Raw genomic sequence first — 72,089 nt, 5'->3', positions numbered from 1 at the left:
TATAATCCTGATGGAGACACCCGAATAATATCCATACTCGCAATAAAAAGTGCTTGTATCAACCTGCTGGTGATGCACTAACATTAACTAACACTATACCTCAACGCGTTAAGCTGGCATAAATAGCGAGTAGTGTCATCCTGATGGAGACACCCGAATAATATCCATACTCGCAATAAAAAGTTCTTGTATCAACCTTCTGGTGATGCACTAACATTAACTAACACTATACCTAAACGCGTAAAGCTGGCATAAATAGAAAGTGGTGTCTATCTGATGGAGACACCCTAATAATGTCTATACTCGCAATAGAAATTGGTTGTATCAACCTGCTGGTGATACACTAACTTTAACTAACACTACACCTAAACGCGTAACGCTGGTATTAAGAGAGAGTGGTATCATCCTGATGGAGACTCCCCAATAATATCTATAATCGCAATAAAAAATGGTTGTATCAACCTGCTGGTGATACACTAACATTAACATTATACCTAAACGCGTAAAGCTGGCATAAATAGAGAGTGGTGTCTATCTGATGGAGACACCCTAATAACTCCTACACTGGCAATAAAAAATAGTTGTATCAACCTGCTGATGATACACTAACATTAACTAAACCTATATCTAAAGGCGTAAAGCTGGCAAAAATAGAGAGTTGTATCATCCTGATGGAGACACCCGAATAATATCCATACTCGCAATAAAATGTGCTTGTATCAACCTGCAAATGATGCACTAACATTAACTAACACTATACCTCAACGCGTTAAGCTGGCATAAATAGAGAGTAGTGTCATCCTGATGGAGACACCCGAATAATATCCATACTCGCAATAAAAAGTGCTTGTATCAACCTTCTGGTGATGCACTTACATTAACTAACACTATACCTAAACGCGTAAAGCTGGCATAAATAGAGAGTGGTGTCTATCTAATGGAGACACCTTAATAATGTCTATACTCCCAATAGAAATCTGTTGTATCAACCTGCTGGTGATACACTAACTTTAACTAGCACTATACCTAAACGCGTAAAGCTGGAATTAAGAGAGATTTGTGTTATCCTGATGGAGACACCCGAATAATATCCATACTCGCAATAAAAAGTGCTTGTATCAACCTTCTGGTGAAGCACTAACATTAACTAACCCTATACCTAAACGCGTAAAGCTGGCATAAATAGAAAGTGGTGTCTGATGGAGACACCCTAATAATGTCTATACTCGCAATAGAAATTGGTTGTATCAACCTGCTGGTGATACACTAACATTAACATTATACCTAAACGCGTAAAGCTGGCATAAATAGAGAGTGGTGTCTATCTGATGGAGACACCCTAATAACTCCTACACTGGCAACAAAAAATAGTTGTATCAACCTGCTGATGATACACTAACATTAACTAAACCTATATCTAAAGGCGTAAAGCTGGCAAAAATAGAGAGTTGTATCATCCTGATGGAGACACCCGAATAATATCCATACTCGCAATAAAAAGTGCTTGTATCAACCTGCTGGTGATGCACTAACATTAACTAACACTATACCTCAACGCGTTAAGCAGGCATAAATAGAGAGTAGTGTCATCCTGATGGAGACACCCGAATAATATCCATACTCGCAATAAAAAGTGCTTGTATCAACCTTCTGGTGATGCACTTACATTAACTAACACTATACCTAAACGCGTAAAGCTGGCATAAATAGAGAGTGGTGTCTATCTAATGGAGACACCCTAATAATGTCTATACTCGCAATAGAAATTGGTTGTATCAACCTGCTGGTGATACTCTAACTTTAACTAGCACTATACCTAAACGCGTAAAGCTGGAATTAAGAGAGATTTGTGTCATCCTGATGGAGACACCCAAATAATATCTATACCCGCAATAAAAAATGGTTATATCAACCTGTTGGTGATACGCTAACATTAACTAAACCTATATCTAAACGCATAAAGCTGGCAAAATTAGAGAGTTGTATCATCCTGATGGAGACACCCGAATAATATCCATACTCGCAATAAAAAGTGCTTGTATCAACCTGCTGGTGATGCACTAACATTAACTAACACTATACCTCAACGCGTAAAGCTGGCATAAATAGAGAGTAGTGTCATCCTGATGGAGACACCCGAATAATATCCATACTCGCAATAAAAAGTGCTTGTATCAACCTTCTGGTGATGCACTTACATTAACTAACACTATACCTAAACGCGTAAAGCTGGCATAAATAGAGAGTGGTGTCTATCTAATGGAGACACCCTAATAATGTCTATACTCGCAATAGAAATTGGTTGTATCAACCTGCTGCTGATACACTAACTTTAACTAGCACTATACCTAAACGCGTAAAGCTGGAATTAAGAGAGATTTGTGCCATCCTGATGGAGACACCCTAATAATATCTATACCCGCAATAAAAAATGGTTATATCAACCTGCTGGTGATACGCTAACATTAACTAACAATACACCTAAACGCGTAAAGCTAGCATTAAAAGAGAGTGGTGTCATCTTGATGGAGACACCCTAATAACTCCTACACTGGCAATAAAAAATAGTTGTATCAACCTGCTGATGATACACTAACATTAACTAAACCTATATCTAAACGCGTAAAGCTGGCAAAAATAGAGAGTTGTATAATCCTGATGGAGACACCCGAATAATATCCATACTCGCAATAAAAAGTGCTTGTATCAACCTGCTGGTGATGCACTAACATTAACTAACACTATACCTCAACGCGTTAAGCTGGCATAAATAGCGAGTAGTGTCATCCTGATGGAGACACCCGAATAATATCCATACTCGCAATAAAAAGTGCTTGTATCAACCTTCTGGTGATGCACTAACATTAACTAACACTATACCTAAACGCGTAAAGCTGGCATAAATAGAAAGTGGTGTCTATCTGATGGAGACACCCTAATAATGTCTATACTCGCAATAGAAATAGGTTGTATCAACCTGCTGGTGATACACTAACTTTAACTAACACTACACCTAAACGCGTAACGCTGGTATTAAGAGAGAGTGGTATAATCCTGATGGAGACTCCCCAATAATATCTATAATCGCAATAAAAAATGGTTGTATCAACCTGCTGGTGATACACTAACATTAACATTATACCTAAACGCGTAAAGCTGGCATAAATAGAGAGTGGTGTCTATCTGATGGAGACACCCTAATAACTCCTACACTGGCAATAAAAAATAGTTGTATCAACCTGCTGATGATACACTAACATTAACTAAACCTATATCTAAACGCGTAAAGCTGGCAAAAATAGAGAGTTATATGGAGACACCCGAATAATATCCATACTCGCAATAAAAAGTGCTTGTATCAACCTGCAGGTGATGCACTAACATTAACTAACACTATACCTCAACGCGTAAAGCTGGCATAAATAGAGAGTAGTGTCATCCTGATGGAGACACCCGTATAATATCCATACTCGCAATAAAAAGTGCTTGTATCAACCTTCTGGTGATGCACTTACATTAACTAACACTATACGTAAACGCGTAAAGCTGGCATAAATAGAGAGTGGTGTCTATCTAATGGAGACACCCTAATAATGTCTATACTCGCAATAGAAATTGGTTGTATCAACCTGCTGCTGATACACTAACTTTAACTAGCACTATACCTAAACGCGTAAAGCTGGAATTAAGAGAGATTTGTGTCATCCTGATGGAGACTCCCCAATAATATGTATAATCGCAATAAAAAATGGCGGTATCAACCTGCTGGTGATACACTACCATTAACTAACACTATACCTAAACGCGTAAAGCTGGCATTAAGAGTGAGTGGTGTCATCCTGATGGAGACACCCTAATAACTCCTACACTGGCAATAAAAAATAGTTGTATCAACCTGCTGGTGATGCACTAACATTAACTAACATATGATCTAAGCGCGTAACATTGGCTGTAAAAATGTGTTGTGTTGGGTGCATGGTATGCTGAGCTGTGGTACCCGTGGGGTCGCTACTTCCCAAGCGACTGCATGCATCAATCGCTCCTTGCGGGCTACTTTTAGAATTGTTTTCAGAAATAGAAGTACCATTCAATTAGGATAAAAAATCATATTCTTCCCAAAAATAGAATAAGAGTGTCTCTTGAATGTAAAGTCTTGCAATTCAGCCTAACTGACGGTTAGTTAAGAAATCGAATCCTCAATGGTTCCGCGAATTCATTTATGCTGGCGGCAAAATGATTAAGTAGCACCTATCTATTCACTCAGGTCCCTAGACAAATAATTTTAATATTGCAGTACGTGATGATAACGTTTTACACTGAGCTATAGAGGTCTTCCAGTTACTTCAACTTATATACGAATTTTGCTGAGAAGATCTTAGAGATCGCTACAGATGGAACTAACTCGAATTGCTGCAGAAATTGAGTACTTCAACTACTTTGATAAACAATAAATTCGTAAAGACTGTCACAATCCTAATAAAGATTTGGCTTGAAGACCACCTTTAGAAGATGACAAGAAATGGTAAATGGGATACTTAACTACTGGGAAGTACACTTAGCTACTTCAATACGGCTCAAGTTTTCTTGTGGTACCATAGGGTCTCAGAAATGGTGTGTGCAGCCAGACATACGCAGCTGCCAGAATACTCTGAAATCTATTGGAATACTGCTAACCTGAGTCTTCATTCTCAAGAAATGTCCACTCAGAATACTTGATGGAAGTGGTACTGGCTCTGTTAGCCTGCTCCGGGGAGCAGTTGTCCGGGGGGCACCTCGTGGAGGTAGAGCTCAGATTTTTGCCCCCCAAAATGCCATCCTGCCTTTAATATCGTATTCCAACTGGTTTTCATCCTCTATTAAGCAAGCGTAGTAGCAAATCTCATTAACAATGGAGATGCATTACCTGCGATGTTCAGAGGAGGTAGGAGAAAACCAGCTTTGGACCCGTTAAGGAATACGATTATACGGAGTTTGGGTATGGTAATGGACAAATAGCAGGAATGGCAGAATACAGGATTCGCTATTTGTGAAGAACTGTGCTTGGGAAAAAACCGTTAGAAGTAATCTTGGACTCGTTCAATCAATAGACAATCAACCAAGCGATAAATAGGAAATAGCAAAGAAAATATGAACCCTGAATAAATTGTAAAATGCAGTATCCACTTGGTGGTAATAAACTAAGATTAAACATAACGCGCATCCTATACATTAACGGAAAAGTGTCTCATCTACCTCACGGTGAAACACTAACATACCAACAAAGTAATACTCTAAATAAAGTAAATTAGATAACCTAACTTGGAAGAAACTGAACAAACAATGTGGCACCTAAAGTAGCTGGTTAGCTAGGGAGTTAAACAGAGCCATGACGCGAACGATTGAGGGCCCTAACTCATGAATTGCCTCCGAAAGTGTACTGTTAATGTGGTGCTGGAAGAATTTAAGAGAAATCTAGTAGTTACATCTCATAGTGAAATATTAGAGCATTAAAGCTACACTAATGTGCACCTAAGTTCTACTAGTTTGCACTAATGTTACAATTAAGTACTCTAATCTTCATCGATGTGTACTTTACTTCCACTAACGTCCACTAGTATTCTAGTAATATGCACTAATGTTACAATAATATGCACTAACGATCGCTTAAAGAGCAGGTATGTACTACTAATGTGCACTGAAATTCACTAGTTATACATTAATGTTCCAATCAACTACCCCAAAAATCATTAATGTGCTCCAAACATCCACTAACATGCACCAGTAAAGTACTAAGATGCACTAATCTTACAATAATGTGCACTAATGATCTCTTAAAAGGCAGGAATGCTCCATTAATGTGCCCTGAAATTTCGTATTATGCACTTATGTTCCACTTCACTACTCTACAATCATTACTGTGCACTAAAGTTCCACTAATGTGCACTAGAATTCTACTAAGATACACTAATGCTCCAATAAAGTGCACTAAAGATCTCGAAAAGATCACCTATGTCACATTAATGTGCACTAATATTCTACATATTAGCACTAGGATTACTTAGGGTGCACTAATATTACACTAATAAGCAATAATGTTCCACTGTAAGACAAAACCAAAATTTAATTACTTTACAAAAAATCACAATGTTCCAAAATTAATAAAAAATAACTCCTAAACAATTAGATGCTATTTTCATTCATAACCATAAAGCTAATCGTTTCAACAAAGTCCAGCAGCAATATTAACAGAACTCATTCGGAGGCAATCCATGAGCCAATCGTCCTCATCACGGCACTGTTTTACTCCAAAACTAACCAGACAGTTTATACACCACCCAAGTACTTTAGGTAGCTAATAAGATATAACATCCGTTTATTGCAGCTATCCATTTTCAACAAAATTATTAAAAAGAACTCTAATGAAGTAAGTATTAGATTGTCCTCCAGAATCGGAATGTAAACCACCAAAATATTAGGGGTCATGTTAAAAGTAAAATACCATTATGCAGAAATTATTATGATCCGTACTCATCTACCCTGTAAAGTCTATATTACATGGCTAACACAGCAACACTATAACGACTTATATTCAAATGTTCCATCAACCAGGTAGTGATACCCTAACATATTGAACGCGTAGTAACATACTAATACAAAAAAAAAAAAAAATTGTAAACATTATAATGGAAAACTAAATTAATTACGAAACTCACCAAACTGATAAAAAGACAAAATTATATCATCGCAATGGTGAAATAACGAAATAAATGAACCATAACCAGCAACATAAAAATGTACAATGAATCTCATGGTGATACTTTAATAGTAAAAACTAAATGAGTAACAACAAGGAACAGAAAAGTGATTCATTATCCTAATGGAGATACATAATTTTAGCTACTAAACGCATCTTAATTAGCCTAAAAACCTGTCAGTGGTACTCTAATCTTACAAACTGAATGCTAAACCAAATGCTCTAATCTTAATAACTAAAAAATCCATCTCTAATAACGGTAAAGAGTTGTATCAACCAGACGGTGATACCCTAATCATAATGACTAAACGAGACAAATCAAAATCGGTAAAGTGTTTTATGAGCCAGATGGAGATACCCTAATCTTAATAACTATAAGCGTTATATTTATATTTAATATTTAATAACAGTGGTATCAACATGACGGTAAATTTCTTATTTTAATAACTAAATACTGAATAGCCTGCAGGAGAAATCCATTCTATCAAACTGACGGTGATACCCTGAGCATCATAACAATGCGACACATTTAATATTTGAGAACTGTTGTATCAACCTGGCGGTGATACCATTATCTTGAGAAATGAATACGTAATAGCTAGTAGCAAAAAACTGTTGTATAAACTGTTGGGGATACCCAAATCTTAATAAATAACGCGTAATATTTATTAACGAAGAAATGCTGTATCAACCTTATGGTGATACCCCACTCTTAACAAATAAATGCGTAATGGCCAGCAGCACAAAACTGTTGTATCAACCTGATGGTAATACCCTAAACTCAATAACTAACGCGTAATATTTAATAACATTAAAGTGTTGTATCAACCTGATGATGATACCCTAGTTTTAATAAATAACCCGTAATGCTTATTAACGGTGATGTTTTGTATCAAAATGGTGTTATCCTACTCTTAAAAAACAAATGCGTAATGGCCAACAGGAGAAAAATGTTGCATCAACCTGATTGTGATACCCTATTCTTAATAACTAACGCGTAATATTTATTAACGGTGAAGTGTTATATAACCCTTATGATGATTCCCTAATCTTAATAACTACCGCGTAATATTTATTAACGGTGGTGTTGTATCAACCTTATGGTGATACCATACCCTTAACATATAAATGGATAATAACCAGCAGCACAAAACTGTTGTATCAAACTAATGGTGATAACCTAATCTCAACAACTAACGCGTAATATTTAATAACAATGAAGTGTTGTATCAACCTTATGGTGATACCCTACTCTTAACAAATAAATGCGTAATGGTCAGCAGCAGAAAACTGTTGTATCAACCTGATGGTGATACCCTATTCTTAATAACTAACGCGTAATATTTATTGACGGTGAAGTGTTATATCAACCTTATGGTGATACCACTACTTTTAACAAAGAAATGAGTAATGGCCAGCAGCAGAAAACTGTTGTATCAACCTGGCGGTGATACCATAATCTTAAGAAATTAATACGTCATAGCTAGTAGTAGTAAACTGTTGTATAAACTGTTGGTGATACCCTAATCTTAATAACTAACGCGTAATATTTATAAACGGTGAAGTGTTACATAAACCATATGGTGATTCCCTAATCTTAATAACAAACGCGTAATATTTATTAACGGTGGTGTTGTATCAACCTTATGGTGATACCATACCCTTAACATATAAATGCATAATAGCCAGCAGCAGAAAATTGTCGTATCAACCTGATGGTGATACCCTAATCTCAACAACTAACGCGTAATATTTAAAAACATTGAAATGTTGTATCAACCAGATGGTGGTACCCTAGTTTTAACAAATAACCCGTAATGCTTATTAACGGTGATGTTTTGTATCAAAATGATGTTAACCTACTCTTAAAAAACAAATGCGGAATTGCCAGCAGGAGAAAAATGTTGTATCAACCTGATTGTAATACCCTAATCTTAATAACTAACGCGTAATATTTATTAACGGTGAAGTGTTGTCTCAACCTAATGGTGATTCCCTACTCTTAGCAAATAAATGCATAACAACCAGCAGCACAAAACTGTTGTATCAACCTGATTGTGATACCCTAATCTTAATAACTAACGCGTAATATTTATTAATGGTGAAGTGTTGTATCAACCTTATGTTGATACCCTAGTTTTAATTAATAACCCGTAATGATTATTAACGGTGATGTTTTCTATCAAAATAATGTTAACATTCTCTTAAAAAACAAATGCGTAATGGCCAACAGGAGAAAAATGTTAAATCAACCTGATGGTGATACCCTAATCTTAATAACTAACGCGTAATATTTATTAACGGTGAAATGTTGTATCAACCTGATGGTGATACCCTATTCTTAATAACTAACGCGTAATAATTACTAACGGTTAAGTGTTATATCAATCTTATTGTGATACCCTACTTTTAACAAAGAAATGAGTAATGGCCAGCAGCAGAAAACTGTTGTATCAACCTGATGGTGATACACTAATCTTAATAACTAACGCGTAATATTTATTATCGGTGATGTTTTGTATCAAAATGGTGTTATCCTACTCTTAAAAAACAAATGCGTAATGGCCAACAGGAGAAAAATGTTGTATCAACCTGATTGTAATACCCTAATCTTAATAACTAACGCGTAATATTTATTAACGGTGAAGTGTTGTATCAACCTTATGGTGATACCCTACTCTTAACAAATAAATGCGTAATGGTCAGCAGCAGAAAACTGTTGTATCAACCTAATGGAGATACCCTATTCTTAATAACTAACCCGTAATATTTATTAACGGTGAAGTGTTACATCAACCTTATGGTGATACCCTACTCTTAACAAAGAAATGAGTAATGGCCAGCAGCAGAAAACTGTTGTATCAACCTGATGGTGATACACTAATCTTAATAACTAACGCGTAATATTTATTATCGGTGATGTTTTGTATCAAAATAGTGTTAACCTACTCTTAAAAAACAAATGCGTAATGGCCAGCAGGAGAAAAATGTTGTATCAACCTGATTGTGATACCCTAATCTTAATAATTACCGCTTAATATTTATTATCGGTGATGTTTTGTATCAAAATGGTGTTATCATACTCTTAAAAAACAAATGCGTAATGGCCAACAGGAGAAAAATGTTGTATCAACCTAATTGTGATACCCTAATCTTAATAACTAACGCGTAATATTTATAAACGGTGAAGTGTTGTATTAACCTTATGGTGATACCCTACTCTTAACAAATAAATGCGTAATGGTCAGCAGCAGAAAACTGTTGTATCAACCTGATGGTGATACCCTAATCTTAATAACTAACGCAGGATATTTATTAACGGTGAAGTGTTGTATCAACCTGATGGTGATACCCTATTCTTAATAACTAACGCTTTATAATTATTATCGGTTAAGTGTTATATCAACCTTATGGTGATACCACTACTTTTAACAAAGAAATGAGTAATGGCCAGCAGCAGAAAACTGTTATATCAACCTGATGGTGATACCCTAATTTTAATAATTAACCCGTAATACTTATTAACGGTGAAGTGTTGTATCAACCTGGCGGTGATACCATAATCTTAAGAAATTAATACGTCATAGCTAGTAGTAGTAAACTGTTGTATAAACTGTTGGTGATACCCTAATTTTAATAATTAACCAGTAATACTTATTAACGGTAAAGTGTTGTATCAACTTTATGGTGATATCCTACTCTTAACAAATAAACGCGTAATGGTGAGCAGCAGAAAACTGTTGTATCAACCTGATGGTGATACCCTAATCTTAATAAATAACGCGTAATATTTATAAACGGTGAAGTGTTACATAAACCTTATGGTGATTCCCTAATCTTAATAACTAACGCGTAATATTTATTAACGGTGGTGTTGTATCAACCTTATGGTGATACCATACCCTTAACATATAAATGCATAATAGCCAGCAGCAGAAAAATGTTGTATCAACCTAATTGTGATACCTTAATCTTAATAACTAACGCGTAATATTTATTAACGGTGAAGTGTTGTATCAACCTTATAGTGATACCCTACTCTTAACAAATAAATACGTAATAGTCAGCAGCAGAAAACTGTTGTATCAACCTAATGGAGATACCCTATTTTTAATAACTAACCCGTAATATTTATTAACGGTAAAGTGTTACATCAACCTTATGTTGATACCCTACTCTTAACAAAGAAATGAGTAATGGCCAGAAGCAGAAAACTGTTGTATCAACCTGATGGTGATACCCTAATCTTAATAACTAACGCGTAATATTTATTAACGTTGAAGTGTTGTATCAACCTGATGGTGATACCATACCCTTAACATATAAATGCATAATAGCCAGCAGCAGAAAACTGTCGTATCAACCTGATGGTGATACCCTAATCTCAAAAACTAACGCGTATTATTTAAAAACATTGAAGTGTTGTATCAACCTAATGGTGATACCCTAGTTTTAATAAATAACCCGAAATGCTTATTAACGGTGATGTTTTGTATCAAAATGATGTTAACCTACTCTTAAAAAACAAATGCGTAATGGCCAGCAGGAGAAAAATGTTGTATAAACCTTATGGTGATTCCCTAATCTTAATAACTAACGCGTAATATTTATTAACGGTGAAGTGTTGTATCAACCTTATGGTGATACCCTACTCTTAACAAATAAATGCGTAATGGTCAGCAGCAGAAAACTGTTGTATCAACCTCATGGTGATACCATACCCTTAACATATAAATGCATAATAGCCAGCAGCAGAAAACTGTCGTATCAACCTGATGGTGATACCCTAATCTCAACAACTAACGCGTATTATTTAAAAACATTGAAGTGTTGTATCAACCTAATGGTGATACCCTAGTTTTAATAAATAACCCGAAATACTTATTAACGGTGATGTTTTGTATTAAAATGATGTTAACCTACTCTTAAAAAACAAATGCGTAATGGTCAGCAGCAGAAAACTGTTGTATCAACCTAATGGAGATACCCTATTCTTAATAACTAACCCGTAATATTTATTAACGGTGAAGTGTTACATCAACCTTATGGTGATACCCTACTCTTAACAAAGAAATGAGTAATGGCCAGCAGCAGAAAACTGTTGTATCAACCTGATGGTGATACCCTAATCTTAATAACTAACGCGTAATATTTATTAACGGTGAAGTGTTGTATCAACCTGATGGTGATACCATACCCTTAACATATAAATGCATAATAGCCAGCAGCAGAAAACTGTCGTATCAACCTGATGGTGATACCCTAATCTCAACAACTAAGCGTATTATTTAAAAACATTGAAGTGTTGTATCAACCTAATGGTGATACCCTAGTTTTAATAAATAACCCGAAATGCTTATTAACGGTGATGTTTTGTATCAAAATGATGTTAACCTACTCTTAAAAAACAAATGCGTAATGGCCAGCAGGAGAAAAATGTTGTATAAACCTTATGGTGATTCCCTAATCTTAATAACTAACGCGTAATATTTATTAACGGTGAAGTGTTGTATCAACCTTATGGTGATACCATACCCTTAACATATAAATGCATAAGAGCGAGCTGCAGAAGACTGTCGTATCAACCTGATGGTGATACCCTAATCTCAACAACTAACGCGTAATATTTAAAAACATTGAAGTGTTGTATCAACCTGATGGTGATACCCTAGTTTTAATAAATAACCCGAAATGCTTATTAACGGTGATGTTTTGTATCAAAATGATGTTAACCTACTCTTAAAAAACAAATGCGTAATGGCCAGCAGGAGAAAAATGTTGTATAAACCTTATGGTGATTCCCTAATCTTAATAACTAACGCGTAATATTTATTAACGGTGAAGTGTTGTATCAACCTTATGGTGATACCATACCCTTAACATATAAATGCATAAGAGCGAGCTGCAGAAGACTGTCGTATCAACCTGATGGTGATACCCTAATCTCAACAACTAACGCGTATTATTTAAAAACATTGAAGTGTTGTATCAACCTGATGGTGATACCCTAGTTTTAATAAATAACCCGAAATGCTTATTAACGGTGATGTTTTGTATCAAAATGATGTTAACCTACTCTTAAAAAACAAATGCGTAATGGCCAGCAGGAGAAAAATGTTGTATAAACCTTATGGTGATTCCCTAATCTTAATAACTAACGCATAATATTTATTAACGGTGAAGTGTTGTATCAACCTTATGGTGATACCATACCCTTAACATATAAATGCATAATAGCCAGCAGCAGAAGACTGTCGTATCAACCTGATGGTGATACCCTAATCTCAACAACTAACGCGTAATATTTAAAAACATTGAAGTGTTGTATCAACCTGATGGTGATACCCTAGTATTAATAAATAACCCGTAATGCTTGTTAACGGTGATGTTTTGTATCAAAATGATGTTAACCTACTCTTAAAAAACAAATGCGTAATTGCCAGCATAGAGAAAAATGTTGTATCAACCTGATTGTGATATCTAATCTTAATAATTAACGCTTAATATTTATTAACGGTGATGTTTTGTATTAAAATGGTATTATGCTACTCTTAAAAAACAAATGCGTAATGGCCAACAGGAGAAAAATGTTGTATAAACCTTATGGTGATTCCCTAATCTTAATAACTAACGCGTAATATTTATTAACGGTGAAGTGTTGTATCAACCTTATGGTGATACCATACCCTTAACATATAATTGCATAATAGCCAGCAGCAGAAGACTGTCGTATCAACCTGATGGTGATACCCTAATCTCAACAACTAACGCGTAATATTTAAAAACATTGAAGTGTTGTATCAACCTGATTGTGATACCCTAATCTTAATAATTAACGCTTAATATTTATTATCGGTGATGTTTTGTATCAAAATGGTGTTATCCTACTCTTAAAAAACAAATGCGTAATGGCCAACAGGAGAAAAATGTTGTATAAACCTTATGGTGATTCCCTAATCTTAATATCTAACGCGTAATATTTATTAACGGTGAAGTGTTGTATCAACCTTATGGTGATACCCTACTCTTAACAAATAAATGCGTAATGGTCAGCAGCAGAAAACTGTTGTATCAACCTGATGGAGGTACCCTATTCTTAATAACTAACACGTAATATTTATTAACGGTGAAGTGTTAAATCAACATTATGGTGATACCTTACTCTTAACAAAGGAATGAGTAATGGCCAGCAGCAGAAAACTGTTGTATCAACCTGATGGTGATACCCTAATCTTAATAACTAACGCGTAATATTTGTTAACGGTGAAGTGTGGTATCAACCTTATGGTGATACCCCTACTATTAACAAACGATTGCGTAATTGCCAGCAGCATAAAACTATTTTGTCAACCTGATGGTGATACCCTAATCATAATAACTAACGCGCACTATTTATTAACGGTGAAGTGTTGTATCAACCTGATGGTGAAACCCTATTCATAATAACTAACGCGCAATATTTATTAACGGTTAAGTGTTATATCAACCTGATGGTGATACCATACCCTTAACATATAAATGCATATTGGCCAGCAACAGAAATATATTGTATCAACCTGATGATGATACCCTAATCTTAATAACTAACGTGTAATATTTATTAACGTTGAAGTGTTGTATCAACCTGATGGTGATACTTTACTCTTAACAAATACGTGCGTAATGGCCTGCAGCAGAAAACTGTTGTATCAACCTGATGGTGATACCCTAATCTTAATATCTAACGCGTAATATTTATTAACGGGGAAGTGTTGTATCAACCTGATGGTGATACCCTACTCTTAACAAACGATTGCGTAATGGCCAGCTGCACAAAACTATTGTATCAATCTGATGGTGACACCCTGCTCTTAATAACTAAACGCCTAATATTTAGTAACGATAAAGTATTATATCATGCCGACGGCAATACTTTAATCTTAATATTTAATCGCGTCATAGCTAGTAACAAAAAAAGTTGTATTAACCTGATGGTAATTGAGACCTTAATCTCAATTACAAAACTCACATTCTGTAGAACAGACCACATTGTCAATCTAGAAACACACCTATCTATCAACTTATTGTATTCGGAATATATAATTATTATTATAAATAAATAAATAAACTATCTTCGGTGTTGGACATAAACCTGGTTTAGTTTTGTAGATTAACAAGTCAAAGACGCAAACGATTGAGGGCTCTTACTCATGCACTACCTCGGAAAAAGCCTTGTTGCTGGATTAAATTAAGATAAATCTAATAGTTACATCTCATAGTGAAATATTAGAACAATATAACTCTAATAATGTGAAAGAAAATTTCAGTAGTGTGCACTAATGAACCAATGAATTACTCATATCTTCATTAATTATGGACTAATGTTCCAATAATGTGCACTAATGATCTCCTTAACAGTAAATAAGTTCCATTAATGTGCTATTGATTTCATTTATATACACTAATGTTCCATTTAATTACCCCAATGATCATTAAAGAGCACTAAAGTTACATTAACGTGCATCAGTACTATACTAAGATGCAATAATGTTACAATAATGTGCACTAATGATCTCTTTAAGAGCAAATATGTACCATTAATGTGCTAATGATTACATTTATATGCATTAATGTTCCATTTAATTACCCCAATGATCATTAAAGAGCACTAAATTTACACTAATGTGCATCAGTACTATACCAAGATGCACTAATGTTACAATAATGTGCACTAATGATCTTTTAAAAAGTAAATACCTACTATTAATATGCAATGATATTTCATTAATATGCACTAATGTTCCATTTAATTACCCCAATAATCATTAAAGAGCACTAAAGTTCCATTGATGTGCATCAGTACTATACTAAGATGCACTAATGTTCCAATAATGTGCACTAATAATCCCATTAAGAGCAAATATGTACCATTAATATGCTATTGATTACATTTATATACACTAATGTTCCATTTAATTACCCCAATGATCATTAAAGAGCACTAAAGATACATTAACGTGCATCAGTACTATACTAAGATGCAATAATGTTACAATAATGTGCACTAATGATCTCTTAAAGAGCAGTTATGTTCCATTAATGTGCATTGAAATTTCATTAATATGCATTAATGTTCCTTTTAATTGCCCCAATAATCATTAAAGAGCACTAAAGTTCCATTAACGTGCATCAGTACTATACTAAGATGCAATAATGTTACAATAATGTGCACTAATGACCTATTAATGAGCAACAATCTTCACATTAATGTGCACTGAAATTTAACTTATTAGCACCAGTAGTAATGCTCACTGCAAGATGATAGAAAATTCATTGACATTATCAGAAATAAAGATGATGAAATTAATAAGAAATATTTTACAAAATTCTAAATAATCATTAGATACTTCCGGGATTCATATCCAGGAAGATAATAGTTTCAAGTCAAGCAACAATATTAAAAGTACTCATTCGGAGGCAATCCATGAGCCAATCGTCCTCATCAAAGCACTGTATCACTCCATAACTAACCAACCCATTTATGGACCACTTACGTACATTGAGTTGCAAGTCAGATATAACATCCGTTTATTTCATTACACTAACACTACATTTAAACGCGTAAAGTTGGCAAAATTGAGGAGTGGTATCATCCTGATGGAGACACCCTAATAATATCTATACTCGCAATAAAAAATAGTTGTATCAACCTGCTGGTGATACACTAACATTAACTAACACTATACCTGAATGCGTAAAGCTGGCAAAAATAGAGATTAGTATCATTTTGATAGAGACACCCTAATAATATCTATACTCGCATTAGAAATTGGTTGTATCAACCTGCTGGTGATACACTAACATTAACTAACACTATACCTAAACGCGTAAAGCTGGCATAAATAGAGAGTGGTGTCATCCTGATGGAGACACCCTCATAATATCTATAATCGCAATAATAAATGGTTGTATCAACCTGCTGGTGATACACTAACATTAACTAACATTATATCTAAACGCGAAAAGCTGGCATAAATAGAGAGTGGCGTCTATCTGATGGTGACACCCTAATAATATCCATACTCGGAATAGAAAATGGTTGTATCAACCTGCTGGTGATACACTATCATTAACTAACACTATACCTAAACGCGTAAAGCTGGCATAAATAGAGAGAGGTGACATCCTGATGGAGACACCCTAATAATATCTACAATCGCAATAAAAAATGGTTGTATCAACCTGCTGGTGATACACTAACATTAACTAACATTATACCTAAACGCGTAAAGGTGGCCAAAATAGAGATTGGTGTCATCCTGATGGAGAAACCCTAATAATACCTATACTGGCAAAAAAAAAATGGTTGTATCAACCTGCTGGTGATACACTAACATTAACTAACACTATACCTGAATGCGTAAAGCTGGCATAAATAGAGAGTGGTGTCATCTTGATGGAGACACCCTAATAATATCTATAATCGCAATAAAAAATGGTTCTATCAACCTGCTGGTGATACACTAACTTTAACTAACACTACACCTAAACGGGTAACGCTGGTATTAAGAGAGAGTGGTATCATCCTGATGGAGACTCCCCAATAATATCTATAATCGCAATAAAAAATGGCGGTATCAACCTGCTGGTGATACACTACCATTAACTAACACTATACCTAAACGCGTAACGCTGGCATTAAAAGAGTGTGGTGTCATCCTGATGGAGACACCCTAATAATATCCATACTCGCAATAAAAAATGTTTGTATCAACCTGCTGGTGATACACTAACATTAACTAGTACTATACCTAAATGCGTAAAGCTGGCAAAAATAGAGAGTGGTATCATCCTCATGGAGACACGCTAATAATATCTACACCCGCAATAAAAAATGCTGCTGGTGATACACTAACTTTAACTAACACTACACCTAAACGCGTAACGCTCGTATTAAGAGAGAGTGGCATCATCCTGATGGAGACTCCCCAATAATATCTATAATCGCAATAAAAAATGGTGGTACCAACATGCTGGTGATACACTAACATTAACTAACATTATACCTAAACGCGTAAAGCTGGCATAAATAGAGAGTGGTGTCTATCTGATGGAGACACCCTAATAATGTCTATACTCGCAATAGAAATAGGTTGTATCAACCCGCTGGTGATACACTAACTTTAACTAACATTATACCTAAACGCGTAAAGCTGGCATAAATAGAGAGTGGTGACTATCTGATGGAGACACCATAATAATGTCTATACTCGCAATAGAAATTGGTTGTATCAACCTGCTGGTGATACACTAACTTTAACTAACATTATACCTAAACGCGTAAAGCTGGCATAAATAGAGAGTGGTGTCTATCTGATGGAAACACCCTAATAATGTCTATACTTGCAATAGAAATTGGTTGTATAAACCTGCTGGTGATACACTAACTTTAACTAACACTACACCTAAACGCGTAACGCTGGTATTAAGAGAGAGTGGTATCATTCTGATGGAGACTCCCCAATAATATCTATACCCGCTATACAAAATGGTTGTATCATCCTGCTGGTGATATACTAACATTAACTAACACTATACCTAAACGCGTAACGCTGGCATTAAGAGAGTGTGGTGTCATCCTGATGGAGACACCCTAATAATATCCATACTCGCTATAAAAATTCTTTGTATCAACCTGCTGGTGATACACTAACATTAACTAGTACTATACCTAAATGCGTAAAGCTGGCAAAAATAGAGTGTGGTATCATCCTCATGGAGACACGCTAATAATATCTACACCCGCAATAAAAAATAGTTGTATCAACCTGCTGCTGATACACTAACATTATCTAACACTATACCTAAACGCGTAACGCTGGCATTAAGAGAGAGTGGTGTCATCCTGATGGAGACACCCTAATAATATCTATACCCGCAATAAGAAATGGTTGTATCAACCTGCTAGTGATACACTAACATTAACTAACACTATACCTAAACGCATAAAGCTGGCATAAATAGAGAGTGGTGTCTATCTGATGGAGACACCCTAATAATGTCTATACTCGCAATAGAAATTGGTTGTATCAACCTGCTGGTGATACACTAACTTTAACTAACACTACACCTAAACGCGTAACGCTGGTATTAAGAGAGAGTGGTATCATTCTGATGGAGACTCCCCAATAATATCTATACCCGCTATACAAAATGGTTGTATCATCCTGCTGGTGATATACTAACATTAACTAACACTATACCTAAACGCGTAACGCTGGCATTAAGAGAGTGTGGTGTCATCCTGATGGAGACACCCTAATAATATCCATACTCGCAATAAAAAATGTTTGTATCAACCTGATGGTGATACATTAACATTAAATCTAAACGCGTAACACTAGCAGTAAAAAAGTGTTGTGTTAGGTGCCTGGTGTACTGAGCTGTGGTACCCGTGGGGTCGCTACTTCCCAAGCGACTGCATGCATCAATCGCTCCATGCGGGCTAATTTTAGAAGTGTTTTAGAAATAAAAGTAGCAGATAATTTTGAATAAAAACAACATTTTACCAAAAATATATGAAGCAGGTTGGGCACTACTTGAGCGGGAGAATAAGGGTTTCGGTCCAATGTAAAGTCTTGCAATTCAGCCTAACTGAAGGTTAGTTGAGAAATCTAATCCTCAATGGATCAGCGAATTCAATTATGCGGGCGGCAAAATGATTAAGTAGCATCTATCTATTCACTCTGGTCCCTGGACAGATAATTTTAATATTGCAGTAGGTGATGATAACGTTTTACACTGAGCTGTAGATGTCTTCCAGTTAGTTCTACTTATATAGGAATTTTGCTGAGAAGATCTTACATATCGCTTCAGATGGAACTAACTCGAATTGCTGCAGAAATTGAATAGTTCAACTACTTTAATAAACAATAAAATCGTAAAGACTTTGTCACAATCCTAATAAAGATTTGGGTTGAAGACGACCTTAGGAAGATGATATGAAATGGTAAATGTGATGCCTAACTACTGCGAAGTACACTTAGCTACTTCAATACGGCTGAAGGTTTCTTGCGGTATCATAGGGTCTCAGAAATAGTGTGTGCAGTCAGACTTACGCAGCTGCCAGAATACTCTGAAGTCTATTGGAATACGGCTATGCTGAGTCTTCATTCTCAAGAAATGTCCACTCAGAATACTTAAAGGAAGTGGTACTGGCTCTGTTAGCCTGCTCCGGGGAGCAGTTGTCCGGGGGGCACCTCGTGGAGGTAGAGCTCAGATTTTCGCCCCCCAAAATGCCATCCTGCCTTTAATATCGTATTCCAACTGGTTTTCATGCTCTATTAAGCAAGCGTAGTAGCAAATCTCATTAACAATGGAGATGCATTACCTGCGATGTATAGAGGGGGAAGGAGAAAGCTAGCTTTGGACCCGTTAATGAATACGATTATACGGAGTTTGGGTAGGGTAATGGACAAATAGCAGGAATGGCAGAATACAGGATACGCTATTTGTGTAGAACCGTGTTTGGGAAGATGAGATTTATGGGGAAACTTGGACTCGTTTAAGCAATGGACAATAAACCAAGTGATAAATAGGAAATAGGAGAGACAATATGAACCTGTATAAAGACGGAAGTCGCAACTGACAAAAGAACCAATTTGAAGAAACAACAGCAGAATGAATAACGACAACAATAGAAATTAGAAATAACGGTGAATACGAACAGGAAGTGTTTGTTTGCACTTTGGCATCTGAAATACCAAGACGCCTCGTAAAATTATGAAAATAATTAAATTATTTAATCATTAATTTTGAAGTAATATAAGATTAAAAAATAAAAATAAAACAGAAATTAATAGTCTTACCTTTCTCTGCTCAACTTGGACTAGAAGTTCCGAAGAAGGATATTAACAGTGGCCATATAAATGTTTAAATAATTATAATTCCGTTTATTTTTCTAAAATGACTAGTGTCATTTTTTTCATGCAAGCAAAATAATTGGAACTATAATTATTGTAGATAAAGTTATTATTTAGAGGATAGATTTGTCGCAGGAGTGGTGAGCCATTCCAAAGAATGACACTTAAAAGAGTTGAGAATCATAAATATGGACCACATAGTTAATTCCCCATCCTACCTGATTTAGCCGTCGGCTGGGATATGCACCAATCACTCGCAGTGCATATCCATCGATGTCTTCTGCTGCTCGTCAACACTGGACACTGTACACAGTTTAAAAGATTTTAAGGGAAATGAAACTGACGTATTTGCTGTTAGAGACGGACTTTTGAAAATAACCGGAGAATATTATTTTATTTTTAAGCGCACAGGTTAAAATGTATCTCCTCCACTTTAATAAAGCACTTCCGCTACAAGCACTCCCGGGGATATTAACACTCCCGCACTCCCGAGAATTTTAACGATCCCGCACTCCTGTAACAGAAACAAACTTTTATTACTTTTCGGTAAATACTGCACAATAATATTAATTGTTTAAATTAACTGTGGTTCTGTCAATAATAATAATTTTTTTATACAATAGATATAATTATATATTTACATTTCCCAACATTGCTCATGTGATTTCCAACATACAAAGTTAATGTACTCATAATTAGAGTAAGATTAACATGATGAAAGAAATACTTACTATAGTATCTTCTATATATAGAAGTTACTGGTGCTTGAAAGTATTCTTACAAAAAAGGAAATCTAAAAAGGGACGTCAAAAAGGTTATTTTCAGGAAAAGATTAATTACTTATTTATCATTCTTAAATTTGTGATATACCAATGTTTGGGCTTAAAACTAACTATATTATCGCTCCAAAATCGATAAAAATTTATAAATTAACATTAACTGCAACATAATAAAGTATCAATTTGCTAGAAATCACAAAATAATCGTACTTAACGCACTAATAACCATTGATTTATTTACAACCTTAAAGAAAGCGCACCTGCCACCTGTTTCAATAATAATAATAATTACCAAAGCGGGAGTGACAATAAGATCTTGCTATTACAGGATTACTCTATTAAGGACTTTTTTTTTTTAGGGCGAAGGAGATGTTTGAGCCCCCAACTAAACTTTCAAGTAAAATATGATTACCTAATAAATAATAATAAAGAAGATTGTGAACTAAAGATATACTAGATTGATTAAATTGGAAAAATCGTGATAAAAAGAAAAAGACTAATGACGAACCTGAAGAAGAAAAGTGGAAAGAGCTAATTTGGAGGGTGACGCAGATATCTAGCGGAAGGAATTGCAGGGTGACCTTTCAACCCAATGTTGTATTATTCTGAAATTCTTGTCACATCGTCTATCATGAAAGAGAGAAACCCAGAATTACTTTCTCTTACCATCAGTAAGAGAAAAACACACCCCCACTGAGAGCAAATGCATTTTTTCCAGAGAGAGAAATCCTTCAAATCCCCAGTAAAAAATCGATATCCAAAATTAGGAACAGTTGCAATATGAAAACAAAATATTGAGCTGTATTTGCGAAATAAAATTTTTGGTGCAAACACTCGTTTAACTTTTTCATACTGTGTTCCTTGAATTTCAAACTTATGCATTAAAACTTTAAAATATATTTATCATTTCCTAGATTTTGAAAGGAACAAGACAATCCTACATAAAAATGACGTGAAAAGAAATGCGCCAAAAATTATTCAACTAAAAGTTTCCCCATTTTCATCAGCCAATTACCATACCAACTGTAGTCAAAATACGCTACCTTGGACTGAAGCTAGACAAAATGGTTGCCCTGGAATACCCCACCCCCATTCTACACTGAAAAGACAAGAAACCCTCAACCTAAATAACAAAAGTTTGATACCTACTTTTTTAACCCCGCCCTATTTTCGGTAAAACGGCATTATAGGTATGGTGATCGACTAAATGTTCCAATTCTCAGAGCAACCAGTTACATTCAGACATTCAAAAAATACCATTTTATGTATCTAACCACACAAAGCCATAATGACCTCAAAATCCCTTTCACTCAAAGATCTGAAGAAAACTCGTTTTTTCAGAATTTCATTACTCAACAGCAGCTCACCCTAAAATCTTTTAAACCGAACACCTATCCATTTCCGCCTTTACCTGGTAATCCTCCAAGGAGATTGAAGAGAAGATGGCCTCGCGATCTACTCTCCTCATGATAGCAGTAAAGATAAATAGTCACGATAATAATTCTGATATAGTGCTATCATGTACCAAATATACTTGCAACAATTGTTGCAGTTGTAAATTTCAATAAAAGATTAAAAAATAAATAATATAATATAAAGTTATTATCTGAATGTATGTAAATTATAACTTTACAGTTAAAGTATTTTCCAAAATTAATCATATAAAAGTTAGAAGGTCGAATTACACCAGCAGATTGTATGTATTTTCTTATTTTTATTTCAAAGTCTGTAGTTCCCTTATTTCTTATTATTAACAGAAAGGATGCTATTAATTTGATGGATTAGTAAGAAGGACTTAGTTCAAAAGATAGAGAAATAAACATGTTTTGACCAATGGCATACGAATAAACACTTTATCACTGGAGTGGGGATATTGTTTTCACAGTTACTTTTCTGACTTTTTACGTTGCTGATGAATTGTGAAGTCCATTTTAAAATGTTGAAAGATTGTTGAAATGTTAAGTTTTTAAATTCTATGTTATTTTTTAAAAAATTATTTCCTTTGTATATTGTGATTATTATAATTATTGGTGGAATTCAGTCTTTTTACTGTCCAAAGTGTTGGGAGGGGTCTTTTATTCTAGTGTGATACTGGTGAGGTTATGCAAATCAGTGTGTTCAGTGAATTAGTGATTTCAAATTGCAATTTTAGTGTTTTTTAAAAATTTTGAAACAAGAAGTGTGGGTTTTATTCGAAATGAATGGATAATACCAATTTATGGATATGGCTGTGGAATCAACAAATTGAAAATTTATTCTAATTCAAGTATTTGGAAATAGCCACAAAGGAAAATTATTCATGTAAGTTTATTTTATGTATTTTCTATTTTCTGTATTTAGTTTTCACCGGAAGTACAGTATGTTTTTAGGGTTTTCTGTGTCGGATAAGTTGATTTCTAAAAAATGTATAACTATAAAGAAATCTCGAGACTGTTAATTACGTGTACGAGCACCTCACATTTGGACTTAAACTGTTTTTAAGCGAAATCCCATAATTGGAAGTTCACTTAGGTGAATAGATTTTTTTTTTTCTTAACCTCAATCTTGCCACTATTTTGTTCAATTATCCAATTATCTTTTTAGAACCAATTCCAAGTTTCTAGAAAATTTAATGACGTAAATTGTGGAAAGAGAAAGTCATGTGAGTGTTCGCACCTGATATTTTTCCTGTGAATTTATTTTTAAAGAAAATTTGGAAGTTTTATCTTTAATAGGAAAATTGTGGGTGGGGGAAATCGAAGTTGCTTTTTTCATGAATTTTTGTTGTTTTCACTATCAACCCTACCGGGTAGTTTTAATACTAATGCACTTGCATCAACTACTTAAATTCAATTCAATAAACTTAAAATGGTTTAATAAAATATATTAATCGAATAAAAGAGGTTTTTGGAATGGGACTCTTAACGTTTTCCAGTTTTGCTCTGTCATTCCATCAGCAGCTGTCTCTTCTAAGTTCTTCATATTTCCTTTTAATGTCTTGGAAAAGGGTGAGGGGGCTTGTTGAAGGATTTTGATTTGAGGCCACCCTTTCTTGTTCTTAATAAAAAAAAAGAAAGAAAATCACCTAATTCGTCTGTTATCTAGCAGAGTTAACTTCCTTAGTCCTGTTTTTCTATATAATTTTCCTTATTATTTGAGAATAAAAATTCCTCACTGTACTATTCGATAATCCTTTTCTATAGTATTCCTTTTTCTTTTGATTCTTTTTATTGTACAGTTTAATTTTTTTTTTAATTAATTTCCCTTCATGGAAAAGATAATCCCACAAGTGCCCTGTATTCCAAGTTGTTTTTCCCCCCTCTTTAGTATTGGTTGTTTTAATCCATTTTTTTAAGGGTACGATTCATTCCCTTGGATTAAATCAACTCAGACTTCGGAAGGGAAAAAAATGAAAACAACTTCTAATATTGGGCACAAACGAACGCACCTTACCACGTAGGAAATTAATACAGAATAGAAAACTCTAAGACATTAAAAAGTGACAAAAAAAGAAGAATATTATACAATAGGAATTTCAAATAGAGGAGAATATTAATCTTAAAAGATAAATTATTATAGAAAAAGATGACTCAGAAATTAACTTTGCTTGAAAGAAGGCAACAAATCTAAGCTGTTGTTCCAAGTAGGTGTCGAAATATTTCGAATTCAAGTATAATTAGATACAAAGACAAAAAAATAATGTGTACTTTTATTTTTTTATATTTATTTAATATAAAAAAACACTGTAAAAAAAAACAATAATTAACTATAATTTCAGACTCTTAAGGAGTATTTCCGATGGTTCCGGTCGTATCACTCTTCCTCCCCCCTTGAAATAAATTTATTTGCCGACAGATCTTGACCATCTGGACTACCTATGTTCAGATTGCTCTGGATAAATCAGTACGTTATTCCAGAACAATCCTTTGTGAATGAATGGTTGTCATTGGGAAAAAGTAGATGTTGGGAGGTCCAAGAAACCACAAAATGTATAGAAAAAAGTAGGTACATAGTAATAAAAGAAATCTTGATGAGGATCAGCCAATAAAAAAAAGGATATTTCTTTTTGTTGCCAACGTTTCAACAACAAAGTGTTTCCTGTCTGTAGCAAGTTATGGAAACTTTCCACTTAAAATGAGATGGTAATATATTTTGGATTTTCCAATTTGGAAATGAAAATATATTACTAACTCTATTTTTGTTTAACTGCAAGGAAATCTGTTCTTGAAACGATAGAATTAAGGAAGGAGAAAATATACTTCTTTTTGCAGATCCTTGGCAAGGCAAATTTAGACTAATTGATATATATATATTTCATTATTTCTATTTTTTTTTCTTATTTCTTTATATATCCATTTTCAAAATTAATGATTGTTTTTTAAGTTTACAAAATTCATCTTATTTTAGGCCATAACAGTTAGGAATCGAACTTAACAATCAATCCTAACTTGTAAAGACCTAAAATTTCAATTATTGCAACACTATCAGACAATCTAAGGGTCTAGAAAGAAAATCGTTTTAATTCTGAAAATTCTATATAAAGAAAATGTTTTAAAAAAATAGAAAAAACACAAATTTATCAAGTAGTTTTTTTCCTCTTACTTTGATACATTCTTTTTTAGACCATTTTGTGGGATGAATCAGGATCATATTCTCCAAGTTGAATCAGTTAACCAAAGTGTTGCATTAGAAAAATTCTCCCATCTGAAATTAGAATTAAATATTAATAAAAACTGCAAAATAAATACAATTATCTTTAATTTATTTTTTTTAATTTGCTGAAATGTATTAAATATTGTAAAAAATAATTTTAAATAATTTAAATTTTCTAAAAATACGTAACAAGAACATAACTTTTTTTTATCTTACCTTCGGCTTTTCTTCTTAGGAAAAACTTAATTTTGTTTTCATCTTCTTTTCTCGAGCTCTTTTCTGAAATAAAACAAATAATTTGAAAACACATAAAATTATTAAAAAGATTGATTACTAACACTTTTTAGTTGGATTATTGAAGAATTAGAGATACAAATTAAAATAAATTTTTTATATCACGGAACAGTCGCTATCGACTACTTAAAAGACTCTTAGACAACAGATCAAAACTCTCTCTGGACAACAAAAGACTAATTTATACAGCTATTTTAAAACCCATCTGGGCGTATGGAATAGAGCTGTGGGGTTCAACCAAACGCTCCAATCTTCAAAGGATTCAATCTCTACAATCTAAAATTCTTCGAACTATTGTAAACGCTCCTTTTTATGTCTCCAACCTGACTATACACACTGACCTTAACATTCCTTTTGTCACACAAGTCGCTAAAACAAGATACAGAAAACTCCACTTCAGCCTGCAATCTCATATAAATCCTCTAGCTAAAAATCTTTCTTCTAGAACCCTTCCTGACAACCCGACAAGACGCCTTAAGAGACAGTGGCCTCGTGATCTCCTCTCAAGTGAAGAGAGCGACTAATAGCCTGTTTTGGAGTGTTACCACTGGGTAACTTCTCCACTCGTATTCTTCTGTTATTTGTTGTTACTGTTATCACTGTTACTTATAGCGCTAACGCGCTGATTGTAGCAAAAATAAACGCAAAAAAAAAAAAATATATATATCACGGAAATTAGCGAGAGGGGGGCCTATTTTAGATTTTGGTATAAAAAATTAATATTTCTAGCAAACTATAGAAAAATATTAATAAAAAGATTAAGTATTAAGTTTTTTAATTTGGATTTTTTAAGAATTAGTGAGACAAAATTAAAACTTAACAATTTTAACATGGACAGACCTAAGATTTCAATTATTGCAATTCTAACAATGTTAAGGGTCTAAAAATTGAACACTAATTCGGAAAATTCTTTAAAAAAAAAATTAGCAAATAGCTTTTTCTACTTACTTTGATTTATTTTTATTTTATTTTTTTGTGTGAGACCATTTTGTAGGATGAATCAGGATCAGATTCTCCATGTCGAATAAATTAACCAAAGTGTTGCATTAGAAAAATGCTCCCATCTGAAATTAGAATTAAATAACAATAAAAACTGCGTCAATTTAATTCCTAATATTAAACACTGCAAACAATTTAAATGTTTAAAAATTACATAAAGTGATTTTTTTTTTGTTGGATCTTACCTTGGGCTTTTCTTCTTAGGTTTTTTCTTTCCCTGCTCCTATTTTCTCTGAAATAATTTAGGACGTTTTATATTAATAAAAAGAATAAAATTTAATATTTTCTAGTTCGATTTTTACAGAATTAGGGAGAAAAAGTAAAAAACAAAAAATCTTTAAATCATGGGAATTAGCGTGAGGGGACCAATTTTAGATTTTTGAATAAAAAATTAATAATTCTTGCAAATTACAGTAAAATATTAATAAAAAGGTGAAGTATTAACACTTTTTAGATGGATTATTAAGAAAAAAAAAGAAATAATTTATTTTTTAAAAAAATTATATTTTACGGAAAATTGCGTGATTTCCTTTTTGTAAAGAAAATTGAATAAATCCATTAAATTGTAGCAAAATATTTATAAAAGGATAAAGGATTAACATTTTTAAGTTGGATTATTAAAGAATTTGCAACAGAAAATGGGGGAAAAGTTTAAAATTAAAAAAATTAAAAATCACGGACGATTGCGCAATAGGTCCGATTTCCACTTTTTTAAATAAAAGAAGAAAATTGATAAAAAAATATTTTCAATAGTTAATGTTGAATGGATTAAACATTTTGGGAAAGTTTTTGAGATTGGAAATTGTGAAAACAAGTTTAAAAAGCAATTTTTAAAAAATGAAATTCAATTCCATTTGGCTGGCCATATTGGATTCTCTCTCAGTCAAATTGGAATTTTCTTTAAACACATTTTTCTAATATCAATCAATGGGAAAATGTGGAAAATTACATATCACTTTGAAGCTTATAACACAATAAACAAGTTTTAAGTAAACTTAGCTGGGAATTGGGACATTTTTCCTATTAATTAATTTATTCCATTTGGCTGGCCATATTAGATTCTCTCTCAGTCAAATTGAATTTTCTTTAAACACATTTTTCTAATATCAATCAATGGTAAAATGTGTAAAATTATATATCACTTTGAAGCTTATAACACAATAAACAAGTTTTAAGTAAAATTAGTTGGGAATTGGGAAATTTTTCCTATTAATTAATTTGAAAAAACGACTTACAGCAGGGCTGATCTTCACAGGTCCAGAGCAGGCAGGAGAAGGGGGCTTTGCACTTGCTACGACAGCCTCTTGTCTTAGCTTCAATTTAAAAAAAAATTGTTTTTAAACTAGAAAATTTATACATACTCTATTGTAAAAAAATGAAAAAGAATTTCTGATATGGTCTTTTTTAAAAATTATGCATTAATAGACTCAATATTCGGGGATTATTTTTTTGTATTGTCACTTGAAGTTAAAGTTTTATGTGGATGAACATTACATAAATACGTGGGCCAATCAGAATTGATCTTTTACTTAGGAAGTATTAAGTAAAGAAAAGGAAGCTTTTAGATTTATTTTGTGACGTAATAGATTTATAAAGGCTGTGTTATTGTCTTAAATAGAAGCAAAGGGAAAGATTAATGGCTGCCTTAACTTAACCCTGCATTTTAAATTATAATTTAAATATGTTTTTTCTAAAGATGAAAGAAATGATTAACTATTATTTAAATTGGGTCAAATTTATTCATTTAAAAAGTATAAAAATATTGATTGAACTAAATAGGATTCTAATTATTATTTATAATTATTTAAAAAAATGAAATTATTAAATTTAATTACGTAAGTAAAATATTTTATTTCACTTTTTTTTAAATAATTTATTCTTAATTTCTCATTTTATTTATTTTCAAATTTTGCGAAATTATAGGTTTGGTGAGGGAAAGGTTGAATTGAAAAAAAAATCATTAAATGGAGGCTGAGCAAATTAAATTTTTTTTTTTTTTTTGTAAAGATAAATTAACATTTTACAGTGATAAATTGAAATAAGATAATTATATCAGTATAAAATAATTATTATTAATACAAAAACTGTGCTTGCTCGCCCATTTAATTTTTTTTGTCCAAAGAGACACATTTTTTTTCTCAATTTATTTTTTTGTCACCTTACAGAGGAGAAAACTTAAGTTTATTACACGTAATTCAAGATTAAACAATCTGAAAATTATTTTCCTGACGAAACATATATATATATATATATTGGCATTGGCTTTTTATTATGCATTTATATTGAAATAACAGATATAGAAATGAAAAATTGAACATCCAACAAAGATGAGTATAAGTAACTTATTTAGTTATGATTTTCTTTAATAATTATTTCACGTTATTTTGGAGATTTTTTTTAAATTAATAAAATTTATTAAAATTAATTGGTTCTAGTATAATGTAGTTCCAGTGAAAATTGTGAAAATTTAAATTATAAGTAAAACGTAAATTGAACGAAAATTTGAACATAATTAATTATTACCAATTAAAAATTCTATTTTTTGTTTTAAAGATGAAGGTTATATGGAGATTGCTGATTCACATTTTAATGGAAAAACTGCTATTTCATCACAGCTAATTGGGTTATAATTACTATTTTATCTATTAAATAAATTTTTGGAACAATTTCATCAAGAAAAGGTATTCATTTTGGATATAGTTTTAATAGTATCTATTCCTAAAATCGTTGAGAAATGCATGCTTTAAATTGTGAATGAATTTTTTAGTTTTTACACTTCAAGCATCTTGCATTTTGGTGTAGTATATGTCATTTGATCTTAATAGCTACAGAAAAAAAATGTAGTCCTTTTTGCAGCAATTAACTTTTGGAGCACAGACTCTGCTCGGTAAGACCAAAGCCTGGAAATTTTAGTTTCAAGTTGTGAAGAATGATCCTGTGTAACATTGATTCTGCACAGATTGAAGGTACCTCTACCTTGCAATCGGTTTATCTCTTGATCTGAAGCTGAACACAAAAGATGAACCGGATATCTATAAACTATTTGAGGTAGTTTCCTTTTTAGCTCCTCGGATTTATTCCTGTTAACAGAATGAGGAGTGAGAAATTTAAAATTGTCTTCATTAAATTGAAATTAATTCATTCATTATTATTGGTGAATTTTGATTTGAGCAATGGGAGCATTTTTGTTCCTATTAGCTTCACAATTGCAATTCTGTTGCTAGGAGTTGGCTTTTGGACCCTGCTTTGGATAGAGTATCTTGGAGTGGTGAGATCCAATCCTAGAAATGACCCTGTGGACCAGTGAGCTGTAATAGGGTTATTTTGGAACTAGTTCAACCCAGCCTTGGAAATTCACCCTTAGAGCTTACTGCAGGACTTCAGGACAGTGGAGTTCTTTTTACAAGTCAGATCTATGAACTACAGAGACAGTTTCTTGTTGATCAACGGAAGGAAGCTTAACTGATTAAAAATAAATAAATAAATGTGAGAAGTTTAAAATTGTTACTTTTTATTCAAATAATATTTTATTTGAAATTGTTGATGAATTTTGATTAAAGCAATGGGACCTTTTTTGCTCCTATCAGCTCCAAAAATGGAATTCTGTTACCAGAAATTATTATTATTATTATTACAACTTGGAATTGGTTTGCCATTCCTGAAAAAGATTGGCCTTTTGGGTTTTTCTACTGAACAGTAGACTACAACTTAACAGCCCAGCTCATTGAACCAATAACCTCATTAATTGTTTAGGAATGAGGTTTAAATTAATTTTATGCTTGCATTTCTATGACTATCAATTTTTTTTTTGTTCTTAGTTGTACAATATTTGACATTTTACCCAGATAAGAATAATTTTTCCATTCTTGTAATTAAAATCAGTTAAGGAAGCTGTACGTGTGTAGTGCAAGAAAACCACACAACAGTTCCTGTTTGCCCAGAAAAATAATACTCACACTTTTGTTTAGGATTGCGAAACAATTATTTGGCAAAGCAGTTTTCTAGATGTTTGGGTTTGGACGTATAGAGAGCGCCGTTGGAGAGGTTCACAAGAGAGCTGCTAGCTGAATAACCCGGAAGGTATCAGCAAGGACACCACTACTAAGGGGAGATTGCGGCTTAGGAGTAAGCATGTAAAGCCGAAGAAGGAGACGAATTTAGGAAAAACTAGGAGTCCTGCTTCTAACGACTATTGTCTCAGTTCAGTTAAGTGAAAAGAAATACAAGTTCTTAAAAGTATTGTAGAATATGGGCAGAATCTCTCCTAACACTTATTAAGAATAATCCAGCAATTACAGTAATCAATGATGGGCATACAATTTATGATATTTATCTATACATGATAAAATTATCGTCTAATTTACAGCAAAACCATCTCATCTGAAAGAACTTTATCAACATCGTAAACTGACAAAGAAGAAGTCAGCAGAAATGTTAGAGAACTTTGGGTTTTTAAGTTGCATTAATTAACTACACTTTAATTCTGAAAATATATTGACATTTAATTCTATAAGAACTAAAATGTATCATAAAAAATATATTAATTAGGAAGATTCATTATTTATTTTTTCTTTTTTAATTTTTTTTATTTCATTCTGGAGAATTCTGGATGCTATTTCTGAAGTCTTTTTACCCAATTTTTATACAATTTATTAAAATAGGAATTTGGTGAGTCGAATGAGGGAGATGGCGTGCAAAATGGATGCTGGAGAGGTTTCTTTATTGTTTCTTCATATCTTGGGGAAGCGTGGATGATCTCACATTACAGACTGCTTTTTGATATATGCTGAAATCTCTGAGTTATTTTTGGTCATGACTCTATAGCTGGAGATTATTTCAGTTTAAATTTCGAAGTAAGTAATATATATTTTTTTTCTGAATATGATACAAGTTCTTAAGTTAAAAAATAAAAATAAATTAGCCTTTGTCTAAATGTAAGAACCTAGGTTTTGATTGTTTTGATGTGTAGTGTCAAGCATACCTATGTCAGCTCTAGATTCTCTAGTGGTAGATTTGTAATCCAGTCTGGCACATTTAGCGTCTGAAAGAGAAAACATCTTGATAATTTAGGTAATCAGTTTATAGATTGAAAACAAATCGTGTAAGTCCTCAACAATGAGCATATAACATGTTAAGTTCAAGGTGTAAATTCAATTTCACTATGGCTTCAAAAGGATCAAACGGTTTCATATATCATTCTCTATGGATATAGTTGAAACTGGTGTATTTCAAGTTAACATGAAATTTTTATACCAGAATATGGACTGGTTGATTACATTAAAGTAAAAAATGTCGAAGGGGTGGATGTTGGTCTAGAGTTCAAGAGCATGGCTTTGTAAGTGGGAAATTCCCCCAGTTCGCATCCCGCGTATGATTACTTTTTTTTTGAAAAAATTATTTATTAGTAAAATATGAGCTTCTGCCCCCGTCGACTATATCTAATTGGTAGTTGGACGTTAAGCCTCGCCTAGAAAAATAGGTGATTGATTACTTTTAGTGTTAATTAATATAACCTTCAACTAGTCTTCTTACTTAATCTAGAATACTTCGTGTTTTTGTCCTGCAGATGGCATAACAATTTTAGTGCAATTAAGAGAGAACTGATTAAATCCTTTGAAAATATTCAGAGTAGTGGCAAAATCGATTCTGGTGGCTAGGTAATATCCACTACCGGCTTTTTAGCTCGCTTAAGTTTTGTGAAAATCGGATTAGCTGATTAACAAAATATTTCCTTTTTTTATGATATAATCCACTTCTATCCCCGATAAAGTCTTGAATTGTTTAACACTTATGGTTGGATGACTCATATCACTTTCCGTTTCTCTTTTCCCACTTACAATACATTTAGAGGTCATTATAATTATATTTAAATGTGTTTCAACTGTTACATCGCTTTCCCAGATAGTTTTAAAAAAACTTATGTTAAAGATCAATTGTGACAAATTAAATGATCTCATTTAATGCCTTAATTACTTCTAATTTTTCTTGTTCAAAAAGTGTTTTTTTTTAAGTACTAATTCTTTGCATGAAAAGACATTTTTTCTCCCCGAACAATTTGATTGGTTAAATAAAATTATTTTAAACTGCACTAACTAACTTGTTTATTTGGTTATTAGATAATCTACATCTGCTGATTAAGAGGGTAATGTCGAGTTATCACTTAACGTACCCGCTCTTTACCGGAGGGGATGAGAAGATAGTACATCTCTTGTACAGCTGAAGATACGTTTGAGGAAGTTTGGAGATTGTCAACAGTGACAAGGCATTTGACAACCATTAGCCTTTCTTATAACACTGGATATTGGCAAAGTATTTAACCGTTAAGATTGATTTTCCTGCGGACATAAAAACAAAAAAGTGTCAAATTTGAAAATATTTGTACTTTATGCCAGCAAAGAATAAAATTGCTGATGACTGCTGTTACGAATCTAGGGATTATTCCACCTGATCTGGCGGATTTGTTGATCTTTCAATTATTTATTCGCATATTCAAATTTACAGTTGATGTTTGTAAATGCTAATGATAGTTCTTCCTTTTTTTAAGGGTATTTTCTTCTTATTTCTTCCTTTTAGATGGAGTGGATTTTTAGAAAAAGCGGGAAGGGGCATTTTTTTTTTTTTCTGGGAAGTTCTTAGGGTATTCCATCTATAAATATCCCTAATGTGCAACTTTTGAAAAATACGTTTTACAACCATAAGTGCACCTGAAGAGCAACTTTTTGTTTCCTTGCCCAATCATTGACAATGGAGTTAACAGATAATTTTGTATTCCGTGGCAACTCCACTAGATTGATGTCTAGACTTATTGTACAAAAGACACTACTATTCTAACTGACCGTGTCGGCGTGATCAATGTTCCAACCGTGGCATTAAAATCGAACTCTGGGAGTACAAAATAAGGAATTATTAGTAAAACTGGCAAAGATTATCTATTTTTTCCCTTCTCTTTGAACTACTACTACAAAAACTAGCCGACCTAATGTGTATGGTCCAACAATAGCATGAAAATAGAACTTTGGAACTTAAAAAGTAAGGAATTGCTCGTAAATCTGGCCAAGATTTTACACTTCTTCCCTTTTCTGTGAAGTACTACTTCAGAAACTCTAAAATATTTTTTAAAATTTTAAAACTGCCTGAATTTATACTGCCACATAAAATTGTTAAAGAAATAATAAATAAAATATTTTGGTTTGTTGCATGGAAGAAATTATATTGCCATTATCAAAATAATTTATCAGATAACCAGAATGTAACCTCTGAATGGGAAAAGAATTTAGATAAGTTGTTGAATAGTATTGCGGCAGATAAAAAACAAAAGGCAATAGAAAAAAGCAAGAAATGGTGTTTTTCATGGGCTGAATCATAAATAAAATGATAACTGTAATTATTTTGATTCTTTGCCGTGATGTGAAGTTGATTTTAAAAGCTCGTTGCGAACTTTTCTATTTAAATTACAAGCCTTTTAAATTAGAAATATATCAGTATTGCTCATTGTGTAATTTTTATCAAATAGAAAATTTAACCCACCTTATTGCAGTCTGTCCAATTTTAAAATATTTTAATAAATGTACTCTCAATGAAAGTGAAATTTGTAGTTATTTGAATGATTTAGATTGACAAGCATTATGTAAATATTTAAAATATGCACTCTTCTATAGATCTATGTTAGTTAGAGAATTTAATTAGGATTCATTTTTAAATGCTACATTTTATTTTATAATTTTTATTTATTTAATTTTTTTGTAACTATGCTGACGGAATTGATCCATAGCAAGAAATGATTTCATCTTTTTACGATTTTTGGGATATGTACTGTTTTTCTTTAATAAAACATTATTATTATTACTATTACTATTACTATTACTTCAGAAACAAGGCCGACCTATTAAGTATGGTCCAACACTAGCATGAAAATTAAATTTCAGAACATAGTCAAGTAACTATTTGCCTAACTAACCCAGATTTTTTATTTTTCCTATATTTTTTAACTTCTACTTCTAAAATTAGCGACCTTATGTACCAATTTCAATGTACCAACCCAGGCATAAAAATCGAATTTTGGAAGTAGAAATTCATTAATTATTAGTAAAAATGTTAAAGCTGTACCATTTATCCCTTTGCTTTGAACTACTACTACAAAAACTAGCCGACGTAATGTGTATGGTGTAACCCTAGCGTGAAAATCGAACTCTGGAATTAAGAAATAAGGACACTCTGGTAAAATTAACAAAGATTTTCCATTCTTCCCTTTTCTGAAAACTATAACTTCAAAAACTACACGAACGAATTTTTACGGTCAAACCCTGACAAGAAAATCGAACTCTAGAAGAAGAAAAGATGGAATAATAGTAGAGCTGGCCAAGATTTTCAATTTCCTTCCTTTTCAGTTAACTACTACTTCAGAAACTAGCCGACATAATGTGTAAGGTCCAACCCTGGCATGTAATTGGAACTTTGTAACTTAGTAAAAGGAAATTCTGGTGATATTAGAGACAATTTTCCAATTTTTCCCTTTTCTGTAAACTACTACTTCAAAAACTACCCGAACTATTGTCTATGGTCAAACCCTGACAAAAATGGAGGGATGGATCATACACATTTTCTACTTCCACTACAAGATTTCTATGCCAGGGTTGGATACTTCTCTATAGGTAAGCTGGTTAGAAAGTAAAACCTAATGAATAAGGTAAAAATTGATAGCCTTGAGTAATTTGGCCAAAATATCCTTGACTTTCAGTTCTATAGTTCGATTTTCATGGGAGGGATGTATCATACACATTAGGTCAGCTAGTTTTTAAAGCAGTAGTTCATACAAACGGCAAACAATCGGGAATCTTCGATAGTTATACAAATAATTCCTTATTTTCTACTTCCACGGCACGATTTCTATCCCAGGGTTGGATACTTCTCATTAGATAAGCTGGTTAGAAAGTAAATCGTAAGGAGTAAGGGGAAAATTGATAGCCATGAGTAATTTTGCAAAATTTCCTTGACTTTCAGTTCTATAGTTCGATTGTCATAGGAGGGATGTATCAAACACAATAGGTCAGCTAGTTTTTAAAGTAGTAGTTCATAGAAACGTGAAAAAGTAGGAAATCATTGATTGTTATACAAATGATTCCTTATTTTCTATTTCCATGGCACGATTTCTATGCCATGGTTGGATACTTCTCATTAGGTAAGCTGGTTAGAAAGTAAAACGTAAGGAATAAGGGAAAAATTGGATGGCCTTGAGTAATTTGGCAAATATTTCCTTGACTTTCAGTTCTATAGTTCGATTTTCATGGGAGGGATGTATCATACACATTAGGTCAGCTAGTTTTAAAGCAGTATTTCCTAGAAACGGCAAACAATCGGAAATCTTCGATAGTTATACAAATAATTCCTTTTTTTCTACTTCCACGGCACGATTTCTATCCCAGGGTTGGATACTTCTCATTAGGTAAGCTGGATAGAAAGTATAAGGTGAGGAATAAGGGGAAAATTGATAGTCTTGAGTAATTTGGCAAATATTTCCTTGACTTTCAGTTCTATAGTTCGATTTTCATGGAAGGGATGTATCATACACATTAGGTCAGCTAGTTTTAAAGCAGTAGTTCCTAGAAACGGCAAACAATCGGAAATCTTCGATAGTTATAAAAATAATTCCTTTTTTTCTACTTCCACAACACGATTTCTATCCCAGGGTTGGATACTTCTCATTAGGTAAGCTGGTTAGAAAGTATAAGGTGAGGAATAAGGGGAAAATTGATAGCCTTGAGTAATTTGGCAAATATTTCCTTGACTTTCAGTTCTATAGTTCGATTTTCATGGGAGGGATGTATCATACACATTAGGTCAGCTAGTTTTAAAGCAGTAGTTCCTAGAAACGGCAAACAATCGGAAATCTTCGATAGTTATACAAATAATTCCTTTTTTTCTACTTCCACGGCACGATTTCTATCCCAGGGTTGGATACTTCTCATTAGGTAAGCTGGATAGAAAGTATAAGGTGAGGAATAAGGGGAAAATTGATAGCCTTGAGTAATTTGGCAAATATTTCCTTGACTTTCAGTTCTATAGTTCGATTTTCATGGGAGGGATGTATCATACACATTAGGTCAGCTAGTTTTAAAGCAGTAGTTCCTAGAAACGGCAAACAATCGGAAATCTTCGATAGTTATACAAATAATTCCTTTTTTTCTACTTCCACGGCACGATTTCTATCCCAGGGTTGGATACTTCTCATTAGGTAAGCTGGTTAGAAAGTATAAGGTGAGGAATAAGGGGAAAATTGATAGCCTTGAGTAATTTGGCAAATATTTCCTTGACTTTCAGTTCTATAGTTCGATTTTCATGGGAGGGATGTATCATACACATTAGGTCAGCTAGTTTTAAAGCAGTAGTTCCTAGAAACGGCAAACAATCGGAAATCTTCGATAGTTATACAAATAATTCCTTTTTTTCTACTTCCACGGCACGATTTCTATCCCAGGGTTGGATACTTCTCATTAGGTAAGCTGGATAGAAAGTATAAGGTGAGGAATAAGGGGAAAATTGATAGCCTTGAGTAATTTGGCAAATATTTCCTTGACTTTCAGTTCTATAGTTCGATTTTCATGGGAGGGATGTATCATACACATTAGGTCAGCTAGTTTTAAAGCAGTAGTTCCTACAAACGGCAAACAATCGGAAATCTTCGATAGTTATACAAATAATTCCTTTTTTTCTACTTCCACGGCACGATTTCTATCCCAGGGTTGGATACTTCTCATTAGGTAAGCTGGTTAGAAAGTAAATGGTAAGGAATAAGGGGAAAATTGATAGCCTTGAGTAATTTGGCAAATATTTCCTTCACTTTCAGTTCTATAGTTCGATTTTCATGGGAGGGATTTTCTACTTCCACGGCACGATTTCTATGCCAGCGTTGGATACTTCTCATTAGGTAAGCTGGTTAGAATGTAAATCGTAAGGAATAAGGGGAAAATTAATAGCCTTTAGTAATTTGGCAAAAATTTTCTTGACTTTCAGTTCTATAGTACGATTTTCATGGGAGGGATGGATCATACACATTAGGTCAGCTAGTTTTTAAAGCAGTAGTTCATAGAAACGGGAAAAAGTCGGAAATCATTGATAGTTATACAAATCATTCCTTATTTTCTACTTACACTGCAAGATTTCTATGCCAGGGTTGGATACTTCTCAATAGGTAAGCTGGTTAGAATGTAAACCTTAAGGAAGAACGGGAAAACTATAACGTTTAGGTAATTTAGCAAAATTTTCGTTACATTTAGTTTTATAGTTCCATATTCATGGGAGGGATGTATCATACACATTAGGTCAGCTAGTTTTTAAAGCAGTAGTTCATAGAAACGGGAAAAAGTAGGAAATCATTGATAGTTATACAAATCATTCCCTATTTTCTACTTACACTGCAAGATTTCTATGCCAGGGTGGGATACTTCTCAATAGGTAAGCTGGTTAGGAAGTAAACCTTAAGGAATAAGGGGAAAACTATAACGTTTAGGTAATTTGGCAAAATTTTCATTACATTTAGTTGTATAGTTCCATATTCATGGGAGGGATGGATCATACACATTAGGTCAGCTAGTTTTTAAAGCAGTAGTTCATAGAAACGGGAAAAAGTCGGAAATCATTGATAGTTATACAAATCATTCCTTATTTTCTTCTTACACTGCAAGATTTCTATCCCAGGGTTGGATACTTCTCAATAGGTAAGCTGGTTAGAATGTAAATCGTAAGGAATAAGGGGATAATTAATAGCCTCGAGTAATTTGGCAAATATTTCCTTGACTTTCAGTTCTATAGTTCGATTGTCATTGGAGGGATGTATCAAATTCAATAGGCCAGCTAGTTTTTAAAGCAGTAGTTCATAGAAATGGGCAGAATTCGAAAATCCTTACAAGTTACATAAGTGATTCCTTATTTTCTACTTCCACTGCAAGATTTCTATCCCAGGGTTGGATACTTCTCAATAGGTAAGCTGGTTAGAATGTAAACCTTAAGGAAGAACGGGAAAACTATAACGATTAGGTAATTTGGCAAAATTTTCATTACATTTAGTTGTATAGTTCCATATTCATGGGAGGGATGGATCATACACATTAGGTTGGCTAGTTTTTGAATTTGTAGTTCATAGAAATGGGCTGAATTCGAAAAACCTTACTAGTTACATAAGTGATTCCTTATTTTCTACTTCCACTGAACGATTTCTATGCCAGGGTTGGATACTTCTCATTAGGTAAGCTGGTTAGAATGTAAATCGTAAGGAATAAGGGGATAATTAATAGCCTTTAGTAATTTGGCAAAAATTTCCTTGACTTTCAGTTCTATAGTTCGATTTTCATGGGAGGGATGGATCATACACATTAGGTCAGCTAGTTTTTAAAGTAGTAGTTCATAGAAACGGGGAAAAATAGGTAATCTTTACTTGTTACACTAATAATTCCTTATTTTCTACTTCCACTGCACGATTTCTATCCCTGGGTTGGATACTTCTCATTAGGTAAGCTGGTTAGGAAGTAAACCTTAAGGAATGAGGGGAAACCTATAACGTTTATGTAATTTGGCAAAATTTTCATTACATTTAGTTGTATAGTTCCATATTCATGGGAGGGATGTATCATACACATTAGGTCAGATAGTTTTTAAAGCAGTAGTTTATAGAAACGGGGAAAAATAGGAAATCTTTACTAGTTACACTAATAATTCCTTATTTTCTACTTCCACTGCACGATTTCTATCCCTGGGTTGGATACTTTTCATTAGGTAAGCTGGTTAGGAAGTAAAACGTAATAAGGAATAAGGGGAAAATTGATAGCCTCGAGTAATTTGGCAAATATTTCCTTGACTTTCAGTTCTATAGTTCGATTGTCATTGGAGGGATGTATCAAATTCAATAGGCCAGCTAGTTTTTAAAGCAGTAGTTCATAGAAATGGGCAGAATTCGAAAATCCTTACAAGTTACATAAGTGATTCCTTATTTTCTACTTCCACTGCAAGATTTCTATCCCAGGGTTGGATACTTCTCAATAGGTAAGCTGGTTAGAATGTAAACCTTAAGGAAGAACGGGAAAACTATAACGATTAGGTAATTTGGCAAAATTTTCATTACATTTAGTTGTATAGTTCCATATTCATGGAGGGATGGATCATACACATTAGGTTGGCTAGTTTTTGAATTTGTAGTTCATAGAAATGGGCTGAATTCGAAAAACCTTACTAGTTACATAAGTGATTCCTTATTTTCTACTTCCACTGAACGATTTCTATGCCAGGGTTGGATACTTCTCATTAGGTAAGCTGGTTAGAATGTAAATCGTAAGGAATAAGGGGATAATTAATAGCCTTTAGTAATTTGGCAAAAATTTCCTTGACTTTCAGTTCTATAGTTCGATTTTCATGGGAGGGATGGATCATACACATTAGGTCAGCTAGTTTTTAAAGTAGTAGTTCATAGAAACGGGGAAAAAATAAGAAATCTTTACTAGTTACACTAATAATTCCTTATTTTCTACTTCCACGGCACGATTTCTATGCCAGCGTTGGATACTTCTCATTAGGAAAGCTGGTTAAAAAGTAAAACGTGGGGAATAAGGGGAAAACTATAATTTTTTGGTAATTTGGCAAAACGTTCCTTGGCTCTCATTTGTTCACTACGATTTTCATGCCAAAGTTACATCATACACATTTGGTCGGTTAGTTTTTGAATTTGTAGTTCATAGAAATGGTAAGAAATCGGAAATCTTTGCTAGTTACACTTTTGATTCCTTATTCTCTACTTCCACTATAAGATTTTTATCCCAGGGTTGGATACTTCTCATTTGGTAAGCTGGTTAGGAAGTAAACCTTAAGGGATAAGGGGAAAACTATAACGTTTAGGTAATTTGGCAAAATTTTCATTACATTTAGTTGTATAGTTCCATATTCATGGGAGGGATGGATCATACACATTAGGTCAGCTAGTTTTTAAAGCAGTAGTTCATAGAAACGGGAAAAAGTAGGAAATCATTGATAGTTATACAAATCATTCCCTATTTTCTACTTACACTGCAAGATTTCTATGCCAGGGTGGGATACTTCTCAATAGGTAAGCTGGTTAGGAAGTAAACCTTAAGGAATAAGGGGAAAACTATAACGTTTAGGTAATTTGGCAAAATTTTCATTACATTTAGTTGTATAGTTCCATATTCATGGGAGGGATGGATCATACACATTAGGTCAGCTAGTTTTTAAAGCAGTAGTTCATAGAAACGGGAAAAAGTCGGAAATCATTGATAGTTATACAAATCATTCCTTATTTTCTTCTTACACTGCAAGATTTCTATCCCAGGGTTGGATACTTCTCAATAGGTAAGCTGGTTAGGAAGTAAACCTTAAGGAATAAGGGGGAAACTATAACGTTTAGGTAATTTAGCAAAATTTTCATTACATTTAGTTGTATAGTTCCATATTCATGGGAGGGATGGATCATACACATTAGGTTGGCTAGTTTTTGAATTTGTAGTTCATAGAAATGGGCAGAATTCGAAATACCTTACTAGTTACATAAGTGATTCCTTATTTTCTACTTACACTGCAAGATTTCTATGCCAGGGTTGGATACTTCTCAATAGGTAAGCTGGTTAGGAAGTAAACCTTAAGGAATGAGGGGAAAACTATAACGTTTAGGTAATTTGGCAAAATTTTCATTACATTTAGTTGTATAGTTCCATATTCATGGGAGGGATGTATCATACACATTAGGTCAGCTAGTTTTTAAAGCAGTAGTTTATAGAAACGGGGAAAAATAGGAAATCTTTACTAGTTACACTAATAATTCCTTATTTTCTACTTCCACTGCACGATTTCTATCCCTGGGTTGGATACTTTTCATTAGGTAAGCTGGTTAGGAAGTAAAACGTAATAAGGAATAAGGGGAAAATTGATAGCCTCGAGTAATTTGGCAAATATTTCCTTGACTTTCAGTTCTATAGTTCGATTTTCATGGGAGGGATGGATCATACACATTAGGTCAGCTAGTTTTTAAAGCAGTAGTTCTTAGAAACGGCAAAAAATCTGAAATCATTGATAGTTATACAAATAATTCCTTATCTTCTACTTCCACTGCATGATTTCTATTCCAGGGTTGGATAGTTCTCAATAGGTAAGCTGGTTAGGAAGTAAACCTTAAGGAATAAGGGGAAAACTATAACGTTTAGGTAATTTGGCAAAAATTTCATTACATTTAGTTTTATAGTTCCATATTCATGGGAGGGACGTATCATACACATTAGGACGGCTGGTTTTTCAATTGGCAGTTCATAGAAAAGAGGAGAAATCGGAAATCTTTGTTAGTTATACAAATAATTCTTTTTTTCTACTTCCACGGCACGATTTATATGGCAGGGTTGGATACTTCTCATTAGATAAGCTGGTTAGAAAGTAAATCGTAAGTAACAGGGAGAAAAATATACCTTTTTGGTAATTTGGCAAAAATTTCATTTCTTTTAGTTGTATAGTTCCATATTCACGGGAGGGATGTATCATACACATTAGACCAGCTAGTTTTTAAAGCAGTAGTTTATAGAAACGTGCGAAAAATAGGAAATCTTTACTAGTTACACTAATAATTCCTTATTTTCTACTTCCACTGCACGATTTCTATCCCTGGGTTGGATACTTTTCATTAGGTAAGCTGGTTAGGAAGTAAAACGTAAGGAATAAGGGGAAAATTGATAGCCTTTAGTAATTTGGCAAAAATTTTCTTGACTTTCAGTTCTATAGTTCGATTTTCATGGGAGGGATGGATCATACACATTAGGTCAGCTAGTTTTTAAAGCAGTAGTTCTTAGAAACGGCAAAAAATCTGAAATCATTCATAGTTATACAAATAATTCCTTATCTTCTACTTCCACTGCACGATTTCTGTTCCAGGGTTGGATAGTTCTCAATAGGTAAGCTGGTTAGGAAGTAAACCTTAAGGAATAAGGGGAAAACTATAACGTTTAGGTAATTTGGCAAAAATTTCATTACATTTAGTTTTATAGTTCCATATTCATGGGAGGGACGTATCATACACATTAGGACGGCTGGTTTTTCAATTGGCAGTTCATAGAAAAGAGGAGAAATCGGAAATCTTTGATAGTTATACAAATAATTCTTTTTTTTCTACTTCCACGGCACGATTTATATGGCAGGGTTGGATACTTCTCATTAGATAAGCTGGTTAGAAAGTAAATCGTAAGTAACAGGGAGAAAAATATACCTTTTTGGTAATTTGGCAAAAATTTCATTTCTTTTAGTTGTATAGTTAGTTCCATATTCACGGGAGGGATGTATCATACACATTAGGCCAGCTAGTTTTTAAAGCAGTAGTTTATAGAAACGGCGAAAAATAGGAAATCTTTACTAGTTACACTAATAATTCCTTATTTTCTACTTCCACTGCACGATTTCTATCCCTGGGTTGGATACTTTTCATTAGGTAAGCTGGTTAGGAAGTAAAACGTAAGGAATAAGGGGAAAATTGATAGCCTTTAGTAATTTGGCAAAAATTTTCTTGACTTTCAGTTCTATAGTTCGATTTTCATGGGAGGGATGGATCATACATATTAGGTCAGCTAGTTTTTAAAGTAGTAGTTCATAGAAATGGGGAAAAATAGGAAATCTTTACTTGTTACACTAATAATTCCTTATTTTCTACTTCCACTGCACGATTTCTATCCCTGGGTTGGATACTTCTCATTAGGTAAGCTGTTTAGAAAGAAAACCTTAAGGAATGAGGGGAAACCTATAACGTTTATGTAATTTGGCAAAAATTTCATTACATTTAGTTTTATAGTTCCATATTCATGGGAGGGACGTATCATACACATTAGGACGGCTGGTTTTTCAATTGGCAGTTCATAGAAAAGAGGAGAAATCGGAAATCTTTGATAGTTATACAAATAATTCTTTTTTTTCTACTTCCAAATATTTCCTTGTCTTTCAGTTCTATAGTTCGATTGTCATAGGAGGGATGTATCAAATTCAATAGGCCAGCTAGTTTTTAAAGCAGTAGTTTATAGAAACGGGGAGAAATAGGAAATCTTTACTAGTTAAACTAATAATTCCTTATTTTCTACTTCCGCTGCACTATTTCTATCCCTCGGTTGGATACTTTTCATTAGGGAAGCTGGTTAGAAAGTAAAACGTAAGGAATAAGGGGAAAATTGATAGCCTTTAGTAATTTGGCAAAAATTTTCTTGACTTTCAGTTCTATAGTTCGATTTTCATGGGAGGGATGGATCATACATATTAGGTCAGCTAGTTTTTAAAGTAGTAGTTCATAGAAACGGGGAAAAATAGGAAATCTTTACTTGTTACACTAATAATTCCGTATTTTCTACTTCCACTGCACGATTTCTATCCCTGGGTTGGATACTTCTCATTAGGTAAGCTGGTTAGAAAGTAAAACGTAAGGAATAAGGGGAAAATTGATAGCCTCGAGTAATTTGGCAAATATTTCCTCGACTTTCAGTCCTATAGTTCGATTGTCATAGAGGGGATGTATCATACATATTAAGTCAGCTAGTTTTAAAGCAGTAGTTCCTAGAAACGGCAAACAATCGGAAATCTTCGATAGTTATACAAATAATTCCTTTTTTTCTACTTCCATGCCACGATTTCTATCCCAGTGTTGGATACTTCTCATTAGTAAGCTGGTTAGAAAGTAAAACGTAAGGAATAAGGGGGAAATTGATAGCCTTGAGTAATTTTGCAATATTACCTTGACTTTCAGTTCTATAGTTCGATTGTCATAGGAGGGATGTATCATACACATTAGGTCAGCTAGTTTTTAAAGTAGTAGTTCATAGAAACGGGAAAAAGTCGGAAATCATTGATAGTTATACAAATCATTCCTTATTTTCTACTTACACTGCACGATTTCTATTCCAGGGTTGGATACTTCTCAATAGGTAAGCTGGCTAGAATGTAAATCGTAAGGAATAAGGGGAAAATTGATAGCCTCGAGTAATTTGGCAAATATTTGCTTGACTTTCAGTTCTATAGTTCGATTGTCATAGGAGGGATGTATCAAATTCAATAGGCCATCTAGTTTTTAAAGCAGTAGTTTATAGAAACGGGGAAAAATAGGAAATCTTTACTAGTTACACTAATAATTCCTTATGTTCTACTTCCACTGCACTATTTCTATCCCTCGGTTGGATACTTTTTATTAGGTAAGCTGGTTAGAATGTAAATCGTAAGGAGTAAGGGGAAAATTGATAGCCTTTAGTAATTTGGCAAAAATTTTCTTGACTTTCAGTTCTATAGTTCGATTTTCATGGGAGGGATGGATCATACACATTAGGTCAGCTAGTTTTTAAAGCAGTAGTTCTTAGAAACGGCAAAAAATCTGAAATCATTGATAGTTATACAAATAATTCCTTTTTTTCTACTTCCACGGCACGATTTATATGCCAGGGTTGGATACTTCTCATTAGATAAGCTGGTTAGAAAGTAAATCGTAAGGAACAGGGAGAAAACTATACCTTTTTGGTAATTTGGCAAAAATTTCATTTCTTTTAGTTGTATAGTTCCATATTCACGGGAGGGATGTATCATACACATTAGGCCAGCTAGTTTTTAAAGCAGTAGTTCATAGAAACGGGAAAAAGTGGGAAATCATTGATAGTTATACAAATCATTCCTTATTTTCTACTTACACTGCACGATTTCTATTCCAGGGTTGGATACTTCTCAATAGGTAAGCTGGTTAGGAAGTAAACCTTAAGGAATGAGGGGAAAACTATAACGTTTAGGTAATTTGGCAAAATTTTCATTACATTTAGTTGTATAGTTCCATATTCATGGGAGGGATGTATCATACACATTAGGTCAGCTAGTTTTTAAAGCAGTAGTTTATAGAAACGGGGAAAAATAGGAAATCTTTACTAGTTACACTAATAATTCCTTATTTTCTACTTCCACTGCACGATTTCTATCCCTGGGTTGGATACTTTTCATTAGGTAAGCTGGTTAGGAAGTAAAACGTAAGGAATAAGGGGGAAATTGATAGCCTTGAGTAATTTGGCAAATATTTCCTTGACTTTCAGTTCTAAAGTTCGATTGTCATAGGAGGGATGTATCAATTTCAATAGGCCAGCTAGTTTTTAAAGCAGTAGTTCCTAGAAACGGCAAACAATCGGAAATCTTCGATAGTTATACAAATAATTCCTTTTTTTCTACTTCCACGCCACGATTTCTATCCCAGGGTTGGATACTTCTCATTAGGTAAGCTGGATAGAAAGTATAAGGTGAGGAATAAGGGGAAAATTGATAGCCTTGAGTAATTTGGCAAATATTTCCTTGACTTTCAGTTCTATAGTTCGATTTTCATGGGAGGGATGGATCATACATGTTAGGTCAGCTAGTTTTTAAAGTAGTAGTTCATAGAAACGGGGAAAAATAGGAAATCTTTACTTGTTACACTAATAATTCTTTTTTTTCTACTTCCACTGCACGATTTCTATCCCTGGGTTGGATACTTCTCATTAGGTAAGCTGGTTAGAAAGTAAAACGTAAGGAATAAAGGGAAAATTGATAGCCTCGAGTAATTTGGCAAATATTTTCTTGACTTTCAGTCCTATAGTTCGATTGTCATAGGGGGGATGTATCATACACATTAGGTCAGCTAGTTTTAAAGCAGTAGTTCCTAGAAACGGCAAACAATCGGAAATCTTCGATAGTTATACAAATAATTCCTTTTTTTCTACTTCCACGCCACGATTTCTATCCCAGGGTTGGATACTTCTCATTAGGTAAGCTGGATAGAAAGTATAAGGTGAGGAATAAGGGGAAAATTGATAGCCTTGAGTAATTTGGCAAATATTTCCTTGACTTTCAGTTCTATAGTTCGATTTTCATGGGAGGGATGTATCATACACATTAGGTCAGCTAGTTTTAAAGCAGTAGTTCCTAGAAAAGGCAAAACAATCGGAAATCTTCGATAGTTATACAAATAATTCCTTTTTTTCTACTTCCACGGCACGATTTCTATCCCAGGGTTGGATACTTCTCATTAGTAAGCTGGTTAGAAAGTAAAACGTAAGGAATAAGGGGAAAATTGATAGCCTTTAGTAATTTCGCAAAAATTTCCTTGACTTTCAGTTCTATAGTTCGATTTTCATGGGAGGGATGGATCATACACATTAGGTCAGCTAGTTTTTAAAGTAGTAGTTCATAGAAACAGGGAAAAATAAGAAATCTTTACTAGTTACACTAATAATACCTTATTTTCTACTTCCACGGCACGATTTATATGGCAGGGTTGGATACTTCTCATTAGGTAAGCTGGTTAGGAAGTAAACCTTAAGGAATAAGGGGAAAACTATAACGTTTAGGTAATTTAGCAAAATTTTCATTACATTTAGTTGTATAGTTCCATATTCTTGGGAGGGATGTATCATACACATTAGGTCAGCTAGTTTTTAAAGCAGTAGTTCATAGAAACGGGAAAAAGTCGGAAATCATTGATAGTTATACAAATAATTCCTTATTTTCTACTTCCACGGCACGATTTCTATGCCAGCGTTGGATACTTCTCATTAGGAAAGCTGGTTAGAATGTAAATCGTAAGGAATAAGGGGAAAACTATAACGATTAGGTAATTTGGCAAAAATTTCATTACATTTAGTTGTATAGTTCCATATTCATGGGAGGGATGGATCATACACATTAGGTCAGCTAGTTTTTAAAGCGTTAGTTCATTGAAATGGGCAGAATTTCTACTTCCACTGAACGATTTCTATGCCAGGGTTGGATACTTCTCATTAGGTAAGCTGGTTAGAAAGAAAACGTAAGGAATAAGGGGAAAATTGATAGCCTTTAGTAATTTGGCAAAAATTTTCTTGACTTTCAGTTCTATAGTTCGATTTTCATGGGAGGGATGTATCATACACATTAGGTCAGCTAGTTTTAAAGCAGTAGTTCATAGAAACGGCAAAAAATCTGAAATCTTTGATAGTTATACAAATAATTCCTTATTTTCTACTCTCACTGAACGATTTCTATGCCAGGGTTGGATACGTCTCAATAGGTAAGCTGGTTAGGAAGTAAACCTTAAGGAATGAGGGGAAAACTATAACGTTTATGTAATTTGGCAAAATTTTCATTACATTTAGTTGTATAGTTCCATATTCATGGGAGGGATGTATCATACACATTAGGTCAGCTAGTTTTTAAAGCAGTAGTTCTTAGAAACGGCAAAAAATCTGAAATCATTGATAGTTATACAAATAATTCCTTATCTTCTACTTCCACTGCACGATTTCTATTCCAGGGTTGGATAGTTCTCAATAGGTAAGCTGGTTAGGAAGTAAACCTTAAGGAATAAGGGGAAAACTATAACGTTTTGGTAATTTGCCAAAAATTTCATTACATTTAGTTTTATAGTTCCATATTCATGGGAGGGACGTATCATACACATTAGGACGGCTGGTTTTTCAATTGGCAGTTCATAGAAAAGAGGAGAAATCGGAAATCTTTGATAGTTATACAAATAATTCTTTTTTTTCTACTTCCACGGCACGATTTATATGGCAGGGTTGGATACTTCTCATTAGATAAGCTGGTTAGAAAGTGAATCGTAAGGAACAGGGAGAAAACTATACCTTTTTGGTAATTTGGCAAAAATTTCATTTCTTTTAGTTGTATAGTTCCATATTCACGGGAGGGATGTATCATACACATTAGGCCAGCTAGTTTTTAAAGCAGTAGTTTATAGAAACGGCGAAAAATAGGAAATCTTTACTTGTTACACTAATAATTCCTTATTTTCTACTTCCACTGCACGATTTCTATCCCTGGGTTGGATACTTTTCATTAGGTAAGCTGGTTAGGAAGTAAAACGTAAGGAATAAGGGGAAAATTGATAGCCTCGATTAATTTGGCAAATATTTCCTTGACTTTCAGTTCTATAGTTCGATTGTCATAGGAGGGATGTATCAAATTCAATAGGCCAGCTAGTTTTTAAACCAGTAGTTTATAGAAACGGGGAGAAATAGGAAATCTTTACTAGTTAAACTAATAATTCCTTAATTTCTACTTCCGCTGCACTATTTCTATCCCTCGGTTGGATACTTTTCATTAGGGAAGCTGGTTAGAAAGTAAAACGTAAGGAATAAGGGGAAAATTGATAGCCTTTAGTAATTTGGCAAAAATTTTCTTGACTTTCAGTTCTATAGTTCGATTTTCATGGGAGGGATGGATCATACATATTAGGTCAGCTAGTTTTTAAAGTAGTAGTTCATAGAAACGGGGAAAAATAGGAAATCTTTACTTGTTACACTAATAATTCCGTATTTTCTACTTCCACTGCACGATTTCTATCCCTGGGTTGGATACTTCTCATTAGGTAAGCTGGTTAGAAAGTAAAACGTAAGGAATAAGGGGGAAATTGATAGCTTTGAGTAATTTTGCAATATTACCTTGACTTTCAGTTCTATAGTTCGATTGTCATAGGAGGGATGTATCATACACATTAGGTCAGCTAGTTTTAAAGCAGTAGTTCCTAGAAACGGCAAACAATCGGAAATCTTCGATAGTTATACAAATAATTCCTTTTTTTCTACTTCCACGCCACGATTTCTATCCCAGGGTTGGATACTTCTCATTAGTAAGCTGGTTAGAATGTAAATCGTAAGGAGTAAGGGGAAAATTGATAGCCTTTAGTAATTTGGCAAAAATTTTCTTGACTTTCAGTTCTATAGTTCGATTTTCATGGGAGGGATGGATCATACACATTAGGTCAGCTAGTTTTTAAAGCAGTAGTTCTTAGAAACGGCAAAAAATCTGAAATCATTGATAGTTATACAAATAATTCCTTATCTTCTACTTCCACTGCACGATTTCTATTCCAGGGTTGGATAGTTCTCAATAGGTAAGCTGGTTAGGAAGTAAACCTTAAGGAATAAGGGGAAAACTATAACGTTTAGGTAATTTGGCAAAAATTTCATTACATTTAGTTTTATAGTTCCATATTCATGGAAGGGATGTATCATACACATTAGGACGGCTAGTTTTTAAAGCAGTAGTTCATAGAAACGGGAAAAAGTGGGAAATCATTGATAGTTATACAAATCATTCCTTATTTTCTACTTACACTGCACGATTTCTATTCCAGGGTTGGATACTTCTCAATAGGTAAGCTGGTTAGGAAGTAAACCTTAAGGAATGAGGGGAAAACTATAACGTTTAGGTAATTTGGCAAAATTTTCATTACATTTAGTTGTATAGTTCCATATTCATGGGAGGGATGTATCATACACATTAGGTCAGCTAGTTTTAAAGCAGTAGTTCCTAGAAACGGCAAACAATCGGAAATCTTCGATAGTTATACAAATAATTCCTTTTTTTCTACTTCCACGCCACGATTTCTATCCCAGGGTTGGATACTTCTCATTAGTAAGCTGGTTAGAAAGTAAAACGTAAGGAATAAGGGGAAAATTGATAGCCTTTAGTAATTTGGCCAAAATATCCTTGACTTTCAGTTCTATAGTTCGATTTTCATGGGAGGGATGGATCATACACATTAGGTCAGCTAGTTTTTAAAGCAGTAGTTCCTAGAGACGGCAAAAAATCGGAAATCTTTGATAGTTACTCTAATAATTCTTTATTTTCTACTTCCACGGCACGATTTTTATACCATAGTTGGATCCTTCACATTAGGTAGGCTAATTTTTGAAGCAATAATAATAATAATAATTTTTTATTCGAATTAAGAAAACAAAATATACATTTTCTTTCTATAAACATGAATGACATGGTACAGTACCGTGTGTCTGAGTCTCATTTAAACAAAAAATTAATTACATAATGATAAATATTTATGGAAAAGGAAAATGAAGAAAAATGAAAACGATATTTTCATAAGAATACTAATTTTTAGTTAAACTGTGGTATTGGGCAATAGTTATTTAAGTAGGAGAAAAAAATAGAATACATAAAATTAATAGTTAAATTTATTAACTAAGTGCCACCTGTAACGCATAGCACATTTAACAAAATTAATTTTTGCTCTTCATTTACTACTATTTAGTAAGCATAGAATTTCTTATTTATTACGCTCGCGCTTATTAAAGTATCAGATCCTGAACTCAGCTAAGAAATGAAAAGTACTTTTTATAGACCTGAGGTTGCACATTGAACACAAATAATTGCGAGTTGTCCAAGGTTTATAATTTAAATTTAGACCTTCCTGTCGCACTTTAAATATTATTTGTTTAGAAGGGTGATCAAGTATTTAGGTCCATGTAATTTAGATCATAATTAATTTTAATAAACTTCATGAAAACTGGCATTTCTAGCAAGAAATTCAAATTCACACCTCTCAGCTGATTTTATCTTATTAATAATGTTATCATTTGCTGTTTCCAGTTAGGTTTATATGCTCGCTCGACACCATGTAACTCAGACAAATGTACCCAATCTTGAAACTAGGAACATTGCTTTCTAACGGCCTCCTTCGCCAACAAGTGAGTTGATCTACTGTCTGGAAATTCGGCAAAAATCTTAAGAATATAGGAGAACGTTTCTAAATAAATGGCATAATTAGGGGTATTAATCGGAAGGCAAAACATTTTTTTGATGAAATATGTCTGAAGTTTTTCCAAATCTTCAAAGGCGACAGAAGCCCACACTTGTCAACCAACCGTAACAAGCAATGGATTGCAACAATGTATCAAAGATTTTATATTTCACCGTAAGATCAATGGAATTGATCAATTGAAGCGAATACTTCCTATACTACGTTTTCCTATAACCAGTTTCTCCTTAATGTGTGGTTTGAAATTCAAGTTAGGGGTTAGATTCACACCCAGATACTTATCCTGTTTAATTACTTCAATTAGTCGGTTGTCATACACATCCATCTCTCATAAGCCTTGTTTCTACCTCCCCCTTTTTTGAAAATCATAATTTTGGATTTGCATAAATTTACTTTTAAATTCTAAATTTCGGAATAATTATACAATGTATTAATCATTTCTTGTAGAAGGCTTGGCTGATCACTCAACAAAACAATGTCATCTGCATATAGAAACATATTTACTTTCGTACCACCTATCATCAGTCCCCCTTCTACTCTTGCTGGTAAATCGTGCAGAAATAATGAAAAAAGAAGTGGGCTTAACGCACAACCTTGTTTAACACTCGACTCTGTCCTAAATTCATCTTCATTACACCAAACTCTTGCTTTAGTACCACCGTACAAACTTTTGATAGCTTTTAGACACTTTGTACTTAGACCCAAATTACTTAGTTTATAAAACAATGCATTACGATCAATACAATCAAATGCTGATTGGAAATCAACAAAAAAAGCATAAACTTTAGTCTTGTACTAAATGCTGGTCAGTGAAAATAGATGAAAATAGTCGAATGAAATTTCCTAAAGCCTGCCTGATGATACCCACTCCAGACGTTCCGTTTATCAGCCCACTCAGTCAACCTGTTCAATAGCAACGAAGCGTACAGTTAGGATATACAGTCCATAAAAGTGATCCCTCTGTAATTATTAGGCGTGCTGGGATTGCTCTTTTTATGCAAAGGGAACACTATTAAACTTAAAATACGTTCCGGTGCAACTCCCTCACTAAATAAATAATTATAAAAATCCACGAGACATTCTTGAAAATTATTGATGTGTTTTTGTAAAATTTGAAGGATACTCTATCAAGTCCTGGAGCCTTGTTATCCTTTAACTTCCTATTAAAAGTAGCAATTCCTGCAGTGTAAAAGAACGATCCAATACAACATCGGCAATATAGGATTCAGCCCAGAGGACTGAGATTAGGGTCAAATAAATCCCTAAAATAGTTTTTCCACTCCAAAGGGCTAATTGCACTACTACCTATGAAATTTTTATTCTTACATTTATTTACGAGCTCTCAAAATGTCTTACCATCATGTCGTGACATGATTTAAATTTGTCGCCCATATTGTTATAAAATTCACTCCTTTTTTGTTCACAGAGGGTCTTAAACTTAGTATTTACTTGCAAATATTTATCTCTAACTATTTTAGAACTGGTCTTATGAAACAAATTGAACAAACTAAATAAGTGTTTCCTCATTTTAAAACATTCTTCACCAAACCATTTCTTACTAAATATAATTTTCCCAACATTTTGACGCATCGTCCATTTTTTACTATGAGCAGCTTCCCTTAAACAACCTATTAAAGCATTCATTGTTAAATTCGGGTCATATGAATTAAGTAGTATTTCACAGAGAAAGGAAGAAATGAGAAATTCTGGCCAGGTTTACAAAAAAGAACATATTTTTAAGTAACAAAGTTCGATTTTTACGCCAGTGTTGGACCATACATAGTAGGTCAGATATTTTCCGAAGTAGTATTTCACAGAGAAAGGAATAAATGGAAAAATCTTGTCCATTTTTATTGGAAAGAACTTATTTTTATGTTCCATGAAGTAGTAGTTCAAAAAAAATAGAAGGAATAAAAAAATCAGCCAGTTTTACTAATAACATTATTTTCTACATCCATAGTTCCATTTTTAGGCCAGGGCTGGAATATATAAAGGAAACCATGAAAAATTGAAAACCATGCGTCATTGGCAAAAATTTCCTTGACTTTCAGTTCTATAGTTCGATTTTCATGGCAGGTTTGGATCATACAAATTAGGTCGGCTAGTTTTTGTAGTAGTATTTCACAGAGAAGAGAAGAAATGAAAAATCTTTTCTAGTTTTACTTATTTTTAAATTCCAAAGTTCGATTTCAATGTTAGGGTTGGATCATGCACATTAGGTCGCCTAATTTTGGGAGAAGTATTTCATAGTGAAGAGAATGAATGGAAAAATCTTCTCCAGTTTTTCTAATAATTGCTTATTTTCTATTTACAGACTGGTAAGATCAGTTCCATTTTAATGCAAGGGTTGGAACATTCAAGTTAGATCGGCAGGTTTAGGAAGTAGAAGTTAAGAAGTAAAGGAAAAAATTGAAATCCAGGGGTAATATGGCAGCAGTTTCCTTGAATTTTTTTCTAATGTTTGATTTTCATGCTAGGGTTAGATGATACATTAGTTTTGCTAGTTTTGGGAGCAGTATTTCAGAGAAGGCCATAATGGGAAATCTTGGCCAGGAATTCTAGAAAGAACTTATTTTTAAGTTCCAAAGTTCCATTTTCATGCCATGGTTGCACCATACACATTAGGTCGCCTAATTTTGGATGTAGCAATGGACAGAAAAGGGAAAAATTGGAAAATCTTTTTTAGTTTTATTAGAATTTCCATATTTTTAACTGGCCGTGTTTGATTTTCCTGCTAGGGTTGGATTATACACATTAGGCCGGCCGGCTAGCTTTGATAGGAAAAGTTAACGAAAGGAGAAAAAATCTTGGTTAGTTTTGTTCGCCATTCCTGGTTTTTAACTTTTACAGTTTGTTTTTCATGCCAGGTTTGGATCATACTCATTTTGTTGGCTAGTTTTGGAAGTTGATGTAAAAAAAAGGAAAAAGTGGTAAATCTTTGCTATTTTAACTAGAAATTAATTATTTTTATTTTATTAATAATGTTACCCGCTAAAATGTTAAAGTTTCACCTGCTATCTTTAAATATAAGTTAATAATAATTATTTTAAAAAATATATATTTAAATATTGCGGGTTACATGGTAACAGGAATCAAAATCGTATGATGCCACACCTCCGGGCACGAATTCTTGACATTTACTGATATGTTTAAATAAATGAGTACATTTTTCATACGTTAGAATTTTTTGTTTTATTTTAATTTTTCTTTCACTGCAATTAAAGTAAATGCCTAGATGTATTACATATGATTGTCTTCACATATGTATTGTAACCTCCTGTTGTGCGGTACCTGTGAGTGCTGATCGTAGTGTCGTGTTGAAGAGCTTGTATCATTTAGCCCTGCTATATTATATAAATGGTACTTAATGATAAAGATATATATCTTGATACATAGTAGTAATGTGACACGGTGTCAGTTGTAGTTTCACCAAGAAGTAAAAATTTCTATAAATAGTATAGATTCTTAACATTTGCACCTTGTAAGAAGAAAACAAAATATTAATTTTAATTTCCAGCTCCATTGGAGTTACTGAGCAATAACATATCCGTTAATTGGAAGAAATTCAATCAAAGAATGGAAATTAATTTTTGCCTTGAAAAACTTACTAAATCATCTTTCATGGTTAAAATAGCAAGTTTTCTTAATTTTATTGGAGATTTGTTGGATTTGTGTAACACCTTAAAATTTAAATCCGAAAAAATAAGGGAACCATATCTCTACTGATGAACCTTATATCTAAAAAAAAAATATTCCATTTGATATTATAATGGTTCTTTTAATTTTAAACAAGAAGAGGATCAATCTGAGGACAGTTGTTTAACAGGTGTCAAGAAATCAGTTTTTGATTTTAAAGATGTTATACCGATTAGTACTTCTAGAGATAATACCACTGTATAGAGCCTTCTTTGAGTCCGGGAAATGTCGCAAACAATGGCTGCAGAATATACAAGAGCAATGTAAGTAACCAAATATGAAGCGGAAAAGGTAATAGAAGCTAATCGAGCTAAAAGGTATTTATGCGTAAGATAAAAATCTGTAAAGTACAAATGTTCTAAGTTTCTTTACTTGCATGGCTTTTTCAGAATTTAAACAACAATGTAATTACTGTTGAAAAGTTAATCGAAAGTATGCCCAAACAAGAAATCTATATCAATAAAACGAATTAAAGAACTCCGTTTAAGAAGCTCCACCTATTATATTTTTTTTTTTTTTAATGATTTAAGGCGCGTCAACATCAATGGTTATTGGCGCCCGGAGCTTTTTTCAGTGCACTGCCGGCCTCCGGACAGTGTTCTCTCGTTACAGACAACACTGTCCATCATCGGACAGTGAGCTGTAAGAAGCTCCTAGGAAGAGAAAATCTAAGGGGTCAGCAGCTGGATTCGAACCCGGGACCTCCGCGTGGGAGTCCAGCCCGCTAACCACTCAGCTAATCCCCTCCCTCCCCTATTATAGTTGGACAAAATGCCGAGGAAGATTTATTGATTCATACGATCATGCGATCATAAACAATTTTAAATCCTGGCTGGAAAAAATAACTAAGAAGAATTTTGGATACCAAGGTAAAATTTAAATTAAATTCTGCCATTAATCATTAAAAAAGAAATCCAATTTGAAATTAATGGTCTATTAAAATATAATATTAATAGCTGAATATTAAACCATTAGGAAAAGTGATTGTTAATTGTAAATCAAGGAAAGGCCTCATGGCTAATCGTTTTTCTGTAACCGATAGATTTTAACATTCCACTCGTACCTATTTTAGGATTAAAAGGTTGTTAAGAATTAGACTTATTTTAAAGAATTAATGGCGTTTTTATAAATTCTTATTTTAAAGAAATTTTTTATAAATCTTAGTACACTTTATGTCTGAATTAGAACTTAAGTTAGAATACAAAGATGTGTTTGAAGGGAATTGCAAAATTTCGGACTTATATCGCATTAAAGTGAAGGAAACAATCAGTGAAGTTTAATTATCCAATTGAATGAGATATTAGATAAAAGCGTCGGGTTTATTGAGAATTTATATTGATCCGAATGATCTGAATAAGGCAATGATTCGGAAACATTTTCTCATTCCCACTCCTAATAAAATTTTTGATTCCTTAGCGGTTAAATCTGTATTTCAGCAATAGACACGAAGAAGATAATCGCAAAATCAGCTCGAAAAGGAAAGGCTGTTCTCATAACATTTAATTCGCTCTGTAGAAGGTAGCGATTTAATGTTCTAATTTTCGGATTACATACAGCACCAAAAGTATTTCAAAAGACGTGCTCAAAGATACGGTCCCATTAAGAGTTGTAAAATTAGGTTTAGAAGTAGAAGTTTACAAAAGTGGTAAATAAGGTAAATCTTTGCTAGTATTGCTAGAAATTCCCTATTTTCCATATCCAGAATTCCGTTCCAATTCCAGGCTTCATCATAATAGTTAGACTAGTTTTTGAAGCAGAATTTCAGAAAGAAAAATGGAAAGTCATAGCTAGTTTTGAATGTAGAGGTATTGAAAACGGAAAAATTAGAATATAATAACTAAATTGATTAGGAATTCCTTATTTTCTCTTCCCAACATTCTGTTTTTATATCAGGTCTGGTTAATGCATAGTTGGTAGCTAGCTACTTGTGGATAATGAGAGTCAGAAAGTGACAATAAGGTAAATCATGTCTAGATTTTATTTTTAAATCTTCATTTTCTGCTTCTCAAGTTCTATTCTTATCCAAGACTTGATCGTACCCATTAGGTTTGCTGGATTTGGAGGTAGAAGTTCAGAAGTTTTGAGTTACAGGTTGTTTACTAATTTCTTACCAGATTTATAATCTTTTAATATTTAAAACAAATCATTTTTATAATTAAAATATACAAAGAAATATACTCATTAACTGGAGGAATTGTTGTTCATCATGTAAATTTAATTTCTTTTAACTAATTGTTAACTTAGTTTTTTTTTTAAATTCAATTAAACCTTTGTAATAGATTTTTATTATTTATTATTCTTTTACCTTATGACAGGCCCTGAATCTGGTAGTATCAAACTTCTGGTAGCTTCAACTATTCAACTGGGGTCGCCGTTCAGCTAGATTGTGAAGAAATATAGTTTTCTTTAACTCAAAGTGGAGTATAACAATGTAGGTACTATATCAATACTGATTTATCTTTAACCAGTATATAATATACAACATAGTGAGGGTGTTAGATTCAAAACGGCACAAGATTTATTGCTTTAGTAATACACTTTATTATAATACGTAATGTACAATAAATTAAAGAACATAACTGATACATAGCTGCCTGATAGAGATTACGACTGAGCAATGTACCTCGATGAGGTTCTATGGCGTTTGATAAGAGTGACAAATTGTTTGGCTTCTTACAAAATAATTGTGAGGTATTAGGCAGTCGATGATAATTGTTTTCTTCTCTCCTTAATCTCGATGAAAAAGAATCGCTGTTTTTTTTTATTATTAAAATCGGGTGCATATGTGGGTTCAAGAATGGTTCCACTTCGTCTTTAAATGATGGCATGGCATAGCGAGGTCCGATAAATATAAGAAGTGCGAACGGTCTAGGCACATGGAGTCTCTGCGGATATTCTTCGCGAAGTCTAGATTTGTGGAGGTTGGTAAAATTTAGATGACTGCAAATTCATGTCATAAAGCTCTCTGCCACTTTCAGAGTTATTGCTAAATGATCTACTTTATAGGCTAATAGCAGAGCCTTACAGAACGAGTAGCAAGGCATCTACCCCCGTTTGTCTTAATGTAGCAAAAAAGCTTTATGTTGCAGGTGCAAGCGCTCCTCGAGTCCAACGCACTGTAGGTACTAATCAGAAAAGTACGCGTTTTTATTACTAGGTACGTCTTGATAGATGAAACAAAGTGCTTTTGAACAGTCGACCATGGTCATTGGTAACTGAAATATGATCGTGCACCAATTTTTGATGCTACCAACTTAAGTCGAGTTTTGCTACGTTTCTTTATTACAGCAACTCTTACTGGACTTGAAGCAATTCCACATTGATCATACCATCAACCGGACTCCTCAAGAATACTACAGCACAGTGACTTTAGAATAATTTGTCGATTTTGATGGGGGAAGGACTTTTCCTGGGCTCTAACTCTTTTTTCACTATTAAATCTTCTTGATTTGACACTTTATTTTTCATATTTCTTGCCATAATTGTGTCAGTGTATCCGCTGCACTGTTCATCTTTTTCGAAACTTTTATAATAATACTTAGTAGTGTTCCTATTCCCTTCATCTATTTTTACAAGACTTCTAAATACTTCCCTAACAAAAACAATCTTTTTTTTCAAGTCATGCCACTTCATATTTTAAGATAATGATTTAAATATTTTGTACAGTTGTAGTGGAATTAACTCTTTTAGCACTTAGCTGTTGGTTTGAATAACTTTAATCAGCTGATCTAACTTACTCTCTTCTTTTTGTCGACATTTCCACCTTCTTTTCAATCAATTGAATTTTCATTCATTCACATTTCAATGTTCTATATTTAGTTTTGATTTCTTTAATATAATGGTTTATTAGCACTCCCAGCTCAACTAACTTCAATTTAACAATAATTACCACTTTGTAACCAGCTAGTATCTATTAACTCCAACTCTTTTTTTTCTACTACGAAAAGATATATCTTTTCTGAAGTTTCTTTGCTCCCTTTAGTAGTTTTTTGTTTTTAGTTTAATTGTGAACTTACTTTTGCTGCTATTGTATGTGCTGAATTACTAAGATATTAATTTACGTTAATCATACAATCAAAATAATATATTTTTAAATTCAGTTCATTCATAAATTAACAGTATCTTTAAATCATGAAATTTTAGATAACCCTGATAGGTAACCCAAGTGAGTCCTTTCATTACCTACAGTTCTTTCACGATGTGGTGACAAATTTCTGGCGATAAAGATGTGTTTCTTTAAAAAAAAAGACTCAAAATGAAATGAATTGCAAAAAAAAAAAAAACTAGTAGATAACTTACTGCAATAGCATTGACGACTAATCAAAATCAAGATTTTCTACCACCTTCATTTAAGAAAACAATTGTAAGTACAATACACATCAATATACAAAATCGCCCAAAAGTAATAAGTGAATAAGTTTTTTAAATGAGTTCGCGAAATAGGATCTCAAAACTCTTTTCATTATAAACTTTATTTCTGTTAAGATACAAGACGAAAAAGAAATACAAGGTAAATTAGTTAAACTCAGAAACTTAAAAAAAAACGGACAGTTCAAAAGTATTTACACAACCTAGAATGAATATGTTCATATTGTGCTGTGTATTTTTTCCACTAAAAAATTTTAGTTTTTATTTCAATCTTTCTGTAGTCAATTGCTGTTCAATAATTTTTAATGTGATTATAATTTTTCGAATTATATTTAAGTCCATTATCTTAAGACATAGTTAATTTTGTTGTATTAAGGTCCAAAGCAAATCTCAGAAACATGCAAAAAATTTGAATATACGAGCATTTTGCAGATTTTTTTACTGTTTTCCATATAACATTTTACTTGATTACGTACTTGTTTTATTTTTTGAATCATTTATTTATAATTATTTTATTTCGAAGTAATTATTTCTCAGTATAAATGAAATAAGTATAGTTCGTAGTTTTTTTTATTAAATACCCCCCCCCCCAGCGTGTATAATATACAACTCCAACTTTACAATTTTAAATGCACTAAACGTTCAGAACGGATTAATAAATACTAGGATTCATTAATATTTATTTAATTATTTTTCTGTCAATTAATAATTTAAATGGCACACCTAACCACTATATAACCTTCCTTAGCAAGTGTAGCGTGAGATGATAACGTTGCAGATAGTTGAAAGAACGTTTGCTTGGCTCTCTAATTTTAGGCGCATGAGCAAAGATTATGAGCATTCTCCCCTTACTTCAAGAGCTAATATTTCTTTTAATATGATTACTATTATGCTTGCCAAATTAGCTGCTTAACTACTTTCAAGACAGGTTCTTAAGTTGACGCCATTGTCTGTTCAGTGGAGCAGCGAAAAATAATTGAACAAGCAAAATTGTTAAAATAAAGTGGGCTAAATACGATATAATGTGGTTGATCTTTTGAGATGAAAAAGAGAAGGAATTTGAAGCAACAGATAAGAGATATTTTTTTGTACCATGTCCGCATTGTAGTTATTATCAAGTTCTAAAATGGGAAGATAAAAATCCAAATACAGCACACTATATATGTATAGAATGTGGTAAAAAGATAGAAAATCATCAAAAGACAGAGAGGCTTGAACGTGGAGAATGGAGAGCTACAAATCCAATGAAAGGTGAGAAAAAAGGATTTCATCTTTCAAGTCTTTATAGTCCAGTTGGCTGGTATAGTTGGCAACAAGCAGTAGAGGATTTTCATTATCTCCAGCAAGATCATTAACCTCTATATCAGCGCCTGGAAATGATTGTTTGATGATTTTCTCTAATTCATGAATTGCGATAACCATTAATTTACTTTAAATTACAATACTTTTATTATAAATCTAAAATTACCTTGCGCAGGTGATGTCTTAAACGACTTATAAGCGCGTTTCAGCTTATATAGGGAAAAACCCGAAGTTTTAAAAAGACATGCAGTGCACATAGTGCGAAAAATTAAACAATAGTACGCCAAATACAAGTTTTCTTGTCATTTTAACCTGTACAGATTGGGAAGTTAAATAATAGCTTCAGTACTATGATAAGGGTAACGGCGAAGGTTGTCAAGTAGTTTTTTTTCGTTTCTATAGTCCCATAGCGTGGCGTATGAAGTGTTTTTTGAGGAAACTTGAATTTTCAACTACCATTAAGCCAAGATTTCTCAGTGCCTTAGCGCAGAATATTCTGTTGGAAAATATCCTATTTAATCCATCAGTTGTAAGCGCCATAGTAAAATTATCAAAGCATCTATCGCGTGAAATTCTCTTCAGCAGATAACTACTGCCAACGTCAATACCAGACGCTTTTACAGCAGTTATGTGTCTTATAACACTTTCTGTGTCTCTAATTCCAAGATTAAGCCCCTGTCCTGCAACTGGATGAATCGAATGGGCTGTATCGCCAATAAGCAAAACTCTGCCTTTATGCAGCTTTTTGCTTTGTAGTTGTCTATACTCCAAAAAATTGATAATCTATCTCGATAGAATAGAATATAGTTGATATATGAAATTCCGAAACCGGTCAGGGATAATTCAGTTAGTGTGAATCAAATGGAAACTGATAAAGGATTAGTCTTTAAAGTAAATGTATCAGCTCTTCTTTACATCCAACAGCAATCAGGTAAATGTTGGATGATTCTCATCAATTTTTTTCTGGATCTTTAGGAAGTCAAGGAAATCTACCTACCACTTGGCCTGTGGAAATGTTCTTTAGGTAATGTTACCATTATTTAATGCGTACGAATTGTTATTTCATAAAGTAAAACCTTTTTTTATGATAATTCATCTTTCCCTTTGATTGGGAATAAGTAATGTTTCCACTTTCAAACTGGAAAAGTTGATGTTTAATTTAAATATTTAACGATAAAGGTATATTAAGGCAGCATCATTTTTAATCAAATGAATCTTTTATTCAGCCAGTTTAAACTCCTTTTCATTAATAATTTTCTCTTTATTGAATTCTAACTTTTTGTTAACTTGAATTTTAAGGAAAAAGTTATTTTATTTAAAAACTTTAATATTCCAATAATTTAAAAATAGTATTCTTCTTTAGGCAAATAAACCTAATTGACAATAAAATAAAGTAAATTTGAAGATTTAATTAGATTTTATTGCTATAAATAAAAAGTAAATTCCTAAAAATCACGTCTATTAAAGGTGTAGTTTAACTGATAAATTCTACGTTTTGAGTGAAGTATTAATGTAGTGTGATTGAATTTCGTATTACTCCTACTTATGTTTAATGTAGTATTTTTTTCAGTTCATGCAGTGCTAACATCAATGGGCTTTTTGTCAACTTGCAGTCCTAAGCTTTTACCTGAGATGAATATTTAAGGGTCCTTCTAGATACTTCCAGCAGCACGACCATTAATATGAAGAAATTCACTTTCAGGTAAATCTTATCTTATTATTTATTATTTTAGGAGTGATACAACAAAAACCAAAACTTTTTTTCATACAAATTATTCTTCTTTTTTTTCTGAAAGAAGTTTTAATTTTTGTTGATTGTAGATAGCAGTAATTTAATTGAAAAATTCTACATCAAACACATGTGAATTCTACATCATTTTGCAATCACAGAACTATTTTTAGTCGAACTTATAATTTTTTAATTAATTTTCAAAAAAATATTTTATAATAATAATGCTAGTAGATTAAATGTGTTATTATATTTTTCCAATCAAATTAATAATATATTTATTATATTATAAATATATAATAATAATAATAATAATAATAATAATAGCCATTTATTGTTTTGATTTACAAATTGACATTTTTTTTTTTTTTTTTTTTTTTACACAGTTCTAATACATAAACAAATCGGCTGTAAGCCGTGGCACCTTTAAAGGTTAGAGTGCTGTTAATACTCTAGTTAAATGTGTTAGATAAACAATAAAGTGAAAAAATAGAAATTATAAAGTTAAGTCCCTTTTTGCAGAATAAAATAATTTTTTCTTTCCTGTTATTATGTACATTTTTTAGCTTTGATTTAATTGAACTGATTTTTACTCCTATTTACATTCAAATCATATTTATAATTCAATTTCATGAATACATTTAAATTACTTATATATTGAATTTTTCATAAATTTTACTTATTTCACTTATTATCTCTTTACACTCTTGTATTTTATCATCACCTATTTACTTTACACTGATTTGATTTAATAACTTGAGTTAGTCCTGGTATAGCCACACTGTCGAATACACGGTTTTCAATCTTTCCCATTCTCTTCTATCTCTAGCTACTCTCATCCAGGTAACTCCCCCACAAACTTTTCTAAACTCTTCTTCCCAGGTGCGGGATGGTCTTCCTCGTTTTCTTTTCATTTCTCTAGGATACCATTCTATAATTTTTTTGGACCATCTCTCATCTTTTGTTCTTACTATGTGCCCTGCCCAGTTCCATTTTCTTTCTGTCACTATTTTACCGACATCCACCAGAAGTGATTGTTCTGTTATCCACTGTTTCTTTTTTTTATCCTTTCTAGTAATTCCTAGCATTATTCTTGCCATCGATCTCACTGTCACTCTTAGTTTTTTTATTATTTTTTCACTTAAGGTCCATGTTTCACAACCATATATAATAGTTGGCAGCACACATGTTCTGAGTAGTTTTGCCTTGTGCTCTATTTCCACCTTGGATCGAAACAGATGTTTATATTTATTAAATGCTGACCATCCTAAGCTGCATCTTCTTACCACTTCTTCCCATTCTCCTTCTTTTGTGATTTTCTGCCCCAGGTAAATAAAACTATCAGTACTCTCTATCTCTTCTTCTCCTATTTTCAGTATTTGAGTATTTTCGTCACAATTTAAATACATAATTTTTGTTTTCTTCCCATTTATTGCTAAACCTACTTTTGTTACCTCTCTAATCAAGTCTTCTAACATAGCTTTTATTTCCAATATGCTCTTCCCTATCAATACAATATCATCCGCAAATTTCAGGACATTCAACCATTCTCCATTTATTCTTACTCCTCTCCCCTGCCATTCCATATTACTAAAGGCTTCGTCTAGTATCACATTGAAGACTTTTGCAGATGGTACGTCGCCTTGTCTTAGGCCTCTCTTTATCTCTATTTCTCGTCCAGTATTTTCAATTTTAAAAAACAACTTGGCCTTTCCATAAATACATTCGAATATATTCATGTATATTTTTTCTATTCCTCGATTTTTCAGTGTTTTCAGTGTAACATCTATTTTCACACGGTCAAAGGCCTTTTCGAAATCGATGAAGAGCAGGATTAGCGGGAAGTTGTAGTCTTTTGATTTCCTGATCAATTGCTGGATAACTAAAATGTTGTCATTTGTCGAATGGTTTTTTTTGAATCCAGTTTGGTTTGGTGTTATGGCTGATTCCAGGGTGTCGCTTATTCTGTTAGTGATTACAGCCATAAATATTTTGTAAACAACTGAAAGAAGATTTATTGTAGTTTTTAATTTCTTGCCTATCCCCCTTTTTAAACAGCAGTATCAATTTTCCTTTCTTCCATATTTCTGGTATTGTTTTCGTTGCTAAGCAGGTATTAAATAGTTTACAGAGTAGTCCTACTAAAACATTTCCTCCTGCCTTTATTTCTTCGTTTGTAATTCCATCAATTCCTCCTGCTTTGCCTTCTTTCAAGTTACGTATTACATGATGAATTTCTTCCTCTAGAACAGACCAAGAATCGTGGAAGCCCTTTTCCTCTTCCCATTTATTTTCAGTATAACATTCTTGTAACGAAGTTTCTTCTATTTTATCTCCCACATCTCTACTATATAAATTTTTATAATATTCACAGATTACATCTGCTATTTCATTTATTTCTCTTCTCACTCTTCCGTTTGCGTCCTTTATTGATATCATTTTACTTGTTCCTATTTGCTGTTGTCTGATGCACTGTTTCACACTTTTTCCTGAATCTATTGTTTCTTTCAGTTCATTGAGTTTCTTTTCGTTTGACCATTCTCTCCATTTAATTCTAATGAGCTTACATATTTCAGCAAATTCTACTTTTGCCTTCCCTGTTCTTTTTAACCTTCTTCTTCTTTCTAGTAATTTCTTTATTTCGTTCGGTATGTTCCGTCTATTGCAGATTTCTCTAGCCTCGGTTACTTCACATGTTGTTTTCTTAATTACTTCTTCTATTTCTTTTAACTGTTCTTCGACATCCTGATCTTCCCTCTTTCTATATATTTTCAAATTCTTTTTTAATATACTTTCGTAATTCTTACTGTTTAATATCTGAGTACTTTGCCGCAAATATCGTGGTTTATATTCCCATTTCTTTTTCTCTATCCCAGGTTTCAGTATCATTTTGATGGCCCTATGGTCGCTACCAGTATTTATTCCGTTGTCCACATCAACATCTTGTACAATATCCTTTTTGTCTATTATAAAAAAATCTATTTCATTCTTAGTTTGGCCATCAGGGCTAATCCAAGTCCATTTTCTTGATTCTTTTTTCTTAAAAAATGTATTCATAATAAATAGCTTATTACTTTCGGCAAATTCAACTAGACGCTTACCTCTTTCATTTCTTTCTCCATAACTAAACATTCCAGTTGCTTTTTCGCCTTCATTCTTTCCAATTTTTGCATTCATATCTCCCATTATGATGGTATACTTGCAAATATCTTCATCTAGGGCCATCTTTAAATGCTCATAATACTCTTCTAGTTCTTCTTCTGTAGAGGCTGTGGTGGGCGCGTACACTTGTATTATTTTTAATCTACTTCTTTTTCCAACTTTAGGCTCTAACTTCCAGATAATTTTTGATATTCTTTCACTGTATGATTTATAACTAATAATATTTTTCTCTTGATTTTTATTTATTAGGAAACCTGTACCTCCCACCACTCCTTTCCCGTTATGGTAGAATGTTATATTATTGTTAATATTTACACATTGCTCTCCATCTCTTCTCACTTCCGATAATCCCATTAAATCCCTCTCTACGTTTTGCATTTCTTCTAGTAATTGTTCGAGTTTAATATTTTCTTTTAGTGTTCTGCAATTGTATGTGTAAATAGTAATGTCGTTACAACTTTTTTTTTCCTTGAACTTATATTCTCTGGGATTGTTGTTTAATTGTTTACAATCGTCTAATTGCTATGCTTCCATTTTTGTGTGTTCAAGTCTATTCCCCGCATCACCCTGTTTCAATGTGAGTGTTTTTTCCTTCTCCTTCAAACATTTTGCCTCCTCGTCCCAATAATACTGTTTATTGTCAACAAATAGGGTATCATTTCTTATAAAAAATTTTTTACTATTATCTTTTTGGAGCATTTCCTGTCTGCAGCGGAAGAGCATTCTTCGTTTGCGTCTTATTGTAAATGTATAATCTTTATTAATGTAGACTTGGGTTCCCTTTAGTTTTTTGCTATTCCCTAAAATTTTCTCGACTGTTTGATTATTACAAAATGTAACCCTGTGTAGATACGTTTCTTTATTTGGGATTTTTATTTTTATTACTCTTTCTATTTCATCAGGTAGTATTTCAATGCCCAAATTATCGTAACAGAATTGAGATATAAGCTTTCTTCCTGTCTCATTTGAATCGTTTAATCCTATAAATACCAAGTTATTTTTTCGATGAATGTGTTCCAAATATTCAATTCTTTGCTCTAAATTTTTGTTTTTCTCTTGTAGCTTATCAACACATAACTTCAGGGATTTATTTTCTTCTAGTAATCTTTCAATATAGGATTTTAAATTATTTACGTCCTCTTTACTGGCAAGTTTTTTAAATTGTGAGTCAAGCTTTGAGTCTAGTAGATCGCCGACTTGTTGTAATAAGGTTTTTGTCGACATTGTTTTATGTTGTATTTATTTTTGTTTGTATTGCACTTCTTTATTATTTTTTTTTTTTTTTTTATTATTTTTTTTTTTTTGGTAATAATTTAGCAATTTATGGATAAATTATTTTGAAATATGCTAGGCATTAAGTAAATTAAACTCTTCCAATTAGTTATAATTTTTTGTATCAGTTAAATTTTATATAGTTTTGGAAGTAAAATATATTTCCATTGTATTATTATTTTATATCCCTCTTTATTGTTATTTCTATAACTGTACAAGGTTCTCTACATAAACTCAATTGTTCCAACAACAAAGGGTTCAATAAATATGTGACTGATGTCAACATAAACAAATCATAAGTTTTGTTGTAAGGTATTCTGTGGCGTATGTAGTCCGAATATTTGTAGAATATTTGCAACTATAGATAACAAAGGCAGTAGCATCCCCACTCCACAATACGTCATATCACATACCTGAATATGCAATCCAATTATAAATTTTAATTAATTAATTTTGAACGAACTGTTCAGTAAAATTCGTTGAAATTTTTCACTGATTTCAGAGCCACTATAAACTTGATCTATACAAATTTTCAGCACTTTATCACACTTTTAACCATCCGAATATTTCAATTTTCTACGCACACGATGTGCACTGTTCTACAGTCTAACCAGCACTCAAATATATAATAAAATTCATAATTTTTTCCTAAGGAATAGGTAAGTGTGTTTTTTGGAAATATATTTCATTATCATTGAATGAAAAGGTTTAGGTTTAAAAAAAAAATCAATTCTTTAGTTTAATTACAGTCTTCATTATTTAATTTTTATTTTATACACAAATTGTTATTTTTCTTAATGCTAGGTAAAATCACTAACCATTTTAATTATTTAAATTACCAAAAATATATACCTAACTTGTTATACACGTTTTTCTTAATGCTAGGTAAAACTCACTAAACATAATTATTTAAATTACAATAAATAATTATTTTCAGAATCAATACTGGTGATATTAAGAGTACTGCTTCCCAAACAAGTCCTCAGTGGTAGCCCAAGTGAAAAAGACGTAAAAGTTCACCCCAATGTTTATTGGAGAACTACCTCTATGGCCCCTTCTTTACATTCAGCAGCTAGTTGGGAAATGTTGGGTGATTCTCATCAATTCTATTTTGGATATTAAAGAAGTAAAGGAAATCTACCTACCACTAGGGCTAGGGCTGTGGAAATGTTCTTCAGGTAATCTTATCCATTATTTAGGTCGTTCAAATTATTACGAGTACATTATGAACAGTATCTTTTCTTCATGTAGTGAGTGCTAACATCCAAGGGCTTTTTATCTACTTGCAGCTCCGTTAAGCTCAGTATTTACCTGAGATGAATTCTTAAGGATCCTTCTATAGTTTCAGCAGCACTTTCATAAATACGAAGTGATTAGCGTCAACTGTATTTCTGAACATAAACTAAATTGGGGACGGTCTTTGGAATTGTTCTTCAGGTAATTTTTTATTTATTATGTTCTGAGTAATACAACGTAAACTAAACTTTTTCTTTCTTTTTTTTGTATCAGAAAAAAGTTTTAATTTTTGTTGATAGTAGCAGTAATTTAATTGGAAAATTCAACATGAAACATGCATGGCTATTCTGTATTCATGTCCAATCACACAGAATTATTATTAGAGCTTGTATTTTTAATTCATTTTCATCAAAATAGCAGTAGTAGGTTATATTTTTTCTATCATATTAATTTTATTCATAAGGAGTAAGTGTGTTTTTTGGAAATAAATACCTTATAATTGAATGAAAAGATGTAGGTTTTTTTAAATAAAAAGATTTAAATGAGCTATCAATTCTTTATTTAATTTTTATAATATACATAAATAGATATTTTTATCTAGCTTTTTAATGCTAGCTGAAACACCTTACAACATTTTAATTACAATAAATAATAATGATTTTCAGAATCAATACTGGTGATTCCAGAGTACTGCCTGCAAAACTGTTCATCAATGGAAGCAAAGAGAAAAAGACGTAAAGATTAATCCAATATTCCAACAAACATGGTTAGGAATCTTAAAGGAACCATTAAATAAAATCCAAGGCCTAAAGACCGGGAATCGAACCCAGTACCACAATGCATATTAGCTTTGCAGGTCTCGCCTCTTAACCGCTCGGCTACCGTGGCGCCTATTTCTCAGTATAAATGAAATAAGTATAGTTCGAAGTTTTGATTAAATCCCCCCCACCGTGTATAAATATACAACACCAACTTTACAATTTTAAAACATTATAAATGCACTAAACGTTCAGAACTGTTTAATAATTACTAGGATTCATTATAATATTTATTTCATTTTTTTTTACGATCAATTAATAATTTGAATGCCACACATAACCACCATATAACCTTCCTAACTTAGTCAGCAGCTGTGGTGCGTGATGGTAACGTCGCAGAGGTAGTAATCATTACTCCAAACTGATTAATCCAATCTCGATAGATTTATTAAGTTGATAGATAAAATTCTGAAGCCAGTCAGGGATAAAATAAACTAAAAGATAGATTTAGTTTACCAGAAAAATGCTCTGACTTCTTGAATGATTCAATTAGTGTGAATGAAATGGAAACTGATAAAGGATTATTCTTTAATCATTATCCATCCATTTATCAATTGGCTTTTCTAACGCTGACTCAGCGTGCATTGGACACCTACATGTATGGGCTCTTCTTTACATCTAACAGCGTCATTCTAATCTGGAGATTGACGAATAGAAGGAAATCTACCTACTACTTGGACTGTGGAAATGTTCTTCAGGTAATCTTATCAATTATTTAGTACGTTCAAAGTATAACATTATAAACTAAAACCTTTTTTAAGATGATTTATCTTTTCATCTCATCGGAATAATTAATGTTTTCTCTCTAGTAAAAGAATGGTTGATGTTTGATTTAAACTATCAACGTTGTGAATGCCTGCATTTTTAATAATCTAACTCTCACTCGGCCAATTTTAACTTTTTTCAATAATAGTAAATCTTCTTTTATTGAATTCTAACTTTATTTTAAACTTAAATTTCATGAAAAAGGTATTTTATTTAAAAATTGTAATATTCGTAGAATTTAAAAATTTAATTCCTTTTTCATAAACGAATAAATCTAATTGACAATAAAATAAAGTATTTTGGAAAATTTAATTCAGTTATATTAATGGAAAATAATTTAAATTCTTAAAAATTTGTTAATTAAAGAATGTCAACTTTTGGTCTATTTGGACCACTATTCTTTTTTTTGTATCTGAAAGAAGTTATAATCTTTGTTGATTGCGGGTAAAGTTTTAATTGAAAAATTCAACATCAATCATGCATGTCCATTCTGCATCTTTTTCTAATCACATAGAACTATTTTTAGTCGAGTTTATAATTTTTTAATTCATTTTCATTAAAATAATTTCATAATAATAATGGTAGTAGATTACATGTTGTATTTTTCCATTCAAATTAATTTTATTCCCAAAGAATAAGTGTGGTTTTTGGAAATATATTTCATTATCACTGAATGAAAAGATTTAGGTTCGTTAAAAAAAAATTATTTAATTTTTATAATATACATAAATTGTTATACATATATTTCTTAATGCTAGGTAAAACTCAGTAAACATGTTAATTATTTAAATTACAATAAATAGTGTTGATTTTCAGAATCAATACTGGTGATACCAAGAGTACTGCCTGCAAAACTGTTCATCAATGGAAGCCCAAGTGAAGACGCAAAAACATCAATCCAGTGTGAATATTCTACTAAACATTGGTTAGGAATCTATAAAAAAAGAAAGTATGTAATTATTATACGTAATGTGCATGATGTTATCAAAATTAAAAATTGCATGTTTAGAAAAAAAAGTCTTTAAAAAAATTATTTTATTTATTTTTCCATTAAATCTATTAATTAATCTGAAAAAGTAAAAATAAAAAGTAAAAAATGAATAATATTTTAATATTTGAAAGTGTTGAAGAAAATGGGAAAAAATAAAAAAGATAACCTAAAAGGAAGGTTACAAAGTCTAGAGAGTAGTAGTAGTGAAAAAGAAAACCTAGAGGGAAGGTTAGAAATGGCTGGCAGAGTCGTGAGAGTGTGCAAGAGCAACAGTCAGCTGGAGCGATCTAGGAGGCTACTGATCAGGTGAGTTAATTGGCCGCCATCTTGCTCTGGGAGGCTATATAACTAAGTTCGCTGGAAGGGCGGGGCAGGGTGGGGAGAACCGTCGAAGCGACAACATCTCCCCACTTACAAGATTCTTTGAGAGAGAGAGGTGATGGATGTATAGACTAGATAAGATAGATATGTTTGGGAGCGACAGAGCGATCTACCCCCCTGCATTACTCAAGTCGTACTGACGAGAATTGCAGCTGTTGCCGTATATATAGGTTACAGCACTGCTACCTGGTGACTATTTCTGGAACTATTTTCTCACCTGTCTGATAGGTGGCGCCCTCTGGCGGATTTTTTTGGAACTAATTTTTTACTTTTTTGTTTACCTTAATTTCTTTATTATTTTAAGTTTCTCTGTTAGTTTTAAACTTTTTTTTATCACTTCTTTTTGTATTTTATTAATTTACAACATGTATATAATGTAAAAACAAAATTGGCATGCTAATAATTTTTTTTTGTTGTAAATTAAAGGTTTTTATTTATTCTCCTGCAAAATAATACTTTTTAT

The 72,089-nt window shown here is 32.8% G+C and overlaps 2 long non-coding RNA genes across 9 annotated transcripts; one reads left to right on the top strand and one right to left on the bottom strand.

Moving 5' to 3' along the window:
- Positions 1 to 23,316: 23,316 nt before the first annotated feature.
- LOC141458831 (uncharacterized) lies at positions 23,317 to 71,204 on the top strand. 8 transcript variants are annotated; one of them, XR_012461209.1, is made up of 16 exons: positions 23,317 to 23,714; positions 29,892 to 30,019; positions 30,195 to 30,386; positions 30,563 to 30,824; positions 31,307 to 31,543; positions 32,000 to 32,191; positions 33,455 to 33,647; positions 55,733 to 55,865; positions 55,992 to 56,471; positions 57,918 to 58,033; positions 59,746 to 59,965; positions 62,843 to 62,974; positions 68,373 to 68,613; positions 68,687 to 68,872; positions 69,337 to 70,187; positions 71,071 to 71,204. It is a non-coding gene; the product is annotated as an uncharacterized lncRNA (long non-coding RNA). The 8 variants fall into 8 exon arrangements; XR_012461207.1 differs by having other exon boundaries at positions 55,733 to 55,919; XR_012461212.1 differs by adding an exon at positions 32,308 to 32,408 and having other exon boundaries at positions 55,733 to 56,471.
- Positions 25,084 to 28,680, bottom strand: LOC141458058 (uncharacterized). The gene is made up of 5 exons (XR_012460732.1): positions 28,574 to 28,680; positions 27,524 to 27,570; positions 27,288 to 27,403; positions 26,262 to 26,324; positions 25,084 to 26,096 (listed from the first exon to the last, which is right to left on the bottom strand). It is a non-coding gene; the product is annotated as an uncharacterized lncRNA (long non-coding RNA).
- Positions 71,205 to 72,089: the final 885 nt, after the last annotated feature.

Source organism: Rhodnius prolixus, unplaced genomic scaffold (assembly GCF_049639745.1).
Source record: "Rhodnius prolixus isolate KJV_2025 unplaced genomic scaffold, Rpr scaffold_5, whole genome shotgun sequence".
Lineage (NCBI taxonomy): Eukaryota > Metazoa > Arthropoda > Insecta > Hemiptera > Reduviidae > Rhodnius > Rhodnius prolixus.
Note: the sequence above shows the minus strand (reverse complement) of the source record. Positions and strands in the feature narration are given on the sequence as shown.